We start from the raw sequence: 69527 nt of genomic DNA on the forward strand, positions 1-69527 counted from the left end.
TTGAATCCACCTTTAATTCTAGGAATGCAAATGTGTTCATTTCAGACTCGAAAAGGATATTTGTTGAGTCTTCCCAAGCTGTAATCTCGGGACGTTGCCCTGTAATCAGGAGGAGCATCTCAGCTGTCCTTTCCTCACTTCTCTTCCCTTACAGGAGGCAGCACTCGAAGGGAGCCCAGTGCCGGCTCCGTGTTTCCAGTCAGCTGCACACAACAGAGGTCGGGTACTGGGATGCACGCAGCTGCACGCAAGGAAACAGGGAGCTTGCCTGGTTTGCCCAGGGCAGGGGGAGGCATCTGTGGTTTTAATTCAAGGGGACTGCAGCTCAGAAACAGCTGATGCTGTGGGATAGATGGAAAAACTGAGTCCTTCAAAACTCAGTAGGGGTGAGGAGGAAGGGGTCTACAGAACAAGACTCATTTAGCTTCCTAAAAGAGGTGACTGGGGACTTTAATAGGACACACAAACAAACAGAGCAGTGCGGAAATGGACATGGAGAAATGCTTATACAATGTGCAAAACAGCTGGGATAAAACTCGAGTGGTTTTACTCACCCTTCTCTTATGCTTCTTGAGACATGATGGCACTTTCTGCATTTGCACCTTGCAGTGACACCAGCAGCCCACACAGGGAAAGACTCAAACCTTCTTCATCTTCAGTCTTAAGAACCTGCCAGTGACACCTCTGTCTGTACAAGGGAATTCTCCCTCTGCCAACTTTCCCACTGATAATTCAGACAGAAGGACAGGCATACTCAACAGTTCAGGTAAAAGAATAGAAAACCTTACAAAATATTTAAGATACTGTAATTTTTCTTTTTAGTTTTTCTCTAGAACAATCCACCCAACATCATGTTGGTGGATTTCAGGGTCTGAAATAGTTTGCAGGGCAATTGCGAATTGCTTTTTGAAGCACACACTTTAGTAACGTGAATCTCTTTTATTTAACAGACTGGTCTGTGCGGGGAATCCTCCCTCACAGAGTGGGAGCCAGAGGTCCTTCTCCCAACAGCTACTACAGAATCCAGCCCTGGCAACAGCTACTCGCTAGCCGGTCATCCGACAGACCACTCCGGGCGTGCTGCAAAAAGCCCAGCCTGTAAAACACTCATGCAGACAAGCTTTATCATGTGCTGTTATGACTCTCAATTCCCCAAATCACGAAACAAAGATAATTTTGTACAAAACACCCATAATAAATATAACTAACATTACTTGCCCTGTTGCTTTACTCTTACCTCTAACAATGAGAAAAATGTGCTTAGATCCAAGGAGTTGAGTGATGAGATGTGGATACTAAATAGCCCCTCAGCACAAAAGCTTAGGAATACAAAAGATCAGAAAACGCCCTAAAATCTCATGAAAAGTAGAATGCAAAGCCAATGATTAATGCACCTTCTCCAGGCTATGACAGCCTCATCGCTGACTTCTCAGGCACCTGCCTCTCTTGGCAAACGTACCCCTTCTGAGCTCACCCGCAGAACGTTCTGGCTGCCTAGCAAACCAAAGTCCTTCCCTCTCCCGAGTAAAACGAGCAAACAAACATACTCGGTCAACAGCATGAAGTGAAGGTGCACTCCTCCACTTGCAGCTGGCATGCCAAGCACACAACCCGCAGCCCTTCCCCCTCACCAGCCCAAGCAGTACTCAGCGCCTGGGGAACCCCCTTCAACAGAGACGCTGCTGCTCCGGGCACCTGGGCAGCCACCGGGCTGGCCTTGGTCCCTAGCACAAGTCACACCAACCTCTCAGGCCACCCCAGTAGCTAAAGGGGCAAGAGCGGAAAGATCAACCCACAGAATCATGCTGAGTGCAAAGCTTCCCCTGCCGACACGGAGAGCAGGATGGGACCCTCTTCCTTGTGAGCCCACGGTGTCCTCCCTCCTCTTACACCACCCATGCCATTCAGCACATCTTCACATAGCCCACAGAGAGGTCAACACATGCTGTTGCCAGTTTGCCACGATGGAAGCCACACACTCTGCCCACCAAAGGGGCTGCTGGCTGCGATATTACCGTCGGGCACCATGCAGGCTCCACTCCGTCCAAAGCTGCATCATCAACAACACGATGCTTCAAGGCAGTCCCATACCCGCCTGCTAAGGACAGCCCTGAGAGCTCTGCACAGGAACAGGCTCCTGCACAGATCTGCTAAATGCTCGTCTGCCACTGCACAATAATGCCACGTGCTTGGCTATGGTCCCAGGGGACAGACCCCGAAAATATAAACCTGTATTTTAGATTAGATTTACAGATGAAATGTCAGTATCCAGCATTTCTGTCAACTGCAGGCCAACAACTTCAGGCAAATAGAAGCACAAAAAACCTCCAACAGCCTTTTAAGCATGGACAGACACCATCCAGATTTGAGTAGCGCTCCTTTTGCTGGCCATCCCGGGTGTCATCGGAGCTCTGTCTTGCCAGTCCACTTCACCAGAACCCCTGCTTCAGAAAGCTCTGCCCTCAAACCCACCACTGATGGTCTCTTTTTGCTCTGCCCTCTTGCCTTGTATGCACAACTTGCAGCAGCTTTGGAGGCAGCCGGTGTAGAGGCTACTCGAGAGGTTTCCACCCGCCCCAGAGCCTTACACACAGCTAAAGGTGCCGCCTGACCCATATCAGCTCAGACCCTGAGCTGCTTTTGTCTCACCAAGCATTGGAAGATTTGCACATCAGAGGTTATCAGTGGTCTGCTGCAGCCAATTTTATTTCACAGGTGCCCACCCAGGCTAGAGCTTTAACCCCCCAGTTTCTGCACTGGCAGTGGCCACCTCTGAGCTGCAGGGCCACTCTGCCTGGGCTGGGCAAGCACATCACCATCGGGATGGCACACAAACCTGTGCTGGTGCTGCCACAGCCACCTTCCTGGCTCAGATACAGGCCTCACCCAGCTCACGTGCAAATGCACCTTTCAAACACAGAACTTCTCTCCTTGACATCTGCCAGAATTATTCGGAAGGACTCGGTAGACAGTTCTTCTGGAATAAGGCAGCGCTCACTGGGCTTGTTCTGTGCTGCCCCGTGGCCCTGCTCAGAGGGGTGGCAGCTCCCTGTCAGGCACAGCCAGCACCCAGCAAGCAAAGGCTGGAGCCCAGCTAGCGCTGGGGGACAACATGCTCTGGACACTGCCTGGCTCCGGCAGACACAGGGGCTGGCATCAGCAGTGTTGTCAGGAGCACTGTCAAGGCTTCACTTGGCTCCCAAGCTCCAAGTCATTTCACAATGAAATTTTTCCAGAAAAGGGATAATTATGAATTAATAAAACACCAAGGCACACTGTACAGTATAAAGCATTGTTCCACCACTTGTGTTTACCTTTGTATTCAACATATGTGCAGTAAAGCTCAGGCTTAGATTTAAAAAACACAACATCGATTACTCAATAAAAGCATTTACTGGCATCTCTTCCTTTCCTTATAGCCAAGAAGGTGACCCAGACCTCCAGCGTGACGCCTGCCTTCCCAGACGTGCTCTCTGCACTTTGCTGGGAGAAGCTGCTTCCCGGGCCTTTGCACTAACCCCTTCTAAGGCTGCAGTCCGAGCCTTGCTGGTGCCTACCCTGATGATGTAGTGGAAGCTGCCACATGTTTAAGCTTTCCTAACTGTCCCCTAAGGTCTACTAATTATAATTACCAAATAACATGTGCGAACATGAATGTGTCCTTGGCAGTTAGGGTGCCGCCACAGGAGGGATCTCAGCCACTTGGCTGCCTCTCTTGCTGAGGGTCTCTGGCCAGCCACCATAACCACAACACCCCATCACCTTGCACGCGTGCAAAGCAACCTCTAAGGCCAGGCAACACACTGCTCTCCCCTAACCAAAGCTGCTGACAGGCTGCTGCTTGGAATTTTAGGCAATAAAAATAACAAACTATCAGTGTTTTAAGGACCAAGCGTTCACAGGAAGGATTATAAGCCTGTACAAATGGTGTATTTGCACTCCATGCCAGCTGCTTCCCTGTATAAATCCGTATGGCCAGGTCTCTTCCCCCCTGCACTCATGTCACCTGCGGCCCCATCCTGCTCCACAGCCAGGGCCACGGGATGGAGCTGCAGCAGACGACCGCCCTCAATGCCTGCAATGGCACAGGGACCAAAAAGGAGGATCACAAGGCCAGAGAGGACTACACAGGAGACATTTCAGTCGTTGATAAAAAAAGCTCACAAGTCCTTTTCTTGCTCTCACATCCCTGCTCTTTCCAATAATCCCATACCCAGCCCCAACAGACTTCACTCTTGGAACAGAGACAGCAACATGCCTGCACTGTTCATCAGCTCTGAACAACCTGCTCGGCCAGTTCTCAGTGAGCTTGGTTTTCATTGTCTGAGTTTTTAAACAAACTATTTCAAGGAGCATCTCCGCTTTCAGTGGGAAGCCAACACACCCACGCCAGGCACAGGAAGACCCAGCCAAGAAGGGGCAAGGCTGCAGTGGTCCCACCTGACGATGCTGCCATCCCGTGCAACCTCTCAGGAACCATCTGCTGGTGACGGGATCCCCACAAAACCTGCCCTGCCTACACACCTGCGCTCAAGAGTTAGTTCAGGGTATATTCACTAACAGCTGCAATTACTGTGAACGTGAAGAATGGCTGTAAATATTCCTGGTCAAAAATGACAATGTGAGGTAACAAGAATTGCAGCATTTTCCCACTGATTTTGATTACATTTTTGCGAGGCTGAAATTAATTTTCATTTGCTGTAACTCTAAAATTTAAGTGTCTGCCCCTAAAATGTGGCTTAACCCAGATCTGTTTGCTCAAGAGAAACACAACTTACCCCATCTTAGGGGATCAAAAGCTAGAGGCCAAAATAACTAACGCTTTGGGGACAAAGCAATTAAAATTAAACAGAGATAAGTATTTATGTATTTCTTTTCTTTTTAAAATCTGTACATAAGTAGGAGCCTACTGTAAGGGCCATCAGGGAGCCCTCAGCGCCATGGACCGTTCCTGCACTTGCCTTGTCTCAGCCCCTTCAGTGCCTGCATGGCACAATCTCTGGATCTGCTGGCACTCCCGCCGGACTCAGATCCTGCTCCCTCATCTCCCACAACTGACTGAAGAATAGAAGTATTTTTAAGAATAAAACCCTGGCATGAACCAGGCATCCCTCTACACTTTCAAATAAGAATATACAGAGTGTAAACAAATCACAAGTTAATTATAAAACCAGTCATAGCAGCTAATAAAACACCAGAAGGTAAATATCTGCTCAGATGAGATTATCCTGCCACAGAACCAAGGTCCCACTTCACAAAAGGCTGGCTGATATTAACGGGCGAGTTTTCCATGTGGTCATACCTACCATCTCCCTGACAGCTTCCACAGCCTGACTGCAGCTGCCACTGAAGGAACGATAAGCCTGAGACTTTTTATATACAAAATGTGAGATATGTTCTTCAAATGACCCTCCAAGAGCTCAGAAGCTCTGAAGGGACCAGGGATGAAATCCAACCATTCACAATCTGCTGAACAGATAAAATAAAATTAATTCATGAAGATTCTTGCTAAGGACAAGCTCAACAATTTATGGAGGTTCTTCTGGGTAACCTTTACATCTCCACTATCTGAATTATTTCTGTAGAAATTGTCACTGTGACTTTAAGAAACGTCAAGAAATTTATCTGCCAAAAAAAAAAGAAAAAAAAGAGGGGGGACTTTAATCTCTTCAGTGATGCAGACAGCAATAACAGCTTGTAGGGTTCAGCAGTTCACAGAAAATATTAGACCAAAATCTATGACTCATAAACACAGCACAGACCCATTGAGCACAGCCTTGTGTAGAGATTTGCCTGACGTGAAGTCAGGACTCTGCTGGACCATATTTCTGCATTCAGCACAGGTAACTATTTTAGTATAGTTTCCTCCTGAAGATACTCTAATTCACCTTAACGCCCAGGAAGATCCAGTCCTTAGCATCCACAGGCACGGGCAACTGCACTCACCTTTACAGTGTTCTGCTCAGGATTTGCCCAGCATCCCTCCTTTCTGATCTACGGCAGAGCATAAATGCACCCACCCTCAGAACTGGCAATTAGGGCAACTGTGTCAGGATTTTGTTCACATTTCTGTTGTAAAATCACCTGGAAGGGAGACCACAGAGTGACTCATGCATTGCCTGCTCTGCTTCCCCTGTGACCCGTGGGCAGGCTGCAGAGCAGGACCAACACTTCCAACCTTTTGTACAGCTGCTGCTTCACCCCTTGGATCTTTCTGCCAGTTTTGCTCATTTTGTTTTTGCTAAAACTTAAGTTTTAGCAGCAGCTCTCTAGATCTTGAGAGAATCGACACGCATCTTGACATTTTCACCTTCTGCTGGTGGGGTTGTTCGCAAATGTCAGAGGCATCATCGCATACCCAAAGCTCCTAGCTTAAAAATCATACCCCTCAGAACATTACAGTCCTGCTTTTATCTGAAGTACATTCAATATGTTTGAAATCTGTGACAGCACTTTCTGAGGGACATTATTTCTTCTCAAGATTAAGCATAAGAGAATGTCATTTAAAGACAGATTCTGCAGCAACTTTACTGAGAGATAAAATAGCCAAAATTGGAAAGCTATGCTGCTGACCAAGGCAAGGCAGAGAGAGAAGCAAGAATGCGAGGAGATGATGCTTCCTCATTCCTAAAAGAATCTGTTGCTTGGGAGCAGGGTTCACAGAGAAGAAGCAACACTGCTTACATGGGGCAAGCAGTTTGGATCAAGCCTGACTTTGCTCCAGCTCTTACCTAAAGCACAGATCCACACTTGCTGATGTCCTTTTGCTTGAGCAGTCTCTTGTCCTTTGGGCTGTTTTGGGAGAAGCGAAGCGGATGCCAAGTCTCTGCAAAAGCAAAAACAGGAAACCAAAGTCTCTTTAGCACCTTGAGGCATCGCTGAAGACCAGCTAGATGAGCCCACCCAGCACATTACCCTCTCATCAGCCTCACTTATAGGTCGCACAAAAACTTTCTGTTTCTTTTGCATACTTCTCATGGATTCCTCTTGATTCTCAGTAAATATCTGACCACTGGAAATGAGTCATGTTTCATCATGAAAGCCTCTATTATGTTCTCTACTATCTTTCTTTCATCGTGCTGCATCTAATACCATTCATTGGCTCCAAGAGCACTAAGAGCAAAACTACTTACTACAAGAAGTGCTTGGAAAAGCTGAATCACTTGCTGTAGCCGTCCTGTCAGGCGTGGCCCTGAAGTTTCCTCAAGAGTCAACTCATAACAGCCCCGAGAATAGGCCAGAGCCATCAGCTCAGCACAGGATAAGCTCCATGTCCAAACGATATTCATTAGAATACCAAAAAGGTGAAATCCCCCCCCTGCTTTTCCCAAAGCAGCTGATTTTGAGGAACTTCAGGTAAAGAGCATGATGCATTTGCAAAGCGTACAAGAATCCTGCTCAGGTGCCATCTGGAAGCTGGAAGAGATTCTGAGCACCAACACATAAATCAGAGCACCGAGCGAGTCATGATCAGAGTTTTAATCTAAATTTGTTCTGTTGATGTAGCAGAAGATTTGTTCCACATCAAGCTGTTTACGTTATGATGTGCAAGTGAGTAGATTTAGCTCATCTTTCTGTCTGCTAGAAGCCAAGATATTTCTTAGAAACACGGTCCATTTAATTCCACTTGGTTTTTTACTGCTGAGGTGCTATTAATATGTTTTTAATACTGCTTTTAATAATAAACATTTAATAATAACTTGTTGGTACCACTTTTATTTGGATAACTTCTCCATCGCTCTTCAACTAGCTTCTAGTGGGCGCTTCTCCAAAACTATAATACCTCTACAAACATTCACCACAGTCCCAGCCCAGGAAAAGCTAAAGACAAACAGCACTGCAGAACAGTGATAAAGCATAATGTAACAAACCCCACATGTTAATTAGCACCAACAAGAAACAAATTTTACTTTTAAAAAAATTTGTTAAGTAAGCATAAGTGTAACTTGATGAGCTGGGCAACATATAATTTGAGTGCCAGCATGAACCAAACAAAGCATCCATCAGAAGAACTGGTAACGTCATAGTCCAGAGGGAGCAGCTACCTCTGCCCACCCTGGGCTCGGGTATGTGCATGCCATCAGAAATGGGATGATGGCACTACAGACCTGACTGCGTCAGACGAGCTCACGTTTCCAACACTGAAAGACACACGTCTTGCAGTTTCATCCAGTGGTGCAGAAGGATGCCTTTGCATCCCTGATGGATTTTGTGGCTAGGGCTCATGCCAGCTGTCCCCAGAGGAGAGAGATCATCCAGATCTCATCAGTTATGCACAAACTCTTCATAACGTATAACTTCAGAACTATTCATTATATAAATTTATAAATGAGAATGAAGACCAAACTCATTACTAGCTCTTGATGGAGACAGGACATGATAGCTATCATCAGACAAATGTAATGGCACGATAACTGGATTAGAAGATCCATAAATATAGCTTGTTGGAATTGGAGACTCAGTAACAATTTGAAAGGAGAAAGGAAACAATGCCTTAAGGACATCTGCAGTGCTGGGTTAGTAGTAAGAGTGCCATTAAAGCCGAGCATATACCGGAATGCTGTCATGCAGAATCTGTCTAAATCATTACCTCCTTGCAGGTGCATTGAGGAGGATTTCTCAGCCCCTCTTCCACCGAGAACGTGGTGCATATGAACAAGTTGGTTACTTTCCTATAACAGGCATCAACAACAGGACAATGGTCCGTCGATACATTCCTGCCAGGAATCGTTTACAGACAAAAGTGATCCATTACCTGCAACACAGTAAAACCACATTAACATGCAACAAACATTGCCAGACCAAAAAGAGAGGGAATCAGAAGGCAGAAAAATTCTAATTGCACAAATGCTACTTAATTATTTTTAAGATTACAACAGAACCCTGACAGAATATAGGCTTTACGTAGCAGCCTTTGCAGAAATTTCTACCAAATTTATCACAATTCTGCCCTACTACTAGAACAGTACTGCCATTAATGCTGGCCAGCATCAACTGGATGATTAAGACACAAATCTCAATATTACTAATAAAACAGAGAGTGACAGAAATAATAGCCATTATAAGCATGTATGATTTCAGCTACAGAATGAAGAAAAAAAAAAAGAACTTTTATGGTGTCTTGCCAATAAATTTATCTCTGGGGAACCATCAAAACAGTGGATGCCTTTCTCTAAAGCAATCACTGATGGCCTATGAGCAGAGAAAATATACAGCTCTGCCGGCAAATGACAGCAGGTCGTTTGGAACACGTTGCAGATTCTCAGCAAAGGCCATGTAGGACAGGTCTATGTGTCTGTCTGAAAGAGTCTACATGAAGGAGAGGAATTCCAGGGTAAGGAAGGAGCACACAAAAGGGGAAAAGTTACAGAAAAATAGGTAATACTAAAGAGGAGAGATTGGATAAAAAGAAGGCAAGGCAGAGAAAGGAACAAAGGAGAGACGTTTTTATAGAACTATCCAAACTTTCAACCTTTGTAGTCATCACAGACAGAAATTCTTGACCTAAACAGATTTAGGAAAAAGCCTCCATCCAGACAGTGAAGCTCAATTGATTAGATCCATATCCAGGTACAAAATGATTACAGAAGAGCAGGGGCCATTGCCAGCCTTCATTTCACGCAAAGCCAACACTACATGCAAGTGCTACGTGAAATCTGTTCCCAAAAGGAAAACCAGAGAAACACAGCACACAGCTGTCTCTTCCCTCCCTTTCTGAGGAATAAGAGAGGAAATCTCTTGCACTAGGCTGGCAGTAGGATATTGGAAGCTGTTAAAGACTGCAAAGAGAAGGAAAGACAAAGATGCATGGTACCAAGGACCCATGCAGAAAAGGCAGCAGAGAAACAAAATGTGCAAAGAACAGCTCAGGAGAGGGATCCAGCAAGTGCTCCTCGTGCAAGCAGGAGCAACTAGGACACAGAAGTGCAACCACTCTTCATACAATCCCTTGGATAGCACAACAGCCAGGACTGGTCACTGGCAAGTAATATAGTCAGTGATTTACAACCTAAAATCAGAGGGTCCTAATAGAAAAATAACAACCTGTCAGTGTAAGTGATGGTGCTTGCAGAGCCCTGCCAGCCCCTCGGAGCAGCCACTTACAGTGTCAAGGAAAAGGAATGACCAGGCTGGGCAATGGGCTCTTCTGCCAGGAGCGGGGGGCACAGGGGGTCCGGCTTTGCTTTTGGGGATGGTTGGTTTCTCTGGCTTACAAGCTCTGGACGTGCCCCTGAGCAGGAGGCTCAGACACCCAGCAGGCGCCTCCCAAACCCGTAGCACCCGGCACCCTAATGCAAGAAACACAGTTATGCTGAAAACTAGAACCCTGGCAAAAAAGGAGGTGAACGCTGAGGGAGGAAGCGTGGGGCCAACTGATTAAAAAACAAGGTCAAATTTTGGCTTTAAAGCAGGAAGCTCACACCTATGTCATGTACCAAGACGCCTGGAAATTAGCATCTCCTTGCACTAGAGAAAACTGCTTTGCAAACAGAAGAGGCATTTCTGAAAGGAACCTCTTTTGGACTGGCCTTCTCCATCCCTTGCCACGACGTACACGAGGGGTAGCTATGGGGAACAGTCCTGGCCCTGCAGCATAGTCCCAGGTTTGTTCAGTTGCTAAAAAGATAAAACCAAGCACCATGGTTTGAAAGGATGCAGGTGTACAGATAACAGCAGCAACGGGCCCCCAATAAAACAATTTAAACAACCAACAGCACACCTCAAATGCCAAATTCTGAATAATTGGGAAGCAGTCAAGATTTTGTAAACCTCTCACTGGCTGAAATTCCTTCACATACAAAACTCAAAACAAAAAAATTCCGCAGAGATGACCTGGGTTAATCCCACTCTATGAATCCTTCCCTGAAAACCGTACACAAAGAGCCGGGCTGTTTACAGCACGAACGACAGCCCAACAGTACCACCCCGTGGAAATCCTCCTCTGCTACAGCCAGAAGCAGAGGAAAAAAAAGAAATCATTAAATTTATTCAGCATATTAGAAGCAGGCGGGTTGAAACGGCGCCGAGCGAGCAGAGCTGCCGGCCGCACAGCGGGTGCGAGACCCGTGGGTTTGCCAAGGGCTGGGCCAGGCCGGGCGAAGAGCCGCCAGCCCACCTGCAGAACTGCCACATGGCCACGGCCTCTCCTTCGAAGTTCATCTGCCCGGGTGCAGGAGGAGATGCGCCAGAAAGATTATTTTCTTTCTTACAGATTGATAAATTACGACAGCCACAGAAGACTCAACAGTGCCCTATCCACCAGCACCCCAAACAGAGATGTTTAGGCATCCAGGTGCCAGCAATTGAGATTTTAGACTCTTGGAAGCAATAATTTCACATTCACATCTTTTGTTATTGCAGAACTGTTTGGACAGGCGAAACTGCAGTGGCAGAGACCCACAATTTCCATCCTGACACTCTTCAGCTTACACTGCTGAGGAGCAGAGCATCACCCAGACAGGTAAACCAGAGAGGAAACGGTGATTAACGAGGCTGAAGAAACACTACAAACAATACAGCTGTAGATAGGGAAAAAAAAATTGTCAGATGTCTCCCAACTTTATAGCAGACCAGATACAGAAACATGTTTGGATAATTGCCAGCACGCTAAATGGCGACTACGGGGCTTTCTGTTGTACCCCATTAGCTTTCAGGAGATGGTGGATTGCTGCCAGACTAAATGCATTATGAAAGCAGAGAAGGGGGATGGGAGAATGCAGAGCCATGAGAGGGGGAAAAAGTGAGAAACAGGAATGAAAGAGGAATGAGATGCATGTAAAAGAGAGACACAATCAAGGGGTGTGAACAAAAAAAGAAGAAAGAGATGGGAAGAAAAGGCACAGGGGAATTCAAATGCTGAGAAAGTTGAGTCATGTTTGCAAGAAAAGGCAGAGAAATATGACTGAAAGGTAAACTGGAGAGGTGAGGGAGGTGACTGACCAGGAAGACAGGTGATTTGTACAGGTGAGCAAGGAGACCTCAAGCATCCCTGTCAAACTACCCCTTCTTTTGCTGGGCTCCATCCTGCTCCACTCATCTAGGAAAGCAGAGCCCAAACACACCCACCCAGTACAACCCCCCTTCTCCCTGAACGGAAATCCAGCCTCCTCCACTACCTTACCCCTCCAGCAGCTTGCCCAGCCCCCACAGGCAGGCTGACCCTCAGCAGCAGCAGGGTACCACCAGCCGCTGCGCCTCTGCCACAGCCCGCTGCCCGGCTCACTGGGCTCCAGGCTCACATCATCCCCCCACACCTCGGCTGCCAGCTCTGCCAAAGGCAATACCTCTCTGCTGGCAGAAGACCACGAGTTTTGCCTGGGCTGCAAAGCCCTGAAGCCAATTCACTTCACTCAGGTTCCTACGAGGAAGGAGAATGCCTGCAGATGCCCTTCCAGCCCAAGGGGATGCTTCCAAAGGCAACACTTCCTACAGTTTTCCTACAGAAACTGATTCTGTCACACCCAATCACTCTCCTGCTCTGCAGCAGCCGTCTGCACACGGCCTAAAACAACTTCCAAAAGACTTGCTTATTTACAGGTTAAAAAAAAAACCCAACACATAAATCATTTTTAAAAATAAGTGACCCACTTCCACATTTTCTCCACAACTCCTGTTTTGCAGCACCCAAAAGTTCGGTACCAGCATGTCCTTGGAAGGAAGAGAATGTTAAAATACCAGCAGCGTTGCCCGAAACCATTGTGCAACGGATAAATTACAGAACAGAGGCCGAGACCTGTCTTACCAGAGTTTGCCTGTGTTATTTTACATGGAAGCAAAGCATCGCAGCTCTCTTATCAGTGGCTGAGCAGGAGGCAACAAGCTTGAGCTCAGGAATGAACTTTATCTGGTGGCACTGGTTCCCAAGGAGTGCCTGCAAAAGAGGGATGATTTCACTTAATGGCGTCGTGGTTTAAGCCTCTCCGTGTTTTCCTGCAAAGACTTGGCTTTTAGGAGAGGAGACAGGATGGGGGGTCCACTCAGTCTAGTCTGCTCCCTCTGCTTCTTCAGAAAGTGTCCAGTGGGGCACAGATGGTAAGTGAGAGTCTGAGGTGAAGCAGAAAACAGGACGAGTGGAGGGGACTGGGCAGAGAAAAGAGAAACACGACAGAAAGCTGATGGAGAACAGAGGAGATAGAACATTTCTGTGCATAATAGTGGTTCAAGATGAAGAGAAGACCAAGCGTGCATCATTTGCACTGAATAAAGGCCAGGAGAGCGTCTTCACTGCAACAAGAGCAGCAGCATTGCCCCAGAGGGGTTGCTCCCATAAGGCAGTAAGCAAAGGTTACGTGCAGATGCATCAGCCATCTGGGGTGGTGTGAGCGCTGTGTGGAGCCGGATGCTGGGGCGGGGGGGGCGGGGCGCAGCAGACCTGCTCACAAGGTACACTCACCATCCCCTGGTGACATGGAAGGTGCAGGAGCATCAGCAGCCAAGGATTTGTACCAAGCCAAGGAAGGGGGAAGAAAGGAGAGGAGCAGGAGTGCCACTGACCTACTGCTCACAACATTTATATAATGCCAGTAGCTTATGAGCAATAAAAATACCCAAGAACAGTTTAATACACAAGATTCACTGCCCATTTGAGATATAAGATATAGAGCCACAACAAGTTTGCTGCACTGCCTTGCAAGAAAAGGCTCTGAGGTCTTGTCTGTACAGAGTTCTCCCAGGGACATGTCAGGTCGCCTGGCAGGAGACAAACGCATTGCTTGGACCTGGAAGAGAGTTACGAATGGTTAAAAAATATATCTGAAATGGCAGAAGTGATGTTTAATTTTCTCCATGCCATTTAGTAGTGAGAAGTAAACAATTAAATAAGACATACTTGCAAAACATGAATGAGCAACAAGCGGGAACATGAATTAATCCATGAGGAACAAATTAGCCATTACATGGAATTTGCCGCTATGACTAAGGTGCACTCAGCAGCCACCCTGGACATTGCGACATGGTCAGCGCGGAGCTCAGTCCCACGAACTGGAAGCAAAAGTTCCCAGCGCTGAGCAGAATCGTCTCTAAGCGCTGGGAGCAGAGCGCCCAGGAACAGCAAGCATCGAGCATCGTTTTACACCCTGGGGAACACAACCGGAGCCCACCAGCACAGGTTTTTTCCTCCGCTCAGGGACCCCTTCCACAGAAGGGAGGCACAGGCGCCTGATCCACAGTGCTGTTGTAAGAAATCATTTACCCGCTCGGAGAAGCATCCCACCAGTAACCCAAGGCCATGTCACAGCTGTCCCATTCAACGAGGCAAAAGATCCCACCACATTTGTTGTCAATGATATCAAAGAATTTGGTGGCAGGTCTGCAGGGAGATCCCATGACACAGGACTAATGACACACTGATGACACCGTGGCGTCACACTTTTAACCTTACGCATCCACAGCCATTTTGACAGTGATTCACAAGCATGCACAGTATTCAATGTGCGGGGAATATCCTCAAATACAAAAATCACAAACCAACTGACAAAGTTCCTTTGAATTCCAAGAGACACTGTTCAGAGCCCCAGAACAGGTAGTCATTTGTGTAAATACCAATAGTTTCATCAGCAGACCTTACCTCCAGCAAGCTGATGTTGCTCAGACCCACACCTTTTGATGTAGTCCTTCATTAACCTAGCCAAGCTGCAGAGAAGAAACCGGTTGTTTTCAGAATTCAGACAAAAGGGGTGCCACCACCTGCCCCTCTCAACGTCATTGTCACACCAAGTGACAAATGGGCTTCCTCGTGCCTCTGCTCTTGGATGAGCTCCAGTCCAAAAGAGCTGCAAGACACATGTTCTTCATCCACAATAACCTTTAGAGGAAAACAAAAAGTTCAAGAAAAACTCTACAGATGTTAGCTTGAAGCTCACACGTGGCAAAATGGAAAGAAACTGGAATCAAGGGTCTAACTGCACCTCTCCAGAATTCAGTCTGGATTTGTTACCTTGTGCTCACTCTAGACCAGTTGCATTGGCAGGCAGTAACTTGAGCTGAGACTGGACGCTTCTGTTTGAAGAGAATCTCCTGGGAAATTACTGAAAAACATTCCTTAAGTGAACAAGTTTTGTTTTCCCTCTTACACTTCCTAAAAAGTCTCCAGGCAAGCAATGGCAATACAAAGGAAAGCATTTCTCACAGACATTTTCAACCTTAAATTCATGCACGCTTCCACCACCTTGTGACATTGCTCCTGTCCTTGCTTTCTCAGCACACAGATTTGCTAACTTTGGAGTCATCTGGAAGGGTTCCACTCCATGGGCTCTCTAGATGGGGAAGAGAGAATTGCAAAGCAAAGGAAAAAGATGGGAGTGGGATGAAGTAGGGGAGGGGGCATCGTGCTTTGATGAAGGGGCAAGCATACACAAGAAGTTCATCCTATTTCACCTCACTGGAAACCTCTATAATCCCTAAAGAATCAGAACCACTTGTTTCTTGGATCATAGAATCAAAAATGGAAGTAGAAAGTACCTCAGAGCAGGGGGGATGTAATCCAACACCTGCCTACAGTGGAGTCAGGATCTTTAACTTTCTGCTAAATGTCAAACTCTCACACTCTCCTTAGAAAGTCATTAGAAAAAAAATATTTGTCTAATATGGAATTTAATTCCATGAGTTTGTTTCACCACGGGCACAGCTAGATTTTTTTTTTTTTCAACAGCCTCTTCTGCATACAAAGACTGAAGTCTCTTCCTCCAGCCTCAGTGTAGTTCTCTCTAGGTTAGATTAACCTCAGTTCTTTCAGTCTTCCTAAACAGCCCATTTTACCTTTGCAAATCTAAAACCTATGAAGGAGAATAGCTGTCAGGTCTTGTATCCTGGTGTTGTAACAAGCACAATCCACTAAATTCACAGTTTTACGTACAATACCCAAACCACACCAACTAAAGCCAAACCAGAACCCATTTAAAGGAGTCATTTATCACCAAATCTATTACTTTATAGTGGGCATTGTTCTTAAATAAGGGACTGGTTTATAAGACAATTTCATCAGGGAGGATGCTCACATTTTCTGTTTGATAAAAAAATGAATGCTTAAGTCGCAGACATTTTTTCATGGCAGCACAAGAAAACCATTGTTCTCTTGTGACAAATACAAGCAGCTCTTAACACAGGATTGTGCTTCAGAGATACCTTACAGTCAGGTTACTTTCTTGGGCATCTTGGAGAGCAGGTACGATTTGCTTTCCACCACAGTATCCTCACTTCTGAATTTGGGTAGCACATAGTTCAGATACTCTTCCTGCAAGACAGAAAGGGATTTCATTTGCACGGTATCAAAGGAGAGTAGAATTAATTATCTGAGGTTCTGTGGCATTGAAAAAGCAAGAACTATGGAAGATAGCTATAAATATAAACACTGCCCTACCACCAGTAACAAATGGTGTTTGATTTCTTTCTTCTGCTGCTTTTTTTTTTTTTTTTACATAAATCAGGAAATTACTTTTGCAATTGCTACTCCTTAGCCCTCATCTTTCATCACAGAGGACAGTGTCATTACCCAGGCTATGAAGCATCACAGTCAGTTCTTCATAACATGTCATCAACATCTTTATTGTTAGTATTATCTATAATTTCTTTCATTGCCATGCAGGACTCATTCAAAGCTGCAAAAACAAGCATTGCAAATTGAGACCTAGACTCAACCAGATAATTCATAACCGAGAAAAAATATCATAAAGATGGCATGCTGTAATAGCGTTGTATCAAAGGTGAACCCAAAAAGAACCCTGCAGCACATTTCTACAGTTTCCAAACCAACAAATGCATTTATTGGAAGCCTAAATGGTGCAGTTCGCAGCCATTATGCACCCAGACAGATACGGTATGCAGTTATTTTAAAATTGGCCATTTATACATGCCGCTTTCTAGTTCACACATGTATCCGCAACAATTTTGCACATAGAACAAACCACTACGTAACTCTGAAGTATTAAAATTGTGTAGTAACACTCACTAATCAAAACTTTCTTAAATCGATCAAAAAGGAATCAAAGGTTGCAGCTGTTATCTCGCATTACTATTAGAAATCTCTAGCATGAACGTTATTGCCCTTAAATACTGAATGGCTGAAGAAGGCAGTGAGGATACATTTTTCGTAAGAAGCATATAATAAATTAGGAGAGGAGGAAACTCTTTTCATCAACTATTTCAAGAGAAGTTTCCCAGCCAGTTTGTTGTTTACTGTAAGTGGAAAGAAATAATCTCTCCCACTCGCTGGGACAGGGGGTACTCCCAGGGGCAGCCCGAGAGTCTCGCAGGCTGCAAAACAGTCTGGATACAGGGTGGGCTGCAGGGAGCTGCTACGGTGCTCAATCTCAACGTCCTGCAGAAACAGAGGAAGGAGCTGCAGTACAGCAAAGAAAACTGGAAGACTCTTCCAAGGTTGCCATTTCTGACACAGACACTGCCTACAGCCCTAAGAACTGGGCTCTGTTCGGGAGGTGCCGCTGGAGCCAGCCCGGCACCCCTGCACTGCGGACAGCCCCCCAAGAGCACCGCTGCCTGAGAAACTGGGGCAACGCAATGTCAAACCCCGATTCTGATCGTGTTTTATGACAAATTTCAACCCGCCCTTAGTAGTACAGGTTCCAGTGCATCACGGTAGCGTGGCCAGCAGGGAATTACCTGGGGAGGGGGCTCAGCCCCACGGTCACGGCCCCCCCAGCTGGCTCTGCAGCCACAGCAGCCCACAGCACATGGGCTTGTGGGGCTCATTTGCCCAGGAAGAAACAGGGTGAAGGTACTAAAGCCTCAAACAGCCTGCTCAGCCCTGAGAACAAAGCTTGCCCTGCAGAAGGATTACGTAAACAAGGATGTTTCCTGCTCGGAGCAGTCCCGGAGGCCAGGATAACTGCACACACGTACTTCTGATCAAAGATCAGTGCAGGAGACTTCCTGTACAGAAAACTTTTCTCCCCACACCTCTGAGGACCCCGAGAGCATCTCCCCCCTGCCGTAGATTTGGTTGGCAGGGTTTAACGCCAGCTATACATTTCAGCATCTTTACGTGAACTTAGAACTATTTATTCATCTATAAAAAATCCCAAAGCAAAGCAATACAGAACACCTGGAGCAGTGATGGGAAGTTTCAAAGAATCTTCAGAGTAATGAGCGGCCTGTTGCAGCTGTCCCACTGAGCCCATCCAACGTGGGTTTTAACAGAGCTAGAGAATGCAGATTTATGGGTTTTGTTTCTATTCACCTGCATCATGTCTGCTCATTGCCCTTCTGCTGGTTTTGAAGACAAAGAGATCGTTAAACAGGAGCAGCCCGTGTCTACCCTGACATGGCGAATGAAGGGCAGCGGCCCGACCAGTGCCACCACACCAGGCTGTGCCGGCGGCTCCCGGCTCCAGCTGACCCCGCCGATACAGCCATAGGAAGGAAGGTCTCTCGTTACTTTATTACATATGAGGAAACTGTGAGCTCTTAACTTCTTTGTATCCGCCCAAGCATTTAATAAGGATCTGCTGTGACCGGGATTTCTAGGGAGGTTCAAAAAGAACAGCCTTATCTGGAAAAGGAAACCAGTTCCCACCAGTTCTTTGCATCCCATCTTTCAGCACTGTCAGAGTAAGATGCTTGTCACTCCTTGTGGTGCTACTCACCCTTGCAGCAACTGCATTGCATCGGTTCCCACCTCCCTGTGCATCACCAGCCACAGGGCAACTGCTGCACCTCCCTACCTTTACGTGGGGCTGCTGTGGAGCTTCAGCATCATCTTGACAGCCACTGTCATGAACCTCTCTGTCTGTTTTCCACCTTGTTCTCCCTGAAAGCCCTTCTTCAAGAGAAAAGCCAAGATGAAATAAGGTTTTGTATTCAGGCCTTGAAAATGGAGCCACCTCCACTGTCCCCTCATTTTAACCTCATCTGCTCATGACTTCATAAATAACAATCTGCAGAGCTTTGAATATGTTGAGACTTACAGCCATGCTGTCCCATGAGACTTAATGCCTCCTGAATGTCCATTCATCCTTGTGCATCCCCTGGGGACAAAATCAGAGTCAGAACACTACGAGAAGATTGACAGACAACCATTTTAGGAAATTATTTTCAAGAGGAAAATGTCTGCAAAACTTCTCTCAGACTTAAAAACAAAAATGACACCAGTTCATGTTTCCTACAGTTCTGACAGGTCAGCCAAAGATATTTTTATATATATATACATATTACATATTTATAAATACTATTTTAATATGATATGTTCATTGTCATATTATTGAAATGTTTTTATACTTAATGTTAATATTTATCCATATAATCATATCTATCAATATGCTAGATACATATACATTATTTAAAGGCCACAGTTCAAAAAGCCAGCCAGCTGTGTTAAAGAAGAGAGAAGGGTCATCTTTACAGAAAGTGGCCTCTTCAAAGCTGGGATTGCCATCCGGAGACTTTGGTTTTGATCTCAGAAAGTTTCAGGATTTAAGTTCAACATTGTTCCTTCTCTGTTAAAGAAAAAAAAATGTTTTCTTGGAAGGTACAGATGGTCTGTACCCCAAGTATGCACATCCTCAAAAATACCATTTTCTTCCAGATAGTCTGACCCTTCAGTTTAACAGATGTACTCAAAAAAAAGAAAACCCATTTGTTTTCCATTTCTTTGGATGGACTGTGCCTGTGTTAAAACTAGCTCCTTTTCTGCAGTACTGCCACCTAACCACACCATCCATCCCTGCCCAGTATTTGCGCACCTGTTATTACTCTTTAGCCACAGAATATTGCACTTTTCCTTCCTTTTCTTAAAGGTGTTCTCCCACATCATATTCCTTCCCTGTTTGATCTGTACCATTTCACAGCACAATCTTGTTCCTATGCATTTATCTTTTGTTTGTGTAACCACAACCTTCTCTGATCTCTACTTCCATATATCCCTTTCATGTTCCCTAGTCACATGTGCTTAACACCCTTCCTTCCCCCAATTCTGGGCCCATTAACTATCCAAATAGTATTTCTGTGAGGAACCGACAGCCGCAGACACAAAATCTCATCCCAGGAGACCTTACTTACCAAAAGTTTATTCAGGTCTCCTTTCTGCAAAATCATGGTTTGCATTTTTGTTCCCTGCATTCTTAAGCAAAACTAGCTACGGCATTGCAGACTCATCCCACTGCTTGGAATTTCATATTCCAATTGACCAGAAGTGGCTCTGCGGTTACTTAGTCTCTCCTTGCTTTCTCTGCATTAGAAGATCAGTAAATTCTTCAGCTGCCCCACTAACGCAGCCCAGGTACCCTGATGCACGTTCCTTTTTCTCCACCAGTAACCGGGGGGGGGTGGGGTTGCAGCCCCTGCAATAAAGCCCATACGTTAGGCCCATGTTGTTACCCCCGCTAGATCTTGCACTAGTGCAGAAGCCGAGAGGCACACTCTGCGTACTGCCAGGCCAGCCTGGGGTCTATAATACAGCCCTCATTACATTTACACACCGATTTGCAAAAAAAATCCTTCTCTTGTGAGAAGTAGATTCCAGTCTTATCCTTGGGAGGATGTTCTCAGAAAGAAAAACTCCCACTCCTGAAGGACATGCGTGCTGCTGTGGATGGACATCTGACTAGACAGGCTACAAGATGACTGAGTGCTCCAAGGAGTCATAACAGTGATATGATACAACAGCAAGTAAGTTTTTGCCCTTTATTTGCAGGCTTTTAACAGTTACAGTAAGAATTGTCATTGCAAACCAGGAGTTTTTCAAAAACTGAGCCATAAAAGTTTAAAAAACATCCACAAGTCCACCTGCAAGTAAGACATGTTGGTACAAAAAGGAGATGGTGAGCTTTTACTTCTTCCAATCTGCTTGTTTTTCAAATATCAGATAGAACTAAGACACTAAGAAAGGTTGAATGCTATCAGAATTGTTCCAGCAGGTGACCATTTAATATTTAACAGCATATACTGTACCAGTGTAACAGAGTAGCTATGTTAAGTTTATGGGTTTGAGTTGGGACGATTGTTACTTTCTTCCCAAAAAGGACATTAAAAAACAGATTATGCCAAGATATCTGTAACGTAGTCCTAAATTGACTACATGAGTTTGTTCCCATTCTATTTATAACTCATCTTGGTAGCAAAGAAGTGATGTAAGCAACCGGGAATCTTAGCAGCATTTGCCTTACAAGACTGCAGTTTCCGTTTCGGTTTATACTGCACTACCAATAGGTCCACACATTCAACAGTCTTGCAAGGTGCAGTACTTGTGACTCATCATTCGCATAGCATTAAGAGATCCTTGCTTGCTTTGCTAGCAGAGATCAAAATCAACCTAACACAACCCACCTGCTGACCTGGGCGCTTCACAGTTTAACAAGACTGCATGTGTGGAAAAGAGACTTGCAGCGACCAGGTCCAAGCGCACAACCGGACTGTAAAGAGCAGACACCCAAGTCATCTTCAAATTCAGTCACATGCTATTGCCATCCTTTGCTTTGAGTTGCTCTAACAACGGAGTATTTAGAGTCGAAAAAAATATGCTTCCGACCTCAAAGCAATAAGTAAAGGTAAAGAAGATTTTATGTGCATCAAAATCCCCATTCTATGTCTGCGCTTCTGTAGTCCAACACCAGTAGGCAATGCCAGCAGTGCCAATTCTTCAGAATAAGGCATCCATAGAGCACTCTGGGGGCAAGGAGGGTGTTTTCCAGCATGACAGAGAAACCCTGCGGGGAACACCTCCCAGTGCCAGGGTTAGATAGATCACATAGCGCTTCTCTGAAGTTGCTGGTCCAGGCACACATCTGTGACAGTAACATTTAAGCTCATCTACAAAACGCACTTCAAATGAAACAAATCAACTAAGCTTACAGCCAATCTGCTCATAAGAGACTGGTAACAGATGCAATTAACACCTCATTTGTTTATAACTAATAACCAGTGTTATAGCAGTTTTTAAATGCTTAAAGCACACTTAAAGTCACATGACAGCATTCCTGTTACAAAGCCCCATTCTCTCACACACCATTAGGAGGAGGAAGCCAACAACACATTCACATTTCATCCACTTGTGGGAAGGAGAGAGAAAAAAAAAATATAAAGGAAAAAAAAAAGAAACTCAGTAAACTCAGGCAATGGTTTCCCCCAGCACACTCCAAAGAAAGTCTCAACATTACTGCTACTCGAGTCAGCAATGACTGCAACTAGGACTGGAGAATGAAAGCTGATATTCCAGGTCCTGCAAGCTTCATCATGAAAACCATCACAAACTTTAGCTTTGCCTAAATGTATCTGAAAGCATGAGAGACTTCAGTAGACATGACACTCTTGAAATACAGAACTTTATTTAGAAACTGCTTAAAATAGAAAAACCCTGTCAAGAAAAATCCAAGTCAAATATGGTTTCTCAGTAAATGGAGTTTTAGGGCAACAAAAGTCTAAAAGGCCACAAGAGAAATAGCACCACTGCAATTTTAAACAATGGCTAAATACTTGCATTTTTGGCATTCACTGAATTTGGGTTTTTCTCTGAATTTCACAAAGATTCATGCACTACACAACAATTACCATAAAATGCTCTCCTACACACATTTTAGGACAAGCTACCACCAGGAACAAATGAGTACAAGCACAACAGGACTGATCAATCTCAGTAGTGAAGGGGAATCAGAAGTCTTGCAGGATCTTGCCAAACACAACAGTAATGAGGGGCATGATAGCAAAAAAGGACAGTTAAAGAAAGTACTTTAAATATTAATATTTAAGTTAGTCTCAGTACTGTATTTTCTGCAATAACATTAGCTCTGTTAGCCAGCATCTTTTAGTTTTTACCCCAGAAGACTACTGAACTGGCAAGTATTATTAGATATGCCCTGGTCTGAAAGGAAAAAAAAAAAAAAAAAAAAAAAGAGAAACAGAAAAATCATCATCCTCATGCTCAATTCACTTTCATTCTAAGACAGTTGCACAGTGCAAGTCCTGTTACAACTGTTGGATTTGATCAGCATTTCTTGGGATGGCAAAGAGAAAGGAACAAGTAAGAGACCAAAATCATAGCAACAAAAATAGAGAAACAGGACAAATAGAAACAAGAGCCAGAAAGGAAAATTACTTCTGAAGAACATTTTAGGCAGTAAGACTAGATGCCCTTTGCTTTTTTTGTTGTTTTTTTCTTACAGAAAACACAGTACATTTTGGCAAAGTCATTAGCCACAATGCCACAGAAAAAGGATTTAGCACTCTTCAAGGTAATTTATGTGTCTCAGCTGTTCATACTCCCTCTAATCTTGTGACAGGCAACATTAAGGCCTATTTCATCGAGAACTAATCACTTAGTAAGCAGCTTTACATAGGAATGGAGTTTTGTTTTAATAGCCCCTTTTGAGCACTTGCTGACAAAGTGAGATTGCCATGCAAGGCCTCTCAGACAGCAGTGAATGGAGTTAAACAAACGTCTACCCCCAATATGAAGCACATAAAATCTCCTGTCACATTACTTCAATTTGGCATATGGAAGCATATTTTAAATACTCTTAAGGCATTTTATTATAATTTCTGTGCTGCAATTTCACATTAACTCAATCTTTCTGTGAGTCAGAGTCTTTAATTTCTCTACTACACACCACCTTAGATACAAAAAGAGTCTTCCCACAAACCAGTGTTTTACCAGCAAACCATTCTGCAACAAGTTCCAAATATTCAGCCTCTTGCTCCCTAAATATACCACCCTAGATGTGAATACTGCTCTGCTACGAAGTGAGAAAGAGCTCCTAACTCAAACCCACTGTCAAAAGTGAAACTTCCGCAAAGTGCACTTTAAGAAGAGGTACTTTTTTGCTTATGAAAGGAAACCAGTGAGTCCTCTAAGAATAAAGTGGAGTATTTTACAGTTAAGCACATGATCTGGGGCAAAGAATTCTGATGTTGCTGCTCTGCTGGTACAGTATGTGGTCTGTTAATACTCTTCTTGTTCCTCCTGCGGTGCTCCTTCGTCAGGTATCACAAAGCCTTCCTGAAGGGGAATAAAACAAGTGCTTTAATGAATATCTGATGTCAAACCAGTTCCTGGCTACTCTGTATGCTCTTTTTTTTTTCCCCTCCTTTTACTCAGGATAAATACCCTTAAGACACCATTTACAGCGTCAAGACATACTACCAGAAGAGTTATTTTCCTCAGCTTTGATCTATTTGTTACATGTTAGCCTTCATGAAAGGCTAACCTTGTTTGCTGCCTGACTATAATTATGTTATCTGTTCCTTTATTACAGGAAAAAGCTAGGCCATAAACCTAAAGAAAAAAATAATAATGTAGAAATAGACAGAGCCCCTGGAAAGCAAACCAGCTTCCAATTACAAGGGGAGGGAGGACCTATGCAATATAATTTATACCAGATTACTTACATCTGTGGCATAAAGAATTTCCACAATCCTCTGCAACACTGGATCATTCTCCCCTTCATTCTCCTGGCAGATCAATTCAATGTTCCTCAATTTGCCAAAGTAGAAGTCTCTCTCCTTCTCCAGATCTTCAACAGTAAGTTTCAATACATTGATCTGCCAAAAGGCACCAATAATAATTTATCCACCAAAGACAGAATTCAGTAGTATCTATCGAAAAGGCAGGCTCCCCGAACGTCTCAGAAGGGTGTTAATATGCAAAGCACTTCAAAGATAACCAAGATGGGGTGGGAAGGGGGACTGTGAGAGGAGGAAAAGCTGTATTTCTCAAATTGTAATATTATTGCCACAACAAACACCCAGTCCAACACAAGTGATACCACTTGGAAATTCTAAAGGGTTATTACATGAAATAGGTAAAGCACTAACCCTGCAGTTTTCTTTGCCAAGACATTTTTTCAAGACAACGCTCACACTGATGGCAGTTTTAGTTGTATTACATTCAGTATTTCAGTGAAGTAGCAGCTGCTCATAGCTCAGTTGGAATGCTGTGATAGCTGCAACACAGCTGTGGAAATACTTAAAAACAATGCTATGCATGATATGGCACATATTAGGTTTAAATGTCCGGGGGTACTCATGTACTGCAGAAAGGGTTTCGCTCCTATCAGGAAAGCAAGACCATTATAATGAAGGCTTCCGATTAAGTGATTTTAAATGAGCTTACTAGATTCAGATCATTTTCTTCCATCTGCCTGACCCAGTCATTTCAAGCTATTAAAAAAAAAAAAAAAGAAAAAACCTGCACATAAATCTATAAAGCACAGGTCAGCACAGTGCCATTCTGGCCAACACACCTGCTCAATCAATCCTGCTGATTCGTCATCTCCCCCAGCCTTTTTGACCATTCCAGTACCAGTTTTCGGGGTTGCTGCGGTCCTTTGTGTAACAATGGGCCTCTGTGGGGCTGCAAGATTAATTCAGTGTTAGCTCCTCTCAGAACATCTTTATTCCTCCTAGAAAGGTACTAACCCCCTTCCAAACATGCTTAGGCAGTTAAGAGTTTGAAGACATGTTCCTTCCTTCTTCCTGACTCCATGTGACATGTCTTCTTTTTTTTTATTATTATTTCGCATGTGTCGGCACCGATCCTTGCCACTTTCTCTTTTAAAGGTTGTTCTTTCTGTAGCTTCCAGATAACTGGCTACTACAGGATGACTCAGTGTTTGAGGCCTAGCACCTCTGAAACAAGATGCAAAATACTACAATTTCATACACTGATCTTAAATAGCAACCCAATCTTACTTTCCCCAGAGTTTTTAATGATCTAGATAATCTTTTTAACTATATTCTCTACCTGCACTGCTAGAACTGAGAGATTTCTTGGGTTTGTTCACAACTGGAGCAACAAGGTTCGGTGCTACCGTCTCTTGGCCTTGTCGAGCAGCAACAGGATCATACTCCTTCCCATCATAGTTTGCATCAAAAAATTTTTTGAACCACTGAACAAATTCAAAGTTGTCCTGAAATTTTCCTTTCACTAGTTTGTCCACAGGAATTATCTGGAAGGAAAAAAGTCAAATTCATATTAAGGATAAAGAACCTCTCTCTCTCTTTATATAAAAAGTTTTCAAGTTAGTGCACTCAGAAGATATGCAAATGTAATTCTTTGTCCAGTCTAAAGAAAATCCTCCTTCAACATAACTGTATGTCAAATAGCAGAATTTTTGCTAATAACTGGAATTAAAAACAAATCATGCTTTCACTGTGAGGGTCCACATAATTTAAATAATTCTGCAGCAAGGTTTCTGCTACATCAAGTTTCAACACAAAACTTCCTTCTGTAAACGTGAAGCTGGCTCATCCAGTGCTAGGTTTCATGAATCTGGACTGCTGGCCAATTTCATAGACCGCTAACACACAGACCTGCTACTTACAATTTCTCTGGAATTAGGAGTATAACTGAAGATTATTAAAAAGATGCAGCAAATTGTGAAGTCTTGTCTGTAGGCCATGAGCTGACAGTCCATGACCTGGGGCCAAGAGCCATTACCAGTATGTGATTATTTGGCATTTGAAAGCACGTGTCCAGTTTTGGACATACTGCACAAGCTCCTTCCCCCACGCAGAAGACAGATTCAGTGTGTGTTGAAGCTGCCAGTCAACACTGAATGAGGTGCCTTCTTAGAGGACAGGAAAAAGCTTTAACACAGAAGTGTTCTGCATCACACTAAACAAGCTGTCGGTAATTATTACCTAGATAAATCACCCTTCTGTAAGCATAACTACCATTTGATCTGAAAAGCTTTTTCACAGATCTCATTTTCACTAGCTTAAAATTACATATTTCAATACTTGGAGGCATTTAAAAGTATGTGTAGATGTGGCGCTCAGGGACACGGTTTAGTGGTGGGCTTGGCAGTGCTGGGTTAACAGTTGGACTTGATGATCTTAAAAGTCTTTTCCAACCTAAACAATTCTGTGATTCTACATGCTTGTAAAGAGGAATGGGAAGTCCTTAGGACTATCATACCAGCAGGTTATGGTAACATACCTGGTACAAAGACGGTTCAAATAGGAAGCTTAAGTAAACCTTATCTCATAGGAATTTCAATGTTAGCCTCTGCTACGTAAGTTGCACACAATTAAAATCTAAGAATTCATGTCATCATGAAGAAATGGAAACCTAACCTTAGCTGGAGTAAAGCAGATGGCATCCTTGATCAAGTGATGACACCAGTGCAAACCAAAACCAAAAGTTTTGAGATTTACAAACAAAAAGCAAACTCTGTTCCCAGATTTATTTAGCTCTAAATTTTAAAGTATGTTCCATCTACTTTTGAATCAATTACAAACCAGCTTACTTTGTCAACACCCATTCGTTTAAAACCTGCTTGTAGAACCTTGAAGTTTTGAATGTACTCATGTTCCAATTTTGCTTGAAACTTCACTTTCTTGAGCGCTACAGAACCTGGGAAGAGCATGTCCATAAACTGACAGTACGCAGCACCTGCCAAAAGGAAAAGAATACAAATCCCAGGATGAATCAAGTCAGCTCACTAGCCTACATAAGCTGTTTTTCAGTCAGATCAGCAAACTGACCTGACTCATTCCTCAGCTACACAACCCCTTAAAGGCATCAAAAGCAAGAAAACAGGAACATTCATTCTCCTTTGTTTAGTGCAGCATGGCTGTAAATAACCTTAAGCAAGCTGCAGAACCAAACTTTTGGTTTCATGACTTGAACTCTAATGAACAAGAGCAATCCTGCCTCTATAATTCAAAGAGGGGAAAAAAAAAAATCAAATGAGTAATCTGACCTTCCTTTCTTCATGGACATCAATACAGACAGATCTGAGATATCACAGGTGTCTAACAGCCATGTAATCTCTTATCAAAGCTATCTTATCCTCTTACCAACATTAATAAAGCTAAACTAGAAAAAATAATTATTCTAAAAGCTGTATTTAAACATTATTAAAATAGTGATACATTCACTTACTACAAACAGAACCTACACACAATTCAAGGTGTCCTCAAAGGTAAGAGGACAAATTAAGCTGTATTACATTTAAATCAAGCCTTAATCAAAGAACTGAAATAAGACAGTGTTTCTTTCTATTACTTTTAAATAGTTCATGTCCTTCATTTCAGCTCTTACTGTAATAAGACCAAAAGAAGGATTCAGTTCAGCCCCAAAGAGTAGATTAGCTTTCATATAATATACATACCCAATAAAAAAATATTTTTAAACTATATCCTCACTCTGCAGTGATCTGCAACTGCGTGCTACTGATAATACAATTGCAACATTCTTACCGTTATTCCCTTATCAATATCAATGAATTAGATGCACACGGAGAGTAGTGGGAACCTTAACCTAAAATATCAAACAGCTACACAACAAGCTTTTGTGAGGCCAAGAAGTAAACCATAGTGGTATTGCCCTAAACTAGTCTATTCATTGCAACCACAGGTAACAGAAGGCCCTATATTGTTCACTTTCTGTCAGGCTATTTTGTGGGTCTTTTGGGTCTCCCATTTTCACCTGTTCCTAGAAGATTGCTGCTCATCCACTGGTGTAAATAAAAAAAATTCGCCATTTGATCTGCACTGTCTTTCAGTTCACTTGCTGAAAAACTCCAGTGCCCAACTCAAAATTAATTAAAATTAGTAAATTGCCAGAAATCAGGGGTTTGCTAACTACTGGTAATCAGAGCAATAAGCATCATTACAAAAAAAAAAGACCACGTTATGAGTCAAAGGTCATCTTTTGTGCATTTCTGCAACCTCAAATCGCTGCTGTCACTACTGCCCTTGCCAAAGGTAACAAAAGCAAGCTTGGAAACTCCTGCTTTCACATGACTATGACAGACAACAAAACCCACTTCCATACTTGCAGAGGCATGAAGCATTTTTGCAGACACAGGAAAGGGACATTACTCTGCACATGCCACATCAATAGCTCACAGGCTTTTCCTGAGAACAGGTGAGCTGAAATTCTGCAGAGTCAGTATTAATTATCCTCACTTCTCTAGGCAGAACTCTCACAGCATTCAAGACTTGCACCACGTCTAAGCAAAACTTCTCAGCTGTATAAGTCAATGCTGCACACAACAGGTTTTTTAACCTGCCTATCTGAAAGCAGACAATCCTTATCATTTCCTTTACTCCTGTGGTTGTAGATCTTTAGTTCCTTCACCCTTACAGTTCTTCTCCAACACCTCACTAGACAAAAGCCACTACAAACACCTGCCAGATGTCTACTGTAAGTCCTCTGCTTCTCTATATTCTTTGTTGACGTTTCTTCCATGGACTCAGCAACAGGCTGCCTTGACAGTCCCAAACCTAAATTTATTCCTCCTTTTTTTCCACCTCCAATTTCCACATCTCTCATCCTGTGAACAACACCTTATCTCAAACTCACTGTATGGGCTGCACTTCCACTTTTCACCGAGTCCCTTCCACCTACCTGCTGCAGTTCTCTAAATCACCATCTTTTACCAAGGCTGCATTTTTAGCCTTAAGGTTTTTTTTCAACTCTTACCCATAGACCATTACCTGCTATTCAGTTTTACAAGCCTCCTCCCACACACACACACTCCTCCCTCTGATGACACTTGACTCCATTTCTGTACCACAACCACTTCCCCTTTTCTGCCTACAACTCCATCCAAGATTCAGCCATGCTAAAGTCAGCTGGGCTGACACAGACTGACACACTCCTTTACTATAAGGAGTTGCAAAGCCCAGAAGGTGAACCCAAGAGTCACCAGTACACCCTCCTCACACCTCTCCTTCTGCCCAACTTCCCAAAGAGGAGTTCCTCCCTCTTAGTAGATCTCTTCCATAAGGAGTCACGTTTGTTCATGTTCGTTACCATGCCTGTTAAGACTTACTCTATACATCAAGAGTAAATGCTTATTTCCTCACTGGAAAACACCCTCTCCTCAGAGTCTTTTTTTTTTTTTCCCCACATTGACCTCATTCATTCTTACTGCATCTATACTGCAGCGAGTCAGAAGAACAAGCCTCTTCCTCATGCTTATGTTACTAACAACCATTTCAATAAAACCGTAGCCATAACCAGACTGTAACACTGACCATGAACCTGCTGATGCCAGGAATTAAGCCAACAGCATGGCTATAGAAGGCCAGCACAGGCAGTTCACCCAGCGCAGCTGCACCTCCACAGAACCAGGGTACCCATCGAACCGGGGCTTCCCCTGAGCCCCCTTACCTGAGCACAGCTGCTCGATCTTCGTCAGCGTCAGCTGCAGAGACTCGTTGATCCACGCCAGCATGTCATGTCGACTCAAGTTATCACTGGTCACTGAAGTAGAATACACATTAACTGCCATTTTCTGAAAGACAGAAGGGAAGGTGTAAGGCCCCGGCCGCCACGGCCACCGGCTGTCACCGCCGCGCTCCCACACGCTCCAGGCTGGCGCGGAGCCGCCACGGCCCAGCCGCCCGCGCAGGGCGGTGCGGGGACAGCCCCGCTGCCCCAGCCGGGAGCCCCGGCCGATCCCAGAAGCAAAGGCGGCGGCTGCGCGCTCCCCCCGGGCAGGGCTCACCGGGGCGCGCACGGGCCTCCGCGGGCAGGAACCGCGGCCGCGCACGGCACGCGCCCCCGCGCCACCCCCGCGACCCCAACGCGCCCCGGCCCCGCGCGGTCCCTCGGGGGGGAAGCGCGCAGCGGGCGGCCCCCGCCCGGCCCCGCCGGCACAAAGCGGAGCCGCCGCGCTCGCCGCCCGGCCGCACCGCCCCGGGCAGCTGCCGCCGGGCAGGGCCGGCCGCGCCGCACGGCCCCGCCGCGGGTGGGGCGCGGCCCTCGCCCCCCCGGCCCTGACCGCCCCCGCCGCTGTGCCCCGCTCCGCCGCCTCCCGCCGGGGCCCCGCGGCACCCCGCGCCCGGGGCAGGCGCGGCCCGGCCCTGCAGGCCTCACGCCGGTCGCCTCACGGCCCGCCGGGCCGGCCCGCCCCGCCCGGCCGCTCCCCGGGCCCGGGCCCGCCCCCCCGGCCGCCCGCCCGCCGCCCGTCGCCCCGCCGCCACCTCGGCGCCTCGGCCCGGCCCGTTACCTGCCCCGCTCTCGCCCCGTCTCCTCCGCGTTCAAACCGGCCCCGCCCGCCTGCCCGGGACCGCACGTCACCCGCACGCTACGCGCTGGCGTCACGCGCGCGTCACGGCGGCGGCGGCGAGCGCCGCTGGGCGGCCGCGGGCAGAGCGAGGCGCGCAGGGAGCGGCGGCGGTTGCTAGGGGGAGGGGCAACTCGGCGGGTTGCTACGGCGAGGCTCCGCCCACCGCGGCCGCGGGCTCGCCTGCCATTGGCGGTGCCCACAGCCCCGCCCACAGCCTTGCCAGCCCGCGTGTCGCAGCGATGTCCGACGGCTCCGGGCGGAGGACCCGCGGGGCCGCCTCTAGCGGCAGCGAGCCCGGTCCCGCACCCAGGCACCCCCACACCCCGGCACCCCCGCAACCCCATACCCCGGCACCCTTGTATCCCCACACCTCAGCACTCCCACAAGCCTGTACCCTCACATCCCAGCACTCCAGTACCCCCACACACCCGCATCCTGGCACCCCTGTACCTTTGCACCCCAGCAGCCCCGCATCCCTGCTACCTCTGTACCCCCATGCCATGGCTCCCCCATACCCCAGCACACCCACACCCCAACACCCCCCATACCTCCATCAGGCCCGGCCAGGCCTGGCTGCTTCAGTCAGGCGTCTGCTTCCCCTGGGGGACAGCGGGGGCACGCACAACCCATCAGGGGCTTGCACAACCCATTGGGGGCTCACACATCCCAGCGGGGTCACACACAACCACGGAGGTTGGACAAGACCTTCAAGATGACTGAGCCCGATGTCACCCTGGCACTGCTGAGCCCATCGCTGCACCATGTCCCAAGTGCCACCCAGCTCATCTGCTGTGACACTCGCCCCCCTGTAAAAGCCCCTTCTTCTGCACATGATGAATTTATCAAATAAGGACTGTCCGGTCATACAGAAATACTGGTTTTTAATTAGACGGTGATAAATGGTAAACTGTTGACATGGTTCCCCTTTTTTCCCCCACACGAAAATCAGTCAGACTGTGTAGACAAGGCAGTTCTGAGTTTTTGCACTCCCAATACAAAAAGTGTATGAAATGTGTTCAACAAAATTATGCACTTTTATTTTTAAAAGATTGTATAAAGACCTGCAAAACTTTTCAACATCAAAAATCCTTAACCTAAAAAAATAGCACCAGGGAGAGTTAGAAACCTTTACAAAGTATTAAAAAGGCATTTCTGAAATCTACCTCTCCTTACCACATTTTTATAAACACATAATAAAAGGCAGCTCTTACAGGGAAAAACATTTCAAGGAAGACTTGTCTACTACAATTCTTATCAAGTAAGCTTAATGCCAAGACAATTCTCATTCCTCTTTTATCTTTGTTTACTTTCCCCAAGTCCTTTTTTTCCTCGTCTATTTTTCTTTTGATCAGATAGGAAAGGATGTGAGATCTGCAGTATGAAATTAAGAGATGTCACGGAGTGGAGGTTTCATATTAGCCCGTTTGGAACAACAAAAGCCACGGGAGCATCCCAAGGCAGAGGATGGCTGCCACCCCCGAGCCCCAGTGCCGGCTCCGCTCAGGGACCGCAGCTGGGGCTGGCCGGAGGGATTAGTGTTGTGACTTGGGTCCAGGCTGGGCATAAGGATCGGGGCTTGGCAAGGGGTCCGAAACCAGCTGGTGCAGTTGTGGCGATGCCAGGATCCCTGAACACCTCCGGCACCCACATAACCCACCCCGCCATCATCCCAGTCAGGGGGCTGGTGACAAAGGTGGCAAGAGGGTGCTACTTGTCCCCAGGGCTTGTGGAGCATCACAGGTGCCAGCAGTGACATGGAGACCACCCGGCTTTCTCCAACGTTTCCTTAACGAAGGTGTGCGGCTCCAACACACAGCACTGAGAGCAAACCCCTACGGGAAGACTTTCAAGAGAAACCTCCAGGCAGGACCGAGGAAAAAAAGCCTTTACACCACCTGGGCTTCCCTTCCTGCCCATTCCCAAGCGCAGCCTTGGGCTGGAGACTGAGAGATGGTCCTCAGAGGCTGGGGATGGGCATAGGGTGGAAAGCTGCAAACAAGAGTGGAAAATGGGAGGCTCCCTCCTCCCAGGAGGCTGCCGTCCTCCTCCACCCTTAAGGAGGGTGGCGAGGGGGTCCCCATATGTCAGAGAGGTAGAAGGAGCTGGGAGAGGAGCTCTCATTTACCACTGATGCTGTACAACACCTCATGAGACAGCCTGGCATCAGGCAGAGGGCTGGCCCATGGTTTGGACCACATTAATTTTGAGAAGGCACCCAAGGACTCTGCCAGACCCAGGCAGCAGGTTGTAGTGAACAGCAGAGGTAGGGGGGGACAGAGGGACCGAGGAGGGAACATTACAAGTTGTTTCAGTGCATTGAAATGTGCATTGGAGTCAGGAGTCCATGGGGCCAGGACAGCAGCCCCACAGCTACAGAAAACCTGGCGCAGGTGGCCGGGCTCCACTGCGCACACACCCGCATCTCCCCAGACGCTGGCCATGGCAGCAGCACGCCCAGGGCTCCAGCGACAGCGAGGAAATCACTCCAGCGAAGTTAGGGAGCAGACGAGGGCAGTCAAAAGTGAGCAGAGTGGTGGCCACAGGAGCTCCTGGTGCAGGGGTATGGCCCAGGAGCCCCCCACCCCACCCCTGGGCACGCGAGCAGCAGCAGCATCCTTCCCTCATGCACGGGGAGAGGGGCACGCACGGAAGGAGAGGTACAGCCCCTGCCTGCGGACCCCCAGGACCTGCCCCAGCACCCCACCCCCCTCCACCAGTGACACTGCCTGTGGCGGGGGGACACGCACAGCCCCCAGCCACAGCAGCTTTCCCACCTTGCTGTGCTCGCAGGGTCACCCCCCCTGCCCACAGAGCAGGGTGGGCACGGGGAAGACCAGTGCTGTGCTCCCGGACCCTCCTGCACCACAGCTAACACACTGCCAATACTGCTGGGGTTTGTGACGCTGTAGGGACATCTTGGGGGGCTGTATTTTGAAGACAACATTGACCACTACGCTAATGCCACCCTTCCTGCCGACGCACCACATTCATTTGGGAAATGAATGCTCAGAGAACATTTTCCGTTATGGACACTGGAGCCCAGATCCTCCCTGCTCTGATTACTGTGTAAGCTTTCAGACCACTCAGCAGGATCTTAAAATGTAAAGAAAAGTTTTAGATGCTTTAAAAAGGAAGTAGTGAATATTTGTAAACTACAGCCAAACATATAAAACAATATTTCTTTAGTTCTAGCTAGAAAAGTAACTCTATCACCTCACAGTTCAGTTTCAGCTACATTCAGGTCTAGGAATCTCCACATTCTTATGTAATGCCTTAAAGCAGCAATAGACGTTAAACAACAAAATTAAAGTTTATCAAAAAATAAAAATAAAAAAGATTTGGTTTCTGTATCCTGCATGTTCAGTGTATGTAACCTGACCAGGGTCCCTTACACCTGCTGCTACAATTTGGGGATTTTTGGCAGTTGCTTCAAGAGAGGTTTTGTTTGTTTAGGAAAAGCAGTAATTTGCTGTGGTTCACGTCTGCCTGCAGCGCCCCGGCAGCTGCCTCCACACCTACTGCTCAGCAAGTTGTGACCTTCAAGCTCTAGGCTAGAACGGAATATTTAATGCTCTGGAGGAGAGTTCCCGTCTCATCAGTTATGCACAGAGCTTCCTGCGCTGGGTAATTAAAGCTCTTTTGTCCATCACTTTCTACATATCACTGCCGTTAGTCCCTTTAAAGAGAAGTTACCTTGCCAGGTTCTTTGGTTAAAGACATTTCCTCAGCTCTCCCTGCGGGGCCAGACTGCCTTCCCGCAGCACGTGGCCAGGGAGGGATGGTGCCATGGCAGAGTCTGGTGGCCGTGCCCGTCCCTCTCCCGCCACGGCAGCGGAGCTGTGCATCTTTACCAGAGAGACGAGGGACGCTCGGCTTGCTATTCACAGGCAAAATAATCCTTGAGCGGGGAAAAGAGGTGCTGGATGACTGGGATGCTCCATGATCTCTCCAGCAGCTTCTGGCGAGCCCCGCGGCCAATGTTGGAGACATCTGTGTAGTGGAGGGGGAAGCCAAAGATCCTGCAGAGGAGAGGCAGAAGAGGCGCGGGCACAGCTTAGTGGCTGCCCCTGCCCTCACTGGCCACAGCCAGGATGCAGCATCCCTCCATCCCATCCCATCCCATCCCTCCATCCCATCCCTCCATCCCATCCTTGTGGTCAGCCCGGGGCTCCCTCAAGCCCCAGCCTGTGTTTTACAGTCTTGTTCAGCAGAAGCTTCTCACTGCCAAGACTCCTCCAAGCTCTCAGGTTTTCTTTCCCAAAGTGGCAGCAAGCAGACGCATATCGCTTTCCACCCAAAAGCCCTCGGAGCGTTTGGCAAAGGCACCGCCACAGCTCCGGCTGTGCCCAGAGCCAGACTCGCTGCAGGCAGCAGCGGAGCAGAACAGTGCCTGCCCCTCCTGCAGCCCTGTTCCTGCCTTCACAGGCAGCCAACACACCACCCCACGCGTACCTGTGCAAGCTCCTTTGCCCCACACAACTTAACCCGCTGACAGACGGGGCCCAAGTGTCCTGCGGACTCGGGACATGACCCACCCAGGGGAGCCAACTGGGATGGAAGGAGCCCCACGCTTCACCTCCTGGCTCATGGAGACCTACACATGGCCAGTACATGGATGTGCCTCCCGCCCCGGCCATGCCTGCAGGCAGAGAACAGCGGGCTTCCCCGGCTCCAGGGGCTCACAGCACCAATGCATTTACAGACACTGAGGGCAGCCAAAGTTAAAGACCAGCAATGCTAAAATTTTCCATTACAGCTCTGGAGTAGACTAAGCTGCTATACTGCACTGATATACACTGTACTGAAACACTGGTGCCCCTGGGTGACCCAAAAAAAAGATAGGCAAGAGATGTTGATGTACACCTTGGTAAGTTTGACAGGAAAGCAGCAACCCTGGGCAGTCACTATCATTTCAGGTTTTGAGTCTTACTGCAATTAAGAGGCAAATTTCTCAGAGCCAGGATGCGGTGCAGGGCTCTTGTCTTACTGAAGTGCCCTGATGCACAGCCATCAGGTGAAACCCAGCAAGCGTGCTGTGCTTTTCTGAAGCATGCAGTGACGTGTTCATCCCACCAGCGGCCTCTCCTCCAACCACCACAGCTTTCCTACCGAAATACCAGTCACCTCCATGGACTGCCTGCCTCAAAGGCTGGAGCATTAGTGCCAGATGCTGGAGCATCACTGCTCCAGGCAGTTGTCCGTGGGAACAGAAATGCTGCCATCCCATGCGCAGGGTCCTAGCCCAGCACCACCAGCAGCCGATGCCCCTGGTAACACACCCCAGCAGAGCTCAGGTTTCCCAGTTAAAGCTGGCAGGGATTAAGACACCAGTATGCTGGCTCTATTTTAAAATTGAATTAGGAAAATAAAAGGAAAAGCAAAACAGAAGAGCCACCAATAATCTCTCCACTGGGAATCAGCACCAGCACTGAATAGGGGGAGCCAAAAACAAACGCTAAATATCTAAAAACAATATTAAATTCCTCTTCCCAGCTCTGTGAGTCAAGTCCTCGTGCAGCCTCTCTGGCTTGGATGAGGTCAATAGATCACTCGGCGAGGAACCACCAAGTCATTAGAGGTTGTTTGCCACAAATGCCCACCTGTGCCCACTCCAGCTCGTCCCAGACCAGAGCAGCTCCTCCCAGGGCAGGTGCAGCCCGTTCCCCTGGGGCAGCACCTCCCGAGCCACGCGGAGGGTGCCAACCTTCAGGAGCCTGCTATGGGAAGGGCACTCTGCTCCCCAGCACGGTCAGAGCCCCGTACACCTGAACGGTGTGGCTGGCCTCGCTCCCAACAGGGCCAGGCAGCGCCAACCCACTTCCCCCAACACCCTCTGTAGTTTTTCCTAGTAATGCTTCTGGAGGAGCGCCGTGCCCATGCCATCCTGCCTGCCTCTGCTCAGCAAGCCACCTCTGCCAGCACCACCCCAGGCTGTGCCATGGACATCGCCCTGAGCCGCAGCGCTGGGCTCGCCTCCAGCCAGATGAAAGTTCAAGTGCCATTTCACCCGCCCTTTGACACGGCAGAGGGAAGGTAATTGCTGTTTCACTTCAAAATACCTATATGCCTCCAGTCAGCTTTAATTAGTTTTAACTCCAACAAATACTGGCAGTTCAAATACAAACATGCAATAATATTTAAACTCAGTCTGCATTTATTGGTTGAGGGATTTGCTGTGACAAAACTCCAGTTTTTGTTGCTAGGAGTTTTGGTGTGCAGGACTGCTAGTAACTGAAATTTATTCTACTTTAATGCTTTCTGTTGTGTTTTGCCATGAATTCGGGGTGCTGTGAGGTGTGACAGAATTTGGAGGAGCACAGTCATGCTTTGCCACAGCACCAGGCTGAGCAGCCCCAGCCAAGGTGGCTGCTCAGCTTCATCTTCAGCAAAGCCCCCACGGCACTGAGCAGGGCGAGGGGCTGCCATGCAGCACCGCCGCATCAGCCTGGCTCTAAACCAAAGGCCAGCAGACACATACATCCCCAAGCCAGACACACCAACAGCATCCTGCACAAGCCCCATCACTCTTCCCTCCACGGCTTCAGGTCCAGGGCAGAGGATGCTGCTTCACTTTTCCCACAGTCTCATCGTTGCTCGTTCCTAAGCACATTATCATGTGTGCATCACCACAGGGAAGGAAACTGCACCTTATGGGAGCTGCAGCTCTTCAGCTCCCAGGAGCTGGGCTTAGGGCCAAGGAGGAAAGAACCACACAAGCACCACGAAAGAAAACAAAACTACAGCGAGAGATTCAAAGCGACAGCAAAGGATTACCTGTTCATCCCTGGAAGGTTGCCCCAGAAATAGCGTGCTCGGTGGGCAGCTGATATCTTGATAGCGTCAATCATAACTGGGTTACACTGCAGGCCACAGGAGGGGGGAAATAAAAGTTAGAGGTGTGGGCTCAGCCCCCTCTTGTACAGAAAGCCCCTCACCACTGCACTACAGGGACTTAAAGCCTTCAGCAAGTCCTCCTAAGGAAGTAGCCCAGCAAACCCTTGCTCCACACCACAGCATGGTCTGGTCAGCCACGTGGGCTCCCCACCATGGCCAGCAGCCAGTCAGTCACAGCACACGTCACTGCCAGTTTCTCTGAGCCAGGATCAGGACCATCAGCCTCTGATGGGACTTTTACACATGAGGGTCCCTGCTGACCCACAGCCTGTCTTGGCTACCACAGAGTTAAAAATCCTTTCCAGTCCCTGACCTCCCTCTCCCTAGAAATAACAGGCATTCCTCTGAACAGATGCTTTCTGCAAGGCTGGCAAAAATCTCTCCACACCACACCACACCCCCCCCCCCACACACACACCCCGAGAACTAGCACTCAGGGTTAACCTGCTGAAAAGCCAGAGGGGATCCATACAGAGCCAAGACTGAAAACTTAGATCCCTGGCATGTGCATTAGGCAGGGGGTTTTCCAGCATCGGGGCCAGGCCCTTGCACAGCCCAGCAAGTGTCTCCTGCTCCAATGCTTGTCCCAAAGCCGGCAGCAATCCTTACCTCCAGAAACCGAGAAATGTCCCTCTTGTCGTTGACCCTCATGGCCACCACATTCTCGAACATCCAGAAGAAGGGGCGCTCCTCTCCCGCCTTGGGACGGGCATAATTGAGCAGGTGGTAAAATTCAAAGAACAGCCTCCCAGTTCCTTCTGCAAGGGAGAAAGCCAGAGCGGCAGGTTGGGACCAGCTGCGGCATGGGGGAACACAGCTCCGGGGGGCACGGCTGCGCCCCCCCCCCCCCCCCCCCCCCCCCCCCCATGACTGGCACGGAGACAGCAGCCTGTGCTTTGCAGGTGCCACCCCAGGGTTTGCAGCTCAGAGGGGAGCCACCACCAAACAGACCAGAGCTGAACCACTTCCCTGGACCTTAAGGTGGGGCTCCATGCCCCAGGGACAACCCGGGAGTACCCAGCCCGTAGATGAAGCTGCCTTACCATACAGCCCCTTCCTGGCCGGATTGACAAGAGAGAGGTCGTTACAGGGGCTTCCACCGATCACCAGGTCAAAAGGACCCCACTCCTCGATCTAGAGCGAACAGACAGACCCAGTTAGGAGACACCCCCCGTGAGCGGGTCTCTCCTCCCTGGCAGCACAGAGGAAAGCCCGTCCCAGGGCTGGTGGGCTGGGTGAGACCCACACAGCCATGGTGGCATGTTCCCCCACACTCCCACAGAAGCCGTGCTCACATTTCTCTTGGTTATGTTCCTGACGTTGTGCACGTAGGTGATGTTGCCCTCGTGCCGCATGGTGCCCACGGCAATGGGGTCTTCACAGATTTCCGAAGCGATGTACTTCTCCACTTGGATGCCCAAGTCCTTCAGCACCAGGTACCCTGCCAAGGGACAGAGGTCTGAGGTTGCACTGCTCTCTTTAGTCTCCCAGTCTCTTTCATCAGCACAGAAGCTCGACGGGGCCACTCTTGCATGTCCTAGGTGGGTGCAGTCACAAAGAACTTCTGGATGAGCAAACTAATTTTTGACCCATTCCTCCAGGCAGGCTTGCTCCAGAAAGTAGAAAACCCCAGAGCTGAGTGAACCGACTCAAACCAGTTGCCCTCGGGTACTTCACCAGAGGCCAGGTTACCAGCGCTCCCACAGCTCTTGCTTCTGCGAAGCCAGCCACCCGAGACAGCACTTGGCGCAGCAGGAACCTCTACCTCTGTGAGCAAAATTCCCATGCTCTCCTTCCATCCCTCCCTCCCCCACAGCCCTGTCCAGCAGGAAGGGGAGCCACTGCCCTCATCCCCTTTCCGATGGGGACCCCCCTCCCTGCCCTTTGTCCCCTTCTCCCCACCAAGCTTTCAGAGACAAGTTTGAGGCCATGAAGCCACTCATTCAAGCCACCAGGACAGTGCTCTTCCAGTGCCTTACCTGTTGCTATCCCATCAAATAAAGAGAGCACTCGAATAGGTCTCCTGTTTGCCGGCGGGACCGTTGGGTAGATTTTGGGTGCAGCCTGCAATGAAGAGAGCAATGAAGCCCCAGCTCTGGGCAGCGCTGCAACGCTCTACGAGGCCAAACCCCAGCTCTACCAGCATCGCCTCTGCCCTCAGGGCAGCACCTGTGGGGCCAAGAACCCAGCACCCTTGGAGAGGGTGGATGAGTGAGACCGAGGAATTCCGAGCTGCTCACCCTGCCCTCTGCGGCCCTCTCCCCCAAAGCCCAGTGTGCTGGGCTTGCCTCCCCGCAGCCCTTACGTATTCCTGTCCCTTGTCACTGGTGAAGAAGTCCTGCAGGCGGGTGTTCCAGTCCTGCCGGCGCTGCAGCACCCCATAGCTCCTCTGGGGCTGGCACATGTAGCAGTTCCAGGGCTCCTGCTCTTTTGCCTTGGCCGACGTCCCTCGCCCCACCAGCACCTCCAGACACTCCACACAGAAGCACCTGCCCAAACCACAACAGCTCGTGCCCATCACCTCCAGAAACCCCATGGGGTCACCCTAGCCTCTCCTGCAGTCTCACCTGCCATGCACCAGAACCCCCACCCTATTTTGCAAGACATTTTCCCAGGCAGCACCCTGTTTTTTAAGGCTGCTAACACAAGGTGGTGGACCCAGGTATGGGCGGTAAAGCTCCTGCCAGCCTCCCCAGGGGTTAATTCAGGTGAAGCCTGGCTCAGCAGGGATGGGTAGGTTGTGCTGGGACTTGCTGCATGGCAACCAGCTGGGGACCAGCACGGCACCTTGGCCAGGCTCACGCATGACCCTGCTCCCCAGGAGCAATGCTGGGAGCTCAGCCCAAGGAGCTGAGACAGGGATGCGCAGGGCTCACCTGCAGCAGCTGGCATTGCTGCAAAGCAGCAGCTCCTTGCCCTCGCAGCAGACTGTGCAGTAGGACTGGTAGCCATCTTCATCGTACATGTAGAAGAGTTCCAGGAATCTATCCTAGCAAAATGACAGCCGGGAGGAGAGAAGGACAGAGGATCAGGATCTGTGCTCAGAGGGTGAAGAGAGAATGCAGCTTAGCTCCATCCCTGGTGCATGCCAGTAGCTCGGAGATGTACATACTCAGTACCCTCAGTGCTTCAAGTGGAGAGAACATGCCAAGGGGCAGCCTCGTGGTGGAACCCACCCACCCCCCGTTCCGCCCTGCACAGTGGCACTTACCCTGCACGTCTGGCAAAGGCCCCCCTCGAACAGCGGGTGGAAGGTGGCTGGGTTTCTCCTGCCGCAGGACAAACAGCTGTCTGTGGGACAGAGAGCTCTGCTCACCCCGGTGCAGGGAGCCCACGCACCGGCGCAGAATCCCACCTCCGCCTCACCGCGGGATGCAGGGGCTGGAGCCTCTGCCAGCTGCAGCTCCCGCAGGGGAGACTCTGCATAGGACCTGCATAGCTACGTACCTGTCCGCTCCCCTCAGCACAAAGGGAGGCCGGGCAATCTGCAGGCACAGCGCTGCCCCCCTTTCTCCACAGCGTGCTTAAAATGGGACCCACAACCTTTGCCTAGTGCTGCCTGCAGGCAACCGCATCACCCCACACCTTCCCAAGACAGACAGTAACGGCAATCGATTACCTTCGAGACTCCCACTGTTGTTCGTAACTTCGGAAACCATTTGTTCTTTATAAAATTAAAAAGAGAGATCTTTATTATTCCTTATGTAAGAAACTTTAAACACACTCTACTTACAGCTGCCTTATTTATTGCATTAAAACTGCTACAGCTTTGCTGAGCATTGCACAGAGAGGGCAGGCAATGGGCCTGACAGATATTTTGGTGCAAAACCCATGTGCAATCACTGCTGGAGATATTAGAACTAAAGCTCAAAGCCACAACACGTGGATCATTTCCAAGTTGAGCAAGTAATGGAGACCAGCTTGTGGCACCTTGTCTTGCAGTTGGGTTTGCTGGTGTCTTATAAGGCACAAGTGAGCATAAGACAAGACCACAACAGCTTTTGCCTTCAGAAACCAAAGCCCATGGCCACTGGGGAGAGCTGAGCCATTTCCCAGAGGTTTCCCAGTGCTTTTTGGGATGCACAGCCCAGGCCATGCCGCTCCCAGGCTCTTGCTGCTGGTTACCTCGGGTCTGGTCCTCTTCCACTCGCTGCTCCTTGCTGTTGTTGCAGAGGTTAGTCTTCAGCCTCTTGGTGGGGGGACACTGCTCAAGGGACAGCACCTCCTCCGTCCCGTTCCTCAGGGCCCCATTCTCTGCAAAGGAAAGGTGGTTCCCTGGGGATGAGCCTCCAGCCCCAGGAGCTCCCGGGCACACATCTCCTGCCAGGTCCCACCCCCCAAAAGCAGAGCCCTTCCTGACCACCTACACTCCCCACGCATGGCTTGAGGTTTGGCCAGGTCACTGACTTCCAGGAGCAATGGCTCTGTGGGTGCTTTCCTGCGGCTTTTTGCAATGCTGCTGTGGGGGATCCCACTGAGGAGCAAGGAGCCCCAGGGCCACCTCAGCATGGGCCAGCACAGCTGCAGCAGAGTGCCAGCCAGGGTGGCCTGCAGCGGCTGGGCACCGGTGGCTGCTGCCCGCGCCAGCCCCATGCCCAGCTCGTGCCACCACCTCACCTAAAGCTTTGGGCGGTCGCAGTCCCTTGAAGCCCAAGGGTTTGAAGCCAGTGAGCGCCCAGTCAATCATGGGCTTCAGCTGCTCCTCCAGGGACTCCCCAGGGGCGGCTGTAAACGTCTTCCCCGACCGGCTCCGGGCAATCTGCCGAGAGAGGGACATCATGGGCCAGGATGCCCAGGGCTGGTCCCCAGCCAAGGAGCAGCCTGGCTGCAGCGTGCATGGCCCACATGCCTGCCAGGGCCATGGTCCCAGGCCCCCTCCCCACCACACACACACACACACGCACGCACGCACACAGGGCTCAGCATCCCTGGCCCAGCAGCAGCTGCCAGATTCCTGCACTGAGTGTGCCCTTGGCCACGCTCGTGTGCCTCCCCTCTCTGCAATGAGCCCATCTGACCTCCACCAGCCCCAACCCAGCTGGCAGCAGGGACAGCCCAGCCCAGAGCCTGCTCCCTGGCCAACAACAGGAGCAAAGAAAAGGCAGAAGAGGTGTCGGTGGGTTTGCAGCACTGTAACTTAAGAGCATTACGCATCCCCTAGATGAGGATCAGGCCCACGGGGTGCTCAGTGCCAAGCTCAAAAAAGAGTTACCTTTGCTGGCTCAGCTGCACCAGCCACCCCAAGCACAGCCTGTCCCTCCCTACCCCCCGCTGCCCCCCGCAGAGCCCAGCCGCTCCACTTGGCACCTCACCCACCCACCCCAGCTCTGCCCTGCCTCACCTCCAAGGCATGGTATATGGCTCGCCGGTAGGAGACCAGCTTATTAAATGTGGAGGAATTGAAATGCTGCCGAAAGGCCACCAGTCCAACCAGCTTGTCTGCAGAAACCTGGGAGAGAGCGACAAAAGCTTACCAGCGGGCACGGCATGGGCATGCCTCGCTTCGCCTGCGCCCCCCACGGCACCACACGCCCCGCCGCAGCCGAGGGCACCAGGCCACGGCTGTGCTGTGCTGCTGGGGCTTTGTCTGGACTGTGCAGCCACACGAGGAAGCCCAGCATCAGCTTTGCAGTGGGGTACACGCGGCAGGAGGGGGAGGGCAGAGGCAGCAGCATTGCACTGGAGGCTAGGATGTGTGTTTTGCACCCTCTGCTGGCACCAAACCTCTCCCGGCACCAGTCCTTCCCTCCCTCCTGCCTGTAGCCCCAGGGAGGCATGGGATGGCCGAGGGGTGATGGGGCTCCGGGAGGGCATCCCTCCCCAGGCAGGGAGCCAAGGGGCAGCCCTAGAGACTAGGGCTTGGAAAAAACCCTGAGAATGGGCCGGGCAGACGTCCCCATTGCTGGATCCCGTCACCACCCTACGGTGGCCAGTCCCTAGGTATAGACACTAGAGCCCCAAGAGCATGCCAGAGCCCGACAGCGCTAAACACCGAGGGTCCCTGCCCCCTGGGGAGGCTGCAGCTGGGGGCACACACACCCCAGAGGCAGCCCCAGGAAGGGGACAGACAGGGGAGGGGATTTCAGCCTGGGCGAACCTGGGTGCAGGCAGGGGCAGGCAGCAGGCTTACCTCGGAGAACTTGCCGTCTCCGAACCACTGCACCCACCGCATGCCCGAGACAGCCTGGCGCTTGGCCGTGGCTCTGTAGGAGACAACAATTGCAGGCCACCAGGAAAAACCTTTGATCTTTCCCCAGACGAGCTCCCCAATTCCAAATTCCTTCCCATCCTGAAAGCAAAAGAGGATGACACAGATCAGCCAAAAGCACAAACTCCCCATTTTATCTGAACAGCCAGGCAGTGGAGCTCTGAAGCGTGGGGGAACAGCCGTGGAGCACCCTGCAGGGCTGCTCCACCACGTGTGTCACTCACTGGAGCAGAGCAGCCACATGCGAGGACCTCTGCACAATGATCTACAAAAGCCGCACCTCCCGTCCCTCAACAAACATGGCAGAACACATCCCCCGCAGCACTGGCTCCCAGCCCTGCACCACGCAGGAGCTCAGTGGGAGGGTCCGTGCGTTACCAGCCCCTCGCCAAGCCTGGCGCCTGGCATGCACAGAGCAGTGCGTGCTCCGTCCTGCACAGCCCTCCTGGCACCGGCGCCCTGTGCGTGCCCACTCCTGTCTGCCCTCCCGGGGTCTCTGCACACCGTGGGAAGCCTTTTCCTGCCCTCACAGACCAGCAGCTAGGAAGGGCCGGCTGTCGCTGAAGAGCTTGCAGCAGGCCCCGTAATGGGGATGGGCAAGGCAGGTGGGCAGCTGCTCCAGGGAGCACAGCAGCCTCGCCTGATCCCCTTGCCCACCACAGCCACGGGAGAACTTGGCTCAGTGCATGCTGGTGCCAAGCCGCAGCCCAGGCCAAGGGGTGTGGGAAGCATGGCAGGGGATGCTATGTGTCCCGCCTGCCACAGGCAGGACTTTGCACCAAGGTTGCTCCCTGAGCAAATGGGGCTGCTCCTTGGCACAGGGAAGCCCCCTTCACAGCGCTCACAGCTCAGCTCCTCTGGCTGCACCCAGGGAGAGGGCACCCATCCTCCTCTTGTTCCTACAGGGGAGAGCAGGGAACAGGGCAGGGCAAAAACAGGGAGGAGAAAGAGAGACAGGAATTTTGTCGTGACCATGCTGAGGGCCCCCAACAAGCAGCCTGACAGGGGCCATGGGCAGCGGAAGGCACCTGGAAGGCACCTCGCACAGAAGCAGAGTCACCTCCCCCTGCAGAGCCCTCCTTCCCAGCTTTGTTCTGCAATTAGGCACCTAATTATGCAGCAAGATGCAATTGCCCAATTCCTGCAAGTCTGGGGCCCTGCCCTGATGCCCGCAGGCACTGAATCACTCTCTGCAGCTCCAGCAGCTTCGTTTCTCTCCAGCATCCCCAACAGAAATGTTTTCTGCACATGCAACTGCCTGTCTCGGCGGGGCACGGCACAGCACGGCTGCCGGCAGAGCGTGTGCCACGCACGCGTCTCTCGGGGGCCCTTGGAGGCTTTGCAGCCCCACACGTGGCTCGGCAGGGCTGGTCCCAGTACAGCACCCATCTGCAGCAAGGTGCCCCTGGAGCTGCACCGACCCTGCTGCCTGTCACTGCCCCATGGATGGCGACAGCCTGGCACCATCACACCCCGGACACTTAGGGAAGGGCAGGCAGGGAAGAGGAGGCAGGAGAAGCAGCAGTGAGGTTTCCAGAGGGTCTTCTCACCTGCAGACCTGGGACAAGCCAGGAAGGTTTCACCCTCATCCTGCACTGTCCCGGGCACAGGCTCTCAGTGCAGGAGCAGAATTTGGCCCCTCCGTACCTGGTACTCCAGCGCCATCCCCAGGTCTCTGCTCTCTGGCTCCTCAGCCCCCAGCTCAGCAGAGCCGTTCTGCCCCTCCTGGGAGCTGCTGCCGGAGAGCATGCTGCTGCTCTGGGACGAGTCCCTGGAATCTTCCTCCCCCAGGTCGATGGTCACAGGGATGGACGCGGCCAGGCGCCGCTTGGAGCTCTGCGCAGTGGAGAAAGCAGAGCGTGAGTGCAGCAAGAAGGCAGGGAGAGGGGCAGGGGGGAGCAGAGACCTGCCCCACATCACCCTCAGCCCCTCAGCCAGGGATCGCAGAGCCAGGCAGCGGGGGCACCACGGGAGCAGGGGGAAGGGTCCGGGACTGGGGTGTCTGAGGGAAAACTACTCTGCTTTCACTTGCAAGACACAAAGAAAGCAGCGCTCCACTTGCTCTTTTCCCTTTCCCTGCCCCTTTTTCACCCCAGGGCGTTCAAAGCACCCAGTTCATAGCAGGAGCAAGCAACAGCACACAGACACACACACACACACTGCACAGACACACACACACACACTGCACAGGAGAAACTGAGGCATAGAGGCTGCTTGCCTGAAAGCACTTGGCAGGTGTCCGGAGACCCAGGGAAGCCCTGGCCCCACGCAGACCCTCACCCACAGACCCTCACCCGCAGGGGAGTTGGCAGGTCCCTGACAGGCTCCACGCTGTTTGTTTCCTTGATCTTCATCACGTGCCGGGTCTGCCCTGCCTGGAAGATGAGGCGGACGGGGGGCTTCTGCCTGAGGCTGCTCTCCCAGCCGGTGCTGCCCTGGGGCCGCACCTGCAACCAGAACATCGATGCTGTGGCACAGACACCTTCCCACGCCAGCAGCACGCAGGGCCAGCGACAGTCTGTGCTCCTCGGGGCTGGGCACCAGCAGCACTGGAGCCGCGGGGACGGGGGCATGGGGGAGGCAAGAGGAGCACAGGCAGCTGCGGGAGGTGCCTTAGGCTGAGCCTCTTGGTGCGACCGTGCACTTCACAGCATCTCTGCTGGGCTGCACAGCCACGCTCAGGAGCACCCATTGCTCCAGCCCCCAGCACCCTGCACTGGGGCAGCAGCCCACCAGCAGTTGTTACATCAACTTTTGTTTCCAGCCGTCACGTGCACCCTCGACAATACTCTCCCTCCCCAACGATACCCTCCCCTCCCTCCTTGCAGCTACAGCCACTGCGGTGCAACCGAGAGCAGCGGGAGCCAGCAGCCAGGAGGACCAGCCACCATGAGAGCCAGGGGCCCCGGCAGAGCAGCCATCCCGGGCACAGCACCCTGCTCACACGCATGTGGGTGCTCCCACACAGGTGTGGGCGTGCTCCCTCCCGCAGCCCGGCCCTGCAGAGGCACCAAGGCAGCCTTTCCCCTGTGGTTTCAGCAGCCGCAGTTTACAAACAGTCAAACCCAGGCACGTTTCCTGCATCCGGCACAACAGAGTTTCAAAATAAAATGAGCTTTTGCTAGTGAAGAACCTCTGAACCCAACATAGTGGGAATGCAGAATTTTCACCCCAGTTGGATTTATGGCTCACTCTTTTGGAAGCTGCCTCATCACAGGCAGATCTCCAACCTTGGGGTTTTATTTCAAAGTCAAAACAATAGAGCCAGAAGGCAAAAAAATGCTTCCAGACCCTGGAGGTTTGTCAATCTAGTCAACAAAAAGAGTCGGGGCAAAACCGGGATCCAGCCCCAAAGCAGCCAAAAGCAGGCAATCCTGGTGGTAGGAGACAGGAGATGCTTCGGTCTATCAATACGGCCAAGACATTTAAAGAAAATTTCAGCATAATAATCCTTAGACTGCTGCAACATGTAGTGGGCATCACTGCATCTTGTACCACACACTCCTGCTGCTGTTGCCATAATGTAAATCAGGAATTTAAAAGTGAAAACAAATATTATTATGCTTGCAAATTAATATTGCATCTGACATTGGACTGTTCCCCCAGCACCAAGCACAAGAGCCACCCTGGAGGGGAACAGGCGAGGGTCCCAAGCACCAGCTCCCCCCACAGAGAGCCCACAAAGCCCCTGGGCAGCAAGGTCTCTGAGCAGCCTTGGGGAGCCACTTACCTCCTGCACCCCTGCGAGAGCGAGCGGCCAGGACAGGTCCTCCTTGGAGAGGTCTCCCTTGCTAACCCTCTTGTTCTTCAGGGACGGCAGCCCCAGGCCCCCAGCATCTGCGCAGGGATAAGGCAGAACAGCCTCAGACTCCCTGAGCCATCCTGGCTGTGCCCCGCACGCCTCTGCCCGCAACTGCTCCGAGCAGCAAGCTGTGATTTGAAGAGACCAAAACCTCCTCTTGGAGAAATGTGGCCCAGAGCAGAAGACAAGCGGTGTCCCCAAGGCTCCCCATCACAGCACTGCTGCCACCAGCAGTCCCAGATCACCCACCTGCCCCCAAAACAGGGAGGGACTGATAGCAAGTGTGGGGACCCTTCTTATGTACTTTTTTGTTCCCAAAAGCTCAGACATAAGGAAACCATATGCCTGCTATTGAGGGCTTGTCACCTCACAAACCCAAGAGGTGGGATGTGGGGATGGACCACGGCTGGAGCACCCCAGGAGCTGTGATGCAGCCCCTTGGGCTGTCAGCATCCCTCAGGCAAGTGGGGTTCCCCACCTCCCTCACTCCCAGCAAGTTAAAGCATCGAGGGGCACAGCCACCATCCCAGTGTGGCACCCCTTTCCGCAGCTGCTTCAGTCACCTCGGTCTGGAAGTACTGCCAGAAAGCAGAAACCCAGTGGAGTCACAGAGGGACCCTGGTCACAGCTGCAGTGCTGCAGACCCCAGCAAGCCCTTAGCACACGGCTGGGAGACCCCTGGCTCTGTGCACCCCAGGCACAGAATGGCGAGACTCACCTGGAGCACTGGGCTTCCCATTTGCCTCCAGAACAAGGTTGGGTGCATCGTTAGTGGGACCCGTGCAGTCCCCGTTGATGAGGATCAACTCTGCCCTGCAGTCTGCCTCGTCCCGGCTATGGCTTTTGTCCTTTTTCATAGTTGCCTGTGGAAGCCAGAGTGGAAACAAAAATTTAGCTGTGCAGAAAGCCCCAGGCAAGGCAAAGCAGACAGCATAAGCTCTTCAAGCCAGCCACAACTTCTCATGCCCTTAGCAGAGGGGTCTGACAGAGATGGATCTGGAGTGGTACCAGAGCTGATGGGCACCTGGACACCTACACACACATGCGGCAGCCCTGAAGATCCACCAGCTCCTGTGAAGAAACCCCCCCCAAGCACAACTCATTTGTCCTTAGGGAAGCACTGGTGCTCTTCTCCAGGCTGCGCTGGCCCACCCCACCGTGGGGTGCTCCGGGGCTTGGTGCTGCCCAGCCCAGGCTGGATCTGCCAGGGGGGGTCCCCCGGAGGCAGCTTGAGACCGTGTTTGGAGGGGAGCTGCACTTCCCAGCCACCCTGCAGAAACCAGGGGACATCCCACCCCTCTGGGCACCAGCCTCAGCGTGCTCTGGTCGCCCAGCACACCCGGCAGTGGGTGGGCTGTTACAGCAGCAGCTGGACACGGCAGACAGCTCGCCATGGGGGGCAAAGTCCTGGCGCCTGCAGTGAGCTAAAATGCAAAGGGAGAAAACTCCTCCTGCCCCCGACCCTGGCCTCAGCTCCCCCGCCCCAGGGTGAAGGGGCAGGGCAGGGGTCTGCACTGGCAGCACTCACCCACCACCCCCTGCTGAGCTGCTGCTGAGCAGAGAAAGCCCAGCCAGGCATCCCCCAGGGAGAGGTGGGGCACGACTCACCTGTGCCCAGATGCCTCTGCCTTCCTGCGGGTGCCCTCCCTGGATCCTGTTTTTGGAAGTGGAGGCTCCCAGGCTCCCCCAGAGGCATCCCGGACTACGTGGAGCTGCCTCATTGCTGGGCTAGGGATCTGTGCTGCAACTTGCCCCTTCGCCAGCACAGTCATTTCAGGAGCACATAAATCAGCTCAACAAGCTAAGGAGCTAGCAGGGCTTTACCCACCTAAGGCCCTGTTATAGAAAGCAAAAGCAAGCCCCTCCCCAGCCCCAAAGAGACCCCGGGCTCCAGCCCTGCTGCCCCCTCCCCGGCGCTCTCACTCTGCATCGCCTCCAACTGCTTCCCTAACAATTGAGATTTCTGTTTTGAGATCGGCTGTCAGCACCTCAGACAAACAAAGACCAGTTAGGGTCTGATGTTCTGGATACCAAGGGCAGTGTTAAAAACGTGGTAAGATCCAAACCCGAAAGAAAACAGGTGTCCAGCACCCACCTCTGCAGCAGAGCCCCTGGGTGCACATCTGCCTCCCCCTGCAGACATCTCTGTCCAACAAAGGGACAGAGAAAGAGAGGAATGGCACCAGAGGGAGTCTAGAGCTGCATAAACCCCTACAGCTGCATGCAGAAATCCCACTGCTGCAGCACATCGGCTCCCAGACCCGGCAAACAATTCCTGGGAGCTGCCCAGACACGCTGGGCTGCCCCTAGTCTGGGCAGACGGACCTGCACGCCGGCCCTACGCACACCAGCCCCACGCACGCCGGCCCTGGATGCTCTTGGATGCAGCAACATGCCCCAGTGCGGCACAGCCAGGCCAGCTTCTCATGGGTCCGCTCCCACTCCCTGGTCTGCAATGCTGTAGGAACAGCAGCAGTCATAGCCAGCAGTGATGCTGTCACAAAAAATAGCAAATCTTACCACAAAATAGTGAATCTTACTTGGGTATCAATACAGGGAGATGTGAGAGGATATGTTGCTCTCTTAGCATAAGGGTGACCCAGAGGAGAGGCTGGGGACCAGGAGATGGGGCAGCGTGACACTGCTAAGACCTAGGGAGGACAGGAGCAGGCAAGGCCACCTCCCAGCCCTGCAAAACGCCTGCACCCTCAAAACCCCACCAGGACCTTCAGAAGACCTTTGCATTCGATCCTTTCTCAGGAGCCTTTTTGGAAGCCCGAGCCAAGGAGGTTCAAACTTGCACCTCAAAATGGCTTTTCCTTTCTCAGCCCTGGCGGCTGCCCAGTGCCCGGCACGGCCAGCCCATGGCAGGCAATCGGGCGAGTGTGTCCCTGCCAGCCCAGCACTGGGGAGGTGGAGAGGAGGGTGACACAGCGGCCAGGTGTTCCAGGGACACACAGCCAGGACTGAGCACCCGATGTGCCAAGCTCAGCTTTGCCACGTGCTCAGGGAGCTCCAACATCGTCTTTGTTCCAATTCTAAAGTAGGAAAACAGAGTTATCACTTTGGAAGGAACCGCTCCCTGGCAGAACCGGAGACCCACATGCCAGAGCCCTGCCGGTCCAGCCACAGGCACTGGCTTAAGCACAGGCATTTCAGCTCACCAGGGGCAGGCAGGGCCTGCAGCATACATGCAGGAGCAACCAGCACATACACAAGAGCATACGCACTGCTTGTTCCGTGCACTTCTCCAGCTACACCACCTGAGATCACCTAGTCAGCAGGACTGCAATTCCCTTCCCTTCTGCTGCTGCCTTTTGCACAAGCAAGGAAGCCACAAGCCCAAGACCATCCTGCTTGCTGAAGAGGGCTGGCTGGCCAGCCCAGCACCCCTCTGACTGAGGGTCTCCTGCCACAGGAGCCACTGTCCTCACAAGCCTCACCACCTCCTGCTTAGGAGGGAGGAAGGCTCAGCTCTTTGTCCTCTCCTCCCCTCGTAGAAACACACACCAACACGTGCACACAGGGCATTACGAAAATAATAAGAAACAGAGCACTCCCCTCACATGTTCTGTCTCACGGGAGGAGGAGAAAACCAGCACCGCAGTGTTTGCATTGCCTAATGCACTGCAAACATACAGGCATGCACTACAGCCATACGCTTCATACAAGAAGCCACGAAAAATGAAATAATGCAGAATTCCAGCTCCGGTGCTGCAGGCTCCCTGAGAGACTGGCGCTAGCGGCAGCCCTGACACTGCCTGGTGACCAGGACGTGCCCTGCAGCGATACCCCACCGAGACAATGAACCCGCTGACTCTGGATCCCGCCCTAGTTTTGCAATACCAGTTTCTTTAAGGTTTGCCAAACTGGTTAAAGACCATGCCACAGTATTAACTGCTTCGAGAGGCTGCCGGTGCCTGCCCTGCCGAGCTCACCAGCTGCGGGCAGAGGGGCTGGGTGGGCTCGCAGGGGCTGGGTGGGCTCACCTGCAAGGCGGCCCGGCGGGGCTGCCCCTGGACCCCGCCGTCCCTGGGTACAGGGCTGCTCCACCAGCTGGGCTCGGGCTGGTTTCAGTTTTTCTTCTTGAGAAAACAAGCTGGCCCTTATCAGGTGCGTGTCCCCAGTAGGTGGAGAGATTGCAGGGGAGACAGCCGGACTTTGCCTCCAGACAGGGGCATGCATATCAAAAGGCTGGAGGGAAGCGTTTTACTTGATGGCGGGGATGGCAGCCATCACCCAAGCCCTGTTTGAATAACAAAAAGAAATAAAGGACCCCAATGGCCGGGGCTGGCTCCCTCCAGGCTGGCTCTGGGGCTATCGCACACACAAATGGCCTTTAACTCTCCCCAACCTGAGCATTTCCCTCTAATCCTGGGAAGAAAAGAGTTGCTGGCTTGGCAGTTCAGCAAGAAAGGGAGCCCATTTTGGCAGATATGCTCATTAAGAAGGGCAGGCTCTCCCCCCCGACCATTTCCTGTGCCTGGCCCCTCTCCGCTCACCACTTCCCTCCATTTTCCCCCCTGTTTCCTCTCCTGCCCCGCTCCGCTCCCCACCGCACCACAGCAGCCTTCTGTGGCCACCCCGGCTCCGGCACGTCGCCCGCTGCCTTTCAGCAAAGCTCAGTTGAAAGAAAAGAAACAAAAAACAAACCGGCCCCTCCTCTCCCAGTGAAGACCAGGCCTGAGAAGTCTCCTGGGCAGCCACCATCACGGCCAGCCGCTGCTCCAGCCGCTCTAGGCTCTTTACCATGCTCATCTCGGTCATGTCCCGCCGAGACCAGCCAGGCTGGCTCTCCCGAGCCCCCCACCCAGGGATGTGCCCGGCGGGCAGCAGGCGCCCAGGCCGGGGCTCCTGCGGGCAGCGCTGGGGGCTGCGGGGGCTCTGCCGTCACGCTGGTGGGTCTCGCTCAGCGGTGGCACGTCCTCTGTCTGGAGCCGTCACTGCTTCATCGTTCCCCTTCCTGCACAAGAGGGCACAAAGTGATGACAATGACACCTCGTCGTCCCCATCTCCACACACACACCTGGCCCCGTACAGTGGGGTTCAAGCCCCCAGCCCTTCCTGGAGCCGAGGGCTGGGACACCCTGGCTCACTCCTCATTTCATTAAAACCCAGGAAACTGGAGACAGAGGCTGAAAAGGTAAGTGCTGCTGCAGGGACAACACGTTTCAGCCCCCTCGCGCCTTCCCCTTGCCCCCCTTTCTGAGGGAGGGAGGTCGGGCAAGCACCAGCGAGAGCCCCAGGACCAGTGTTCGCCCCGGTTCCCCCCCCGCTGCCTTTCCCTCCCGGATCCCTGGGACCTGTGCCCCACGCTGGGGCCATCCCATCCCGCGGTGCCGATGCTCCCCCTCCCCCGCCGCTCTCTCCAGCCGGGCCGCCCGCCGGGCCCGGGGGGAGGAGGAGGATACCGGCAGCGCTGCCCCCGGCTGCCTCCGCGTCGGTACCTGCCGCTGGGCCGGGGGCTGGCAGCTGCGGCCGCCCCCTCCCGTCCGTCCCCCGCCCCGGGGACACTTCACGCCCGAGGCGTCGGCCGGGAGCTGCGCTCCTGCGGGAAGAGAAGCAGCAAGATGCGCTGACAGAGCCCCGAGCCCAGAACCGAAAACAAAGGTGTTCAGCCCCGGTAGCGCTGCCGCCGCATCCCGGGCTCCCGGAAGCCCTCCCCGTGCCCCCCGGCCTGGGGGCGGCGCTGCCCCGCGCCCGCCGAGCCACGGGCAGGGTAACCCCAGCCCGCCCCGAGCCCTCCCCGCCCCGAAGCCATCACTTGCGTTTCACCGACGGGAACCCGAGGGTTCGCCTGGCTCCCGCCGCGGCCCCGGGCTCCGCCCCCGCCCCGCTTCCCCTGCCCGTCCCGGCATCGCCGCGGCGCAGGGGGGGTCCCCGGCACCCGGCCCGCCCCCGCCGTGACAGCCCCGGGACGCGCCCCCGGGATACGCGGCCGCGGCGCCTCCGCGGGAAGCTCCGAAAGTTGCGACGGGAGCCGGCGGGGCGGGCGGGACCGGCGGGGCCGGGAGGGAGCCGTGCCCGGGGTTGCGGGCGCACCGCGCCCCCCAAACCCGCCCGGGGGCCGTGCGCCGGCAACAAGTAGCGGCGGGGGGGGCGCTGCCCCGAGCCCCCGGGCGCGGCGCCGCGAGCCCCCGGGAACCGGCGCGGGGCCGCCCGATCGGCCGGGGCCAGGGCGCTCCCGCAGCAGCCGCCGCCGCGCTCCGGTGCGCCCGGTGCCGCCTCCCTGCCCGCCCCATTGTCCCCCGCCGCCGCCGCGCACAACAAAGCCGCCCACGAGGATGCGCCCCGGCCCCGGCTCCCCCCACCCCGGTGCCCCCCCCCACCCCGGTGCCAGGCCCCGGCCCTGCGCTCACCTGCGCCGCGGCAGGACGCACCGTCCAGCGGGGTCGCGCCGCCGCTCGCCGTCGCCCGCGCCCCGGCCGGCCCCCGACAGCCCCGCGCTCCGGTTACATGGCGCTTTAACCCTGCCCGTGCTGGGCAGCCCCTCCTCCTCCGCCGCCGCCGCCCCCGCCGCCCCACGGCGGGGGAGGGGAGCGCGGGGCCCGCACCGCATCGCACCCGCCCGGCCCCCCACGCCCCCCGGGGCCAGCACCCCCCGAGGCCCTGCAGCCCCCCCGCCCGCCGCTCCGCAGCCCCGGCGCCCCTGTAACCCCCCACGGCTCCGCATTCCACCAGTGCCCCGCACCCCCGCGGCCCGAAGCCCCCCCGGCCTCCGCATCCTCCAGCCGCGGCCCCACACACCCGCCGCCCCAGGATCCCCGAGACCCCGCATCGCCCAGTGCCCCGCATCCCCCCGCGGCTGCCCCGCACCCCCCCGACCTGGGTGCTCCGCAGCCCCTCGCCAGAGTTCAGCAACCCCTCCCGGGGCTCCACGGCCCCCCTGATGTCTCACACCCTCCCGGGGCTCCCCATCCCCTGGTACTTCACAGCCACCCTCAGCTTCCGGCATCGCTCCGGGGCTCAGCATCCCTCTGGGGCTCAGCATCCCTCCGGGGCTCAGCCCTCAGACCCCCACAGCTCAGCCTCCGAGGCCGAGGAGTACCCAGAGGGAGAAGGAGCACCCCAGGCCTGGCAGAGCCCTGGCCCTGCCGAGCCACCCCTCTGCCCACCACCTTCCCATCAGCCAGGTGCCCCTCGCAGTGCGGGCAGACAAAGCCTCACAAGTTTTACAGTCAGTTTTTGTTTGCTTGCTCTTTCCCTTACAGAGGTGAGATACTTGCAAGGGCTGGACTGGGGACAAGGAAAACAGCCTGCGTCTCTCCTGCCCCAGACAAAGCATCCAGAGTCCACGTGGGGTATAATCTCTACTCACTTGTTATCACTTCTAGATCCAGCAGGAACCCTTGTAACAGTAAGGAAAGGAACATGATTGTCCTGGTGTGACAGAAATAAGCTTTCAAGGTCAGGAGGAAAAATGAGTCAGTTAGCCCAAGTATCTGAAAACCGCGGGAAGTGCCTGGACCAGCCCAAGGCCTGTACAGCAGGTTCCCCAGACCACCCCTCCATCCCTGCAAGACACAAGCACGAAAAATGTGGCTGCACGTGCAAAAAAAGCCCTGCAAGTGAACAAGAGGAGCCAAGAAATCTGTTCTGGGGAAGCCATCGGGAATGCCGGAGCTTACAGTTCAAGCTGCATAAACCTAAAGCTAATTTGCAGCTCTGTTGAGTAGGTTAAAACCAAGCAAATAGATTTTACTCCTATCTGGTTTTCCAAATTTGGGGAAACAAAATGCTTTTGCTGGTTGTGCTCATCAGAGTTTCCAGGGCACTGTTGGGGTGGAATTAGCCCTTGCTTCAATCATCCACGGGCTCCTCTCCCTTTCTACGGAAACCTTCCTGCCTCTGTTGGCCTCGCTGACCTGCCATCAATCTCCCACCCGGCTGGAACGCCCTCTTTCTCTCTCTTCCCCTCAGTTATCATTTAATTCAGGAGAGCACGGCTGTGCATACTGTTTGTGAAACAGGCCTGGCACCAAACAAAGCAGCTCTGGGTAGATTATGAGCCAAACCCTGACCCTTTCCCCTGTCTCTGCTACACACAACCACAGAGAGACGCTGCAAGTTTATTTCTTAACAGTCAAGAGACTTTGTATGTCATCTCACAGAAAAAAGGTACCTCTAAAGAGGATTTTTATATTTAGGCTCCTGCCAGACATTTCTGGTACCTTCTGCCAGGCTCTCAGCCGCTCCTGCTGCACAAAGGCTGGCAGCTGGCAGCCTCTGCCAGGCAGGTACCAGAGCAACCCCGCACCACTCCCCATCAGCTCTGGGGCTCTCCAGCATGAACAAGTGGTGGGACATGGCTGTGGGCACAAAGCTCCTCCGCTCCATCGCTGGAGCAGCTGCAAGAAGCCAGGAAGTGTGGCCAGGGCTTATGTGAGCAGGGAGCAGGGGCCAGGGAGAGGTGGGGGGTCCCTCCCCACCCCTGGGTGCAGGCTGCACGTCCTCTGCACACCGTGCCACGGACAGATGTCTCCCTGTGACGGTGGGACTCCCATCTGCAGCACAGCTGGACTGTGCAACACTTCTGCAAAAAATCAGCCCAGCAAGAGACATTTTCACACCTCACTGGCCTCTCTCAGCCAGCATTTCACATCCCTGGAGCCGGTGACCGACCAACTGAAAGAGCCACTCTCTGTCACCATCACAACAGAGTTGGGAACTGGCAACATCCATTCACATCTGAAGTGACTCCTTGTCCTCATCTTCCACTGGGAATGCTTCCCAGTGACCGCACCAGCCCTTCCATGCGTGACTCATCACTCCCGATTGAATCCTCCTCACCAAAGGCTGCTCAGCGTTGCCTTCTCTGCAGTGTCCCCAGGGCTACAGCACCAGGCACAGCCCCTCTCTGCTCACTCAAGTCTCTCACTTCAAATTTCTTCCTAAGATTCTCCTTCGCCACCCTGGCCAGGCAATCCAACACCATTCCCTGCCCAGCACTCTGCTCTGGTTCCAACCACCTGCTGTCTCTTGCTTTGCACCCAAGCGTTTGAGCTGGGACCTGCTCTGTGTTCCACAAGCAGCATACCTGGAGATTCCAGACAGATAAAGCAATTGAGCAAATATGTGTCATTACCTACAGCTGTGAGCAGCAGAACCTTGTCATCTCTGGATCTGTGGGTCCCAGATTCCCAGGCCACAGTAATGGCTAAGTGCTTGTTGAGTCTTCTGGAAGGTAGAGAGAAGCATCAGCACCATTAAATCACCTTGGGCAGTTGCAAGCTCCTCTAGAGGCCCTGGGGTAGGGAGCAGGAGGAACTTTTCCTTCTGCTAAAGCTGGTGGTGATGCTCCTGCTAAGGTTCAAGCTTTGGGGTTTCCTGTGTTGGTGTACACACAGCCCACAGCACAGCAGCTCTTTCCCAGCCCACAGTAACAATCATTTTCACCGCCTGGCATTCTTCACTCCAAGACCCCATTGGAGCATGTCCCATGGGACATGTCCTCCTCTTCCATGAGCTGCTCCATGGCCTGAGCCCTTGCCCCAGCCCCATGCTGACTGCCTACCTCTCCACTAGCTCCACCAGCTCCTGGTGAGCTGCCACTCCTCACCACTGCTCCTCAGAGAAGGTCTTCTGGCCCCAGCATCTTTCCTGAGCCTGGGACAGAGCTGTGCTACATGGTGGCAGGGCTCTGGCTATTGGAAGCAAGGTCTGTCCCCACTGTGGGAATGCCTCATCCTGCTGCCATATGTGGGAATACAGCCTCCAGCCTCCCCTACAGCTGGCTTTTCCCATCTGGAGGGAACTGCTGTTTACACGGAGATAGGAAGTGTTACCCCTCCTACATGAAGTTTCTAGCCCTTCCTGTGGGCTGGCCAGGACCACATGATACAAACCTCTAATAAAAATAAGGTTAAAAGTAAGTGTCATCCATGTAACCAGAATATCTAGAAAGTCCACAGCTACCAGTGTGTAAACTTCAAACGCAAAGGCACACAAAGAAAAATCTTCAATGCCTCTCTAACAAAGCTGGCCACAAAATCCTCTTTTTCCTAGAAAACAGGATACGCCTGCTACAGCCTAATCTGAAGTGACGAGGCCTCCCCAAGCTGCCCTCCTAAGCACATATACTTTTATCAAGAGAAATGGGCTGCCAGCATGCAGTCAGCCAGCAACAAGCAGAGCCCCTCTGCGCCAGGTCCGAGCTGCTCCTTCCCTCGCGGGTGAGGGATTATCATCCCCGCTCACGGGCAGCGGAGTCGCAAAGGAAGGGTTTTGCCTCCAGTCACAAGGCAGGAGCATACCAGCACCCAGCACCTTGGCACGCAATGCTTGCAATAATTTACTCCTGTAGCAGCGTTTGTCTGGGAGCAGAGTGTGATGGGGGAAAGGGCATTAAACTGCAGAAGACATTGAAATCCCTGTCTCAAAGATCTCATTTATATCAGCCTCCCTTGGGAACAGAACTAAACCCTCCAAAGTTTCAGCTGGGCAATCTGCATCACACCAGCAAGCCAGGAGGAGCTGCAGCATCCCTCAGTCCATGTAGAGAGATGTTCTGCCAGGTCCACACAGCTCAAGGCAGATGCTGCAGATGGGCGGAACACACAGAAAGCGGGTGGGCTCAGCACCAGCTAGGGGGAAAGGTGGTCTGGGTTTTATCCCCAGCTCGGTCACACACTCTTACCTTTTCCAGGCCTTTTTCAGGCCAGCAAGTGCAGGCAACGCTACCCTGCTTCAGGAAGGTGCTCCAAGCCTGACCTTGGGATGACTGCAGAGGGCTCTGAGAGCTTTGCATGGAAAGTGGCAGCTGAGAACAGGACGGTGACACCCCGGGATTTGATCTCTGGAGACTATATAATAAGGACCCTTCCCACCCTCCAAGTGCTGAGGAAGCTTTTCAAGTTTGACAGGTGAAATGAAGCTGAAAAATGCATCTGAAGTAGGGCACATTGATCCTCTGTCTCATTTTGGACTGCACCGTTTTTAATACTCTATTTTCCTGTGTGTGTCCCCTCCCCCCACGGCTTTTCGCTGCTGCTTTGACTGTATTTGTGGTGAACAAGCGTGCATATCTGTAACTCTGAACTGCTGTCCCCAGCTTGTCCTCAGCTCTGATGAGTCGATCAGGACATGTTCTGCATGAGAATGGCCTGGCAGAGGCAGCCAGGGGGCTGATGGCTGCCAGGGGACACAGCTTGCCTGCACTGGGCAGGGACAGCCCTGGGGCTCTGCTCGGGGCGCTGGGGACCATCCTGCACCTGGCACCCCTCTAACTAATCCAGTCACCCTGCAACCTTCTCTTTTATTTGAGTAAATCCTTTTCAAAACTGCATGCTGGCAGAACCAAGCCTGCCTGCCAGCGTAGAACTGCCAGTGCCATAATGGGGTTCAGGGCACTTGCATGCCACACTGCAGCCAAACCACCATCCCAGGAGGTGAGACTGCCCAGTTTCCTGGGGGTTGTCTGAACAGGATGTTATGAACACGTACCTCAACTTAAACTCTTCTCCTTGGATCCTGTCACTCAACTTTCCCCAAGAATTTGGTTTGCTGCCTGGGAAATTGTTTAGCAACGTTGGCTTCTCCCTCCCGCCATACCTCCTGCATACTCGCACAAGCACACACGCGTGCACCGAGAGCACCTTTAATCAGTTCCTAAAGCATCATCCTAGAAAGACACAGGGAAATAAAGATCAGTCACATGCTGCTCCTGCACAGCTAATCCCGGCATACAGACCAGACAGAAAACTGCCTCGTTCCTTATTTCAATTTTTCGGCCACACAGTGCAGGTGAATGAATTTGGGTGGTTACGAAAACGTGCAATAATTGACTGCAATTATTAATTTACACTTAGGAAAATTTACATGAGGCTGTATGCAACGTTTTAAAGCCAGAGAGGGATATTGTGTCCACATGCGCTACCACCCCGTGCTACCCAGTCCCAGCATCTCCCTGAATGAGTTTTACTTAAGATTAACCATCCTTCAGAGACAAGCATATCCTGTGGTTTTAGACATGCCAATGTGGACAGTTCAGCGTAGAACCTGATAAATTGTTCCAATGTGAAAAAACACCTTGTTTTGAGATGTCCTAAATATTTAGGGTCAAATCCTGCAAGCAACCCACATGCAATTTTTTCACTTCAACAATTGTACGCCATGGAGGTACACAGTTGCACCCTGCATGTATGAAATAGAAAATCTCCCAGGTGGGCTAGGAGGTAGAGAAGAAAAGGAAGCCTAAATGCTGTTTCCAGCCAGACCACCAGTAAATATCTATTAACTCACCATTAGCGGTACTTGGCTGCTTAATTCCTTGTCTATAAACCACTACTGGGATATCTTCACAATGAAAGGCACTATAAAATTTCCTACGGTCTCATTTGCAATTGGAAGTGTCAGTAATAAAACAGAAGCCCTTGTGGGCTGCTGCAGTTCTACCTTCCACATAGGCTTTTATACGCTGTCCGTCTGCCAGGCAGCCAGCGAACACCTTCCCAGATAAAACAGATCAGACACATTCGCATTGATAGTGGAATAGCTGCTGGAGAGCTTATCTTCTTGCTCTTGGAAAGCTGCAAAATAGCAGCTTAAGGCAAGGGAGTGTTTAAGGATGCAATCAGCTCCATTGACCTCTGCGGGAATACATCAGGTTTTAGTATTTCCTGAATCAAGACCTTCCTCCCGAGCACAAACAGAAATGAGACCAGGTAACAGAGGGTGAGAAGGCGATTTTACAACTCATCCGTGTTCCTACGTGTCTCTGAACCAAGGAGACCTCCTGCTTATGGGTTATGGCAAGAATCAGTTAAAATGCCCCTGTTAAACCCTGACCCCTTCGAACACAGACACTTTCTGCCGAGAGCTGCCTCCCCCTTACCCAACACCGGGCCAGGGAGCAGCTGGCTGTGGGCTCCGCGGGCACAGGGAGCTGCTGTGAGGTGGCCGCCAGTCCCTGCCTGGCTCAGCGCTGGCAGCCGCAGCCCGAGGGGGAAACCGCACCCCAGCTTCAGGTCCTCAGTGGAATTTTCAGGAAAAAAACCACATTCACCCTACAACTATGTTTTCTAAACAATTTATTTGAGGTTTTTGTACAAAAAAACAACTTAGGCTATTCAGCCGTCAGCCACGTGAGGTTCAAGCCTCTGCACAGGGGGTACCCACAGTTCTCCCCCTCTCTGCCCACAGCCGGGGCTCCAGGCTTAGCAGTAACATGTTTTACCTTCCATGGAAGTGATCAAGTGCATAAAATTAAACGTGTGGCTAAAAAACTCTAGGACGGAGATCTCAGTGGAAGGAAGAGTATAAGCACTTACTGCCACGAGACTCGCAAGGCAGCGCTCATTTTGGGGTGCTGCCGACTGCCCGGGGTAGGAAAGCAAGAGCCTGTCCCAAACCGTCCCACCAGAGCCACCTGCACCCCGGGACCGCGCACCGGTGCCCAAAGATGAGCTGAGGGCGAGCCCAGCCGCGCTCCCCCCTGCCCACCCAGGCGCAGCCTGCGGCCTGCGTGGCCTCGGGGCCCGTGGCACAGCCCCCCTGCGAGCCCCGCCGTGGGCAACCGGCCCCTCGCCACACCGGCCCCCCGCCCGCCGCCAGCCAGCGGCTCCCCCAGCGCCGTGGGGCTGCGCCGTGGGCTGGGCGGGGGGGGAGCTCCCCGGTGCCCGCGGCCGCCCGGCAGCACCCAGCGGCACCGGCGGCGGTGCGGAAAGTGCGGCCGCCAATGCTCAGGCTGAGGCGGGCGCCTGCAACGGGGCTGGGGCCGGGCGGGGCGGGCGGAGCCGCGGCCGCCGCCATGGGGCTGCTCAACTTCACCCGCGACCCGGTGCCGGAGGCGGTGAGCGGCGACATGCACAACCTCAACCAGCTCAGCGCCCAGGTGGGGCCGGGCCGGGCCGGGGGGGAGCGGGGCGCGGCCGCGGGGGCAGCCCCGGCCGGGGAGCCCGCGGGGCCCGCGGCAGCAGGGCGGCCGCAGCCGGCTGGGCTGAGCCGGAGCCCGGGTGCTGGGCCCAGCCGGCCCCGCGGCTCCGGAGCAGCCCCGGTACCGGGCCTAGTTGGGGCCAGGAAGGCCCCACAGCCCCAGAGCAGCCCCGGTACTGGGTCTCCAGCACTGTACCCTCGGAGCATCCCCGGTACTGGGTCACATCAGGCCTCCAGGCCGCACAGCCCCAGAGCAGCCCCGGTACCGGGGCCCAGCAGGCCCTACACTCTCTGAGCAGCCCCAGTACTGGGCTGCATCAGGCTGCCAGGCCTCACCCCCCCACAGCAGCCCCGGTACGGGGCCCCATAAAGCCTCCAAGCCCCACAGCCCTGGAGCAGCTCCGGTATCAGGCTCCATCGGGCCCAGCAGGCCCCACACTCTCTGAGCAGCCCCAGTACAGGGCCCCGTCAGGCTTCCAGCCCCCACAGCCCCAGTACGGGGCCCAGTCAGGCCTCCAGACCCCAGTGCCAGGGCCCCTGCTGGGTTTCGGCCTGCTCCAGGAGGGACCTGCACCGTCTGGTGCCTGGGGCAGGGCTGTGGAGCGTGACCCAGGGCTCAGCCGCAGCCCCAGGCCTGGCCGGGTGAGCCCCGCACACCGCGGGAGCTGGTTGCTCAGGCCGCAAGGCCTTCCCAGTGAAGGGGCTCAGGCTGTCCCCTGTGTGGGGAGTAGGGTCCTGTGGAGCACTGTGTTTTCTCGGTGGAACTGCAGTATTTGGGGGGTGACTGATACCCCACGGCCCTCCTGCCCCACGTCAGTGCTGCCGGCCAGCAGTACATGTCTGCCTCCAGGTCACCGACACACCAGGTGTGCAGCCGGATTGCAGAAGCTGGTTCAGCTCCTGCTAAAGTTAGTGGAAGATCTGAGGCTTTTTTAGCTCAGCTTGCCAGAACTGTGGGTAACAGCCTGGTGCCGACTCTGTTACACAGCTGATGACAAGGGTAGGGCAAGATGAGCCGCTGCAGCAGCAGACCAGCCAGCCATACCCAGAAGGTCGTGGCCAGCAGAGGAGGGAGGGTGGCAGTGCTCTGCCCTACAGGCAGCCTCTCCAGCCCTGCCAGCTGCACGCTTAGAAAACTGCAGTGACTAGACCCTTAACCAGTTCTCCTTTCCCAAGTTAGTCTGGTTACCCCATGGAGTTTGTGAAACATGAGAGTAGATGTTTGCATCTTTTCCCACTCACAGTTTTTGGATTACACAGGATAGAACAGCAGCTTCTGATTAGTCACGAGTCACAAAAGCCTGTACAGTGCCAGCTACCAGCTGCACAAACCCTTTGAGAGTCTCTGAAGAGCATCCATGAGCAAATCCCTTCCATAGGCATCTTGTAATGCCAAGGACAGGGGTACCTTACCAGCAGGGGAGGTCAAACTCTGGGACCAATGTACCGGGGGCAGGTGGAGCTGCATCAAGGTGGTGTATCTTGATGTAGATTATATAGATACAGATATAGATGATATATATAGTTGTGGTGGTGATGGTTGTGGTGAGGTGCTGAGAAATGAAGTGTGCTGATGCCTGTCTGTAACACTGTCCTTTTTGTTCACAGCAATTCTCAGCACTGACTGAAGTGCTCTTCCGCTTTCTAACAGAGCCCAAGGAGGTAAGGCATGTGCAGAACACCAAGGAGAAGTGTGTGAATGCAGCTCTCTGGTGAGAAACATGCAGACATAAGATTGTGTCACTGCTTTTTCTCTTGGGCAGGTAGAAAGGTTTCTGACTCAGCTCTCAGACTTTGCCACCATGAATAAAATCAGCTTAGGCCCTCTGAAAAACATTGTCAAAAGTATTCTTCTGGTGCCCAATGGTAAGTGATCATTTGCATATGGTGCCCTGAGGCCAAACTATTGCATCCATTCCTTCGTGCTGCTAAAGTATGTCTTCAGAACTGCAGTGTGCTTGGTTTGCACAATTAAGTGTTAATGGTTGGTGATAAATGGCTTAGTATTTAAGAATCAAAAATTCTGTTGAAATAACCCCGTTTGGTGACTTGGGCTTTGTATTCTGTATACTCTGCCTGCACACACATTTCACAGGCTTAACTAAACTCACTTAAATGTCTGGGCTTTAAATGCAAGCACAACACTGTGACAGCGCTTGGTTTAACTTGTACCTGTAAATCCATTTTGCCACACCAGTGCAGCCTTATGTTGGAACCAAGCCTTTGTAGTAACTGCCATCCAAGTGGGCCAGTACTGTAAATTCCTACAAGGACAAGTGCTGTTTGAGACTGGTAGAACAATGTACACATCCCTCTAGAGTGGTCTGGAAAGTGGCGTAGTTCTAGGCCATATAAAGGAGACATCTGTCCTTACCAGTCTTGTTTTAGAAAAACACTTATGTGTCCAGCAGTTTGTCATTCATAAATAGTGGGGAAGAGGGGCAGGGGGATTCCCCTTGAATACCCCAGACTCCAGCACTTTATGAGATTACTGTGATGTTGTGGCTGCTGTTTGACATGATAGTGCATCAAACACCTCCACTGCACGTTCATCCCATTGTTCCTTCTTGTTATTAATAGTCCCCGGCTATTATCCTTCAGTCCTGTGTTCCCCATAGCTTTCTTCACAGCAGTGAAGCCATGCACAACTGTTTCCTGCATTTGGTCCAGACTCGTTCTGCTACTTCAAGCCAGTCCTTCTGTCCAGGAGTAGCAATGAATAATTTCCTATCCTATAACTGTCTTGGGGGTATTTAATGTGGAATCAGCATGTTCTCACTTCCTGATCCTGGCCTAGGTACACTCAGTCTCATCGTTCCTGTTTGTGTGCACTGGCTCCAATCCCGCTGTAACTTTTCCTTAGCTCTGGGATGCCACAGACAGTATCAGAACAGATTACAGCAGATAACTTTGCCTATGTGCTACACAGACGGGAAGCCACGTGGGATTGGCAGTCTCTTTCAATTTATGAGATTCCTGCTCTTGGCTTCAGAGAACAGAATCCTTGTAAACTTCCATGTGCTGCCTGCGCCCCAGAACAAAGGAGGCAGGCACAGCAGGCGAAAGTGTTATATGCACACGTTCACACCCATAATCCAAAACACAGCAGGTAGGTCAAATTAGTAGCCTGCCAGCCTTAACAGTTCTCCTTTAACAAGCAAAGCTTCTAGAGGAGAGAAAGCAGTGACTTCAAAACACAACTGCTGCTGCTGTTTCCATGGTTACCTGCAATGAAATCTCGCCCTCTCTCTCAGGCACTCCCATAGCCCTGACTTTTAAAGCACTGGGCATCTGCAAAGATACTAGCAGGCACAACTGTATTTCCTATCCTGAGGAGCTGTGGTTTGTTTCAAAACACAGCCTGAGAACAGAGGCTTTCTGTCGCGGGGTCTCCATCCCTGTGTTGGTTTGACTCACTAAAGGTTGGTTTGACTCAATAAAAAGTGATTTTTATTCTCTGCATTGTTTATTCAGGTGCCCTGAAGAGGAATTTGTCTTCCGAACAAGTCAGAGCAGATTTTATTGCTCTAGGTAGGTCACCTGACTTTCACTAAATAAAAGATAATTAATATTTATCACATATAGTAATCTCATCTGGTTTCTCCCACAGGCCTCAGTGAAGAGAAAGCCAGTTATTTTGCAGAACAGGTATTAATATATTTTTGCTTGTTTCTAAGCTAACAAAACGACAGTCTTTGAGTGGGAGCTTGTAAAGCCCTGCTGTGCTACTGAGATGTGTCAGCACTTAGGTATCTTCTTCAAAACTAGTTCAGAATTTTGAACTGAAGATCCTTGGATAACTGACAAGGAGCACTTTGTCCTCTGCCTCATCGGTTTCATGATTCCTGCACTTCTGTGTGGCTTTCATTTAATTGTTTTTCTCCTTTGCACGTGTTGAGCCCCGAGGTCATGCAGTCACACAACTGCACATGACTTTTTGCACAGATATTGTTACACTGAACCAGTACTAAAACAAATCCAGTGAGTTTTGTTTACAGAAGTGACAAGGGAGATGGAAATCCTAGCAGGACTCAAGCGTCTTTGAAAGCCCTCCCGACCACATTAGTTTGCCCCTTCGCACACCTCCATTTCAGGCTTCTGCCATCAGTCTGCCTTGTTTCTGACTTAGTTGAAATTACTAAATAGAGGCCTCTCTGAACTGATTTCTTGTGTGTCTTCTGCTCTTGCAGTGGAAGGTGAATTCCCCCACCCTGACACACCTAGCTGTTGGTCAGACGCTGATGATTAACCAGCTGATAGATATGGAGTGGAAGTTTGGAGGTAATAGCGCTAAAACATAAACTGAATGGGTTGGGAAACCCAACAGCAGCTCTTAGCTAAATAACTTTTTCTTTCACAGTTTAGCTAACAGATTATCTCCCTTCTTTCTGACTCACAGTGACTGCTGGGAGCAGTGAACTGGAAAAAGTGGGAAGTATCTTCTTACAGGTAAATCTCCTGCATCAGAGAGTTCAGGTTGTAGTGCAGTTAAGGAACAAGCTATGAGCAGGCATGTGGGAAGCACTGACTGTGAGAGGAGCTAGAGGAAAGCTAGATCTCATAAGTAGCTCTGCAACAGTGCATCTGCTTCAGGCTTCTGAGTGCAACTGGCAGCAGATAGCAGGCATACTGCTATTTGTTTCTCTTCTGAAGACACCGTGTATCACAGAAGTGTAGCCCACTCTGAAAAGCTGTTCAAAAAGCTCAATCTGGCAAAGGTCATGCTGTCTTGGGGAGGGAGGGGAAATGTGGCCATTTATAAGGACTTCCAGAGATCCTCCCAATGCCTAAGGAATCTATTCCTACAGTGACATTTCCTGAAAAGCCTGTCAAAGATGTGTGTGCTTTGCAGCACGCTGCCTGTCTGAAACTCACAGCAGACTCCTGTACTTCTGTCTTTTCATGGTGCTCAGAATACACGTCTCTGAATTAAAATACCTCTGCCTTTTCTTCCCTTAAGCTGAAGCTGGTGATCAAAAAAGGGAGCCAAATGGAAAACGTGTATGTAGGTGAGTTAACAGTTCCAGAAAGGAAGTATGCGAAAGCTGAGTGGCTGCTCAAGAGCTTCTGGGCATTGCTGGAGGTGGGGGAGCTTTGGGCATAGACCCTAGCAAGGGTCACTGCGAGAGCCTCGCTGGTGGGTGCTGTGGCCACTTCTGCCCTGGCCCCTCCCTGCCGCACTCATGCTGGGAGCATGATTGAGGAGCACTGACTGCTGAGCTATCTTCACATCTTTGCATAAGTAAATATAGATAGATAGATATGCCATAGAGCTGTGAAAAGCGGTCAGAGCAGCATGGCAGACAAAGAAAGTAAGTATTTCCCAGGTGTCAGTTGCTGTTAGGAGAATCCTAGCCCAGAACCCCATGCAGTCCAGCTAGTGTAAAGAAATGGCTGCCGAAAGTCACAGTGTCTAATCCTGCCTAGCTTAAATGGACACAAGTTGCTCTGGGGGAGCATCAGAATAGCTTTTCCAATGTTGGAAGTGTAACCTGAAATTTAAGACTCAGTGCCTCTTTTTTTCTGCAGAGTTAACTTTGCCCCAGTTCTACAGTTTTCTCCATGAAATGGAACGAGTCAAAGCCAGTCTGGAAAGCTTTAGCTGAAACTGCATGGGCCTGAACCAACATCTGTCCAGGAGGGTTAATCTCTCCTTGTGGGCCTGCAGATCTGCTCTTTCCCAGCTGACGCCGACACTCTGATAGGAGAATACAAGTCTGTGCAACAAGCAGTGGTGTTGCTGCCCAGAAGGACCCATCAGTCCCTCAGAACTTGTAATTTCAGCAAGTGTTCAGAAGCAGCTACAAATCCACTCATCTCTTTTATTTTTTTTTAATACTATTACAAGAAATTGTGGTCAGAAATAATGTGGATACTTGTATTAAAACAGCAAAGAAATAAACCCATTCCCATCCTGCTTCATTTGCATCAGAATTTGATTTTGTGAGAAACAGAAGCAAAGGATAATTTTCAAACTTGGAAGAACTAAGCAGAGAGGACAAGGGAAGCAAGGAGAGCATCTAACCAGTGAATCACTTCGCACTTGCTTCCAAGCCTCTCACTTCTCTTGTATTGAGAAATGGATTGATTACATCCTCCGTAGTCATGCCCCATCATGAAAAAGTATCTCGGTGGTAGACAAGTTCAAATATTAAACAACCAAACATCTGCCTCCATGCATGGGGGGGGGGAAAGACCTCTCAGGGGGTGACTAGAGAAATCCAGTTTGTATGTGCTGGGCTCTAGCGAGCAGCTCTTTAATCTGCAGTTTGTGTGACATTGCGCAGTTGGATCCAGCCCGTTTCCTGGTGGACATACGTTCAAACCCCATGAAGTGCCATTAGCTCAGCTCTTTCATTGGCTGGTGGCGAGGATGAGCGCTTCATGGGGAAGCAGAGGGGTGCTCCTGACCTGACATGGGGGCAGTGGAAGATGTTATGTTCACTGAGGTTCCTCCCGTGTCCAGACTCTTAATTGTCCAGCACCTTTTGCCAGCCTGAGCTCGCTGTAGCTTCCTCCCATGGCACAAAGCTGAACGAAGCTCCCTCTTACAGCACGCTTCTTCCACCACTGGCATTTTCTGAAGCACCTCTATGTCCCTGACACACTTTGCCATCACAGTGGGGGGAATAAACTGCAGCACCAGGGAAGACACCAGCAAGATAATCCCCGATTCCTGAAGTAATTAACTGTCCTGCAGCATCCTGCAAATCTGCTGTAGGACAAGAAGCATCGTGGCTCCCTGCTTGTGCATCTGCTTCCAGTTAAAGCGTGCACAAAAAGACAGTTTTCTGTGAGAAAGGCATTACAAAGCTCCCTGCAACTCACAGCTTTACCCGCAGGTTTTCAGCTTGCAGAAAGCCCAGCACTGTTCTGCATTGCATTTCATGCAGTTCTGCATGAGTGACTAGAACCAATAACAAGTATGGACCTCGCCATGTGTTTGGGAACCAGCTTGGGGAATCCTGCTGACAAACTTGGGGACAGTATTTGTGTATTTATTTTCCCATGTATTAGGCCATTCACAAGCACTTCAAGCTCTGTCACATGATTATGGTAAAAATAATTTTTAAAAAATCCTCTGAAATAATGCCCTGCAAAATATTCCATCTCCTTTTGGGTGGCAGGAAAAGCTGTTTTGGGGAGGAAGTCTGAAGCGTTGCTTTCTCAAGACAAAATAAATTCTTTTGCTTTACATTTTCTGCTGTCTGTTCCTATTATTTCTCCTCACCCTCCCGGTGCCAGGATGGCACCACTCAACCCTGTCTGGTTATGGCAGGAGGTGGACCAGGGCAATGCCAGAGAAGATGCCAGGCTCAGCCGTGGGTCAGGAATCCGCCACCCCCCAGCGCTCCTCCCCCTGCCCGGTTGGGATTAAGCCGCTCGGGGCTGACGCATGCCGCGGCCCGCTGACCCCAAGCGCAGGGGTCACCTCCATGCTGCTCCGCAATCCCCACGGGCACCTCTGATCAGCGGCATTAGAGAGCGCTGCCGCCGTGCTGCAGCGTGACCTTCGTGCTGCCACCAGCGGTCCCGGTACCCCGGGAGAGCCCTTTCATCCTGCGCACTTGGCTGTGCATGAGCCGAACTGGCAGCCGCGGCGGGGAGGGGGCGCGGGGAGGGAGCCAGCTCCGGCAGTGCTGGCACAGGGCAACGCCAGCGGTGGGGGAACCGGATTGCCCTCCCCATCGGGCCGGCCGGGGGCAAGCACGGTGCTGCGAAACAGCGCAACAGCCATGCCTGTCCTGCACAGCACAACGGCCATGCCTGTCCTGTGCGGCAC

At 51.5% G+C, this 69527-nt stretch overlaps 3 protein-coding genes and 1 long non-coding RNA gene across 5 annotated transcripts; 1 reads left to right on the forward strand and 3 right to left on the reverse strand.

The window, feature by feature from the left end:
• Window positions 1-6739: 6739 nt before the first annotated feature.
• On the reverse strand, window positions 6740-13251 carry LOC119155081. The gene is made up of 3 exons (XR_005106602.1): window positions 12743-13251; window positions 8591-8755; window positions 6740-6826 (listed from the first exon to the last, which is right to left on the reverse strand). It is a non-coding gene; the product is annotated as an uncharacterized LOC119155081 (long non-coding RNA).
• Window positions 13252-20620: 7369 nt separating this feature from the next.
• On the reverse strand, window positions 20621-31020 carry MAPRE1 (microtubule associated protein RP/EB family member 1). 2 transcript variants are annotated; one of them, XM_037402460.1, is made up of 7 exons: window positions 30909-31020; window positions 30068-30191; window positions 27192-27337; window positions 25685-25889; window positions 25185-25294; window positions 24331-24483; window positions 20621-23941 (listed from the first exon to the last, which is right to left on the reverse strand). In XM_037402460.1, the coding sequence occupies exons 2-7, from the start codon at window positions 30186-30188 to the stop codon at window positions 23885-23887; spliced, it is 792 nt and encodes a 263-aa protein (XP_037258357.1). In that variant the 5' UTR covers window positions 30189-30191; window positions 30909-31020; the 3' UTR covers window positions 20621-23884. The 2 variants fall into 2 exon arrangements, with proteins under 2 accessions (XP_037258357.1, XP_037258358.1); XM_037402461.1 differs by having other exon boundaries at window positions 30913-30980.
• Window positions 31021-31868: 848 nt separating this feature from the next.
• On the reverse strand, window positions 31869-53533 carry DNMT3B (DNA methyltransferase 3 beta). Its single transcript, XM_037403134.1, has 20 exons — window positions 53320-53533; window positions 52526-52835; window positions 48591-48735; window positions 47801-47907; window positions 46365-46517; window positions 45718-45906; window positions 43993-44151; window positions 43204-43311; window positions 42480-42621; window positions 41988-42116; window positions 41482-41526; window positions 41074-41153; window positions 40739-40851; window positions 40168-40351; window positions 39842-39926; window positions 39158-39303; window positions 38906-38996; window positions 38472-38620; window positions 37743-37828; window positions 31869-34987 (listed from the first exon to the last, which is right to left on the reverse strand). Exons 2-20 carry the CDS (start codon window positions 52637-52639, stop codon window positions 34846-34848), a joined length of 2367 nt encoding a protein of 788 aa, XP_037259031.1. The 5' UTR covers window positions 52640-52835; window positions 53320-53533; the 3' UTR covers window positions 31869-34845.
• Window positions 53534-61569: 8036 nt separating this feature from the next.
• Window positions 61570-67666, forward strand: COMMD7 (COMM domain containing 7). The gene is made up of 9 exons (XM_037402874.1): window positions 61570-61703; window positions 63353-63406; window positions 63508-63610; window positions 65219-65275; window positions 65355-65392; window positions 65935-66025; window positions 66144-66193; window positions 66705-66753; window positions 67274-67666. Exons 1-9 carry the CDS (start codon window positions 61620-61622, stop codon window positions 67348-67350), a joined length of 603 nt encoding a protein of 200 aa, XP_037258771.1. The 5' UTR covers window positions 61570-61619; the 3' UTR covers window positions 67351-67666.
• Window positions 67667-69527: the final 1861 nt, after the last annotated feature.

This window comes from Falco rusticolus, chromosome 10 (genome assembly GCF_015220075.1).
Source record: "Falco rusticolus isolate bFalRus1 chromosome 10, bFalRus1.pri, whole genome shotgun sequence".
Taxonomy (NCBI): Eukaryota; Metazoa; Chordata; class Aves; order Falconiformes; family Falconidae; genus Falco; species Falco rusticolus.

What these genes read in the sequence shown, in the direction of transcription:
- MAPRE1 (XM_037402460.1), bottom strand. Translation starts at nt 30,188, where the DNA reads ATGGCAGTTAATGTGTATTCTACTTCAGTGACCAGTGATAACTTGAGT. An exon ending in GATCGAGCAGCTGTGCTCAG is followed by an intron (nt 27,338 to 30,067) that starts GTAAGGGGGCTC and finishes TCCTTTTGGCAG; the next exon opens with GTGCTGCGTACTGTCAGTTT. An exon ending in TCTCAGTTCTAGCAGTGCAG is followed by an intron (nt 25,295 to 25,684) that starts GTAGAGAATATA and finishes TTAATCTTGCAG; the next exon opens with CCCCACAGAGGCCCATTGTT.
- DNMT3B (XM_037403134.1), bottom strand. Translation starts at nt 52,639, where the DNA reads ATGACCGAGATGAGCATGGTAAAGAGCCTAGAGCGGCTGGAGCAGCGG. An exon ending in CACTGGGAGAGGAGGGGCCG is followed by an intron (nt 48,736 to 52,525) that starts GTTTGTTTTTTG and finishes TGGCTTCCACAG; the next exon opens with GCAACTATGAAAAAGGACAA. An exon ending in GAGACGGCAAGTTCTCCGAG is followed by an intron (nt 43,312 to 43,992) that starts GTAAGCCTGCTG and finishes GCTCTCTCCCAG; the next exon opens with GTTTCTGCAGACAAGCTGGT.
- COMMD7 (XM_037402874.1), top strand. Translation starts at nt 61,620, where the DNA reads ATGGGGCTGCTCAACTTCACCCGCGACCCGGTGCCGGAGGCGGTGAGC. An exon ending in TTCTAACAGAGCCCAAGGAG is followed by an intron (nt 63,407 to 63,507) that starts GTAAGGCATGTG and finishes TCTCTTGGGCAG; the next exon opens with GTAGAAAGGTTTCTGACTCA. An exon ending in CCAGTTATTTTGCAGAACAG is followed by an intron (nt 65,393 to 65,934) that starts GTATTAATATAT and finishes CTGCTCTTGCAG; the next exon opens with TGGAAGGTGAATTCCCCCAC.